The 72,089-nt window shown below is 44.1% G+C and overlaps 1 protein-coding gene across 2 annotated transcripts; it reads right to left on the bottom strand.

Annotated features, from left to right (window-relative positions):
- Positions 1-4,099: 4,099 nt before the first annotated feature.
- Positions 4,100-51,846, bottom strand: GPR20 (G protein-coupled receptor 20). Of its 2 annotated transcripts, none has more exons than XM_034420108.3 (3): positions 51,751-51,846; positions 16,684-16,864; positions 4,100-6,225 (listed from the first exon to the last, which is right to left on the bottom strand). In XM_034420108.3, exon 3 carries the CDS (start codon positions 6,202-6,204, stop codon positions 5,173-5,175), a length of 1,032 nt encoding a protein of 343 aa, XP_034275999.1. In that variant the 5' UTR covers positions 6,205-6,225; positions 16,684-16,864; positions 51,751-51,846; the 3' UTR covers positions 4,100-5,172. The 2 variants fall into 2 exon arrangements, with proteins under 2 accessions (XP_034275999.1, XP_034275998.1); XM_034420107.3 differs by lacking the exon at positions 51,751-51,846 and adding an exon at positions 20,890-21,113.
- Positions 51,847-72,089: the final 20,243 nt, after the last annotated feature.

Raw genomic sequence — 72,089 nt, forward strand, 5'->3', positions numbered from 1 at the left:
GTATGCATCTATGTAGAGTACCCATGTGGGGTCAAAAAAGTCAAAATGGTTACGGTTAATATATGCAGAACCAGATATGTAATCTTTTAATCCAGTGGTGAAATCCAATTTTTTTTACTACCGGTTCTGTGGGCGTGGCTTGGTGGGCATGGTGTGGCTTGGTGGGTGTGGCTTGGTGGGCATGGCAGGGGAAGGATACTGTAAAATCCCCACCCCACTCTAGGGGAAGGATACTGCAAAATCCCCATTTCCCTCCCCACTCCTGGGGGAAGGATATTGCAAAATCTCCATTCCCTCCTCACTCTGGGGCCAGCCAGAGGTGGTATTTGCCGGTTCTCCAAACTACTCAAAATTTCTCCTACCTGTTACAATGTAATAAGGGTTAACCAGAGAGGCAGTTTCTGTAAGCAGGGCAATAAAGATTAGGCTAGAAACAACACCAGAATGTTTCCTTCCTACCTTCCTTACAGGATTAGCCCTGTAAAGTGGGGAAAAACAAAATAAGATTTCTTCCAACAACTGGTTCTCCGAACTGCTTAGAAAGTTAACAACCGGTTCTACCGAATAGGTGCGAACTGGCTGAATCCCACCACTGCCCATAGACACTCACAGTTGCACATACAAACACAGAGACACACAGAGACAAACACACAGAAACACACACATACCTGGATGCTGTACTCTTTTTATACAATATTTTGTTTGTAAGTGGCCCCAGACTGGCTGCAATAAATTTGCAAAATTTATATTATTTCCTGCTTCTCTTTTATTTCCGTGAATGTTTTTAATAACGATCATATTTTTAAACAAGGGCCACAGGTTTCATTGCATGATCACAGATGTCATTTTAACCATAATTTTTGGAGTATAAGACGCACTTCCCCTCCCTAAAAGAGGATAGAAATGTTGGTGTATCTTATACACCGAATACAGCCATTTTTGGCCTCCCGAAGCCCCACCCTGCTTGTCCCATTTTTGCAAAAAAATGGGCCCTTTTTTCACAAAAGCGGGGCATGCAGAGGGTTTGGGAGGCCTGCAGAGTGCTCCTGGAGGCTGGGGAGGGCAAAAACTTTTTTTTTCTTACTTACCTCTTCGAAATTTTGGTGCATCTTATACACAGGTGTGTTTTATTGTCCGAAAAATACGGTACTTCCTGGAAGGTCTGTCTGTCTGTCTATCTGTCTCCCACCCTCCCTCTCTTCCCCCCCTCTCTCTTTGTGTGTGTTTATGTTCTTGAATATTCCTTATTTTCTCTTCTTCTCTTGCAAGCTTCCTGAGTTAACGTTAGAAGTTAAAAGGCGTCCCTCCCCTTTTCTTGTGGCCCGTCGGCTGCCAGCAGAGCTAGCTGCAGAGTCAGATGAGGAGGAGGTGGAGGGAGGGCCTGGCCTGCTTCAGAGCCTTTGGAAGGAATAGGGAATATTCCCTGTTGATAATAATATAATAAGGAAACAGCATCAGAGACAGAGGCAGAGCCAGGGCCTTCAGTCCTCCCCCAAGTGGAGAGGCAGCTGTCTTCGGGGCCTGAGCAGAGTGAGGGGGAGGAACAGATGGGGCCCATCCCAGATGTGCAGAGAGGAGAGGAGAGCAAAGGAAAGCAATAAGCCGGCTCTCAGGGAAAAGCAGACGTAGACGCTAGCCAGCCCCTCCCTGGCTGGGGAACAAATAGGAAGGGTTTGGGAGTGGCTGGTTGTCTCAGACAACTATTCGTTTCTAGTGTACAGCAAGCAATTCAGATTTCTTGGATAAATCCAGGTTTGTTGGGACTACCGTGTTTTCCGGAAAATAAGATCCGGTCTTATATATTTTTTTTGCCACCAAAAATGGCACCAGGTCTTATTTTCGGGGGGAATGTCTTCTACTAACTCATCTCACTTCTGCGCGTCGCCCCCAGCGTCCTTTTCGCTGTCAGAGACCTTCAGGAATGCCTTGATGGCTGCAGAAGAAATGGGCCAGTAAGGCAGGTGTTGGGGTATGCAAGGACTTGGTTGCAACTGTCCGAAGGTAAGTAGTAGGGCAGTTCACTACCCCCATCCCTACCCTAGCTTAATTTTTACCTGTGCACTCTGGAGTGGGTGGGGTCTTAATTAGGGCTTTTTTGCGGGTAGGGATTATATTGGGTGCATGTGTAAAAATCAAGCTAGGGCTTAATTTCGGAGTAGGTCTTTTTTTCAGGGAAACATGGTTTGCTTTTTTGCTTTACCCCTGTGAATAAAAGACTGTTATAAAAAGGGGGTTGTTTTACTTGCGAGTAACCATCTTACCAACACATTTTAGCATCTCACTGGCTCCACGGAAAAATCCCTTCAGGATAAAGGAAGGTACCAGATCCCCTCAAAATAAATCTACACCTAGGGAGGAATCCACATATCTAAGGGTGATCTTCCTTTCTGGATTTTACACGCACTTCGGGATCAAAGCTGGAGCACCTCAATCTGCACATCTAAACAAGAAGGACATCCAGGGAACCAGCATGTACACAAACCACAGCTTCCAAATCCACACCAAGGGAGCAGCCCCCCACCACCCATAAAATCAAGCCTCTGGACCCCAATTTCTTTTGTTGTCTACCCAACCCCAAAACAAATCTCTTTGTTCTTGGGTATAAATGGATCTCCTTCCTCACAATATGTCTGGGTTTCATTTTTTTGCTTGGTTCTTGCGCCACCCCGGCTCGTGGAACCCCCAAACACCTTCAGGCTTTGTGGGTGCTTCAGCACTGGTTGACAGTCACCTGCTTGAAATGGTAGAGGGTCTCCTGCTTGAACAGGGGGTAGGACTAGAAGACCTTCAAGGTCCCTTCCAACTCTATTCTCATTCTATTCTATTCTATTCTATTCTATTCTATTCTATTCTATTCTATTCTATTCTATTCTATTCTATTCTATTCTTCTTCTTTTTTTTTTTTAATTTGATTTATATGCCGCCCTTCTCCGGAGACTCAGGGCGGCTTACAATGCGTTAAGCAATAGCCTTCATCCTTTTGTATATTTTTACAAAGTCAGCTTATTGTCCCCACAAACTGGGTCCTCAATTTACCTACCTTAGAAAGGATGGAAGGCTGAGTCAACCTTGAGCCTTGGAGAGATTCGAACCTGCAGTAAATTGCAGGCAGCTGTGTTAATAACAGGGTGCCTTAGACCACTGTACTACCAGGGCTCTATTCTATTCCATATTGTATTATTCTATTCTATTCTATTCTATTCTATTCTATTCTATTCTATTCTATTCTATTCTATTCTATTCTATTCTATTCCATTCCATTCCATTCCATTCCATTCCATTCCATATTGTATTATTCTATTCTATTCTATTCTATTCCATTCCATTCCATTCCATTCCATTCCATTCCATATTGTATTATTCTATTCTATTCTATTCTATTCTATTCCATTCCATTCCATTCCATTCCATATTGTATTATTCTATTCTATTCTATTCTATTCCATTCCATTCCATTCCATTCCATTCCATTCCATTCCATTCCATTCCATTCCATTCCATATTGTATTATTCTATTCTATTCTATTCTATTCCATTCCATTCCATTCCATTCCATTCCATTCCATATTGTATTATTCTATTCTATTCTATTCTATTCTATTCTATTCTATTCTATTCTATTCTATTCTATTCTATTCTATTCTATTCCATTCCATTCCATTCCATTCCATTCCTATTATTATTTCTATTTCTATTATTTCTATTTCTATTCTATTCTATTCCTATTCTATTCTATTCTATTCTATTCTATTCCATTCCATTCCATTCATTATTTTTCTAACAATAACTTGCACCCAGATTTGAAAGACTAGCCCAGATTATACTCTCTTTCATGAGGTGAAATCGGAACGGTAGCCGCAGCTAAGGCCCGTGGAGGGAAGGAAAGTTAAAAACAGATTTACTGAAAATTACCCTTCCTTTTGTTGGCATTGTTTTTTTTTTTTGTGTGTGTGTGTTTTGTTTTTTTAAAGCATTGAAATGGCCCGCTGGGATTTGCTTTCCACTCCATGCAGCGTTTAATTTCAGTCGGCCATCCCGGGTTCCTTTTTGCAGGAATCAAAAACATTCTTGAGAAATAAATTTCTCTCACAGCACAAAGTACAGTGTATCGCAACTGTAGATGTTTCTTTTATTACTGTCATAGCTTTGGCATTCGGTGGGGTTAGGCGCCAAGTCTTTTCAAACGACCAACCCCATTTGCCGGAGTGACAGCGATCCTGAATTATTCTCATTTCAAAAAGGCAAGCTTGTTTACATCTCTTTTTTTTTTTTTGTCCGAAGTATAAGAACAGGTGCTATAAAATCCATTTTCTCCCTGCCCTGATCCTGCAGATCATCATAAATAGATACAAGAGTTCGTGAAGTATTAGTGCCACTTTACAAAGCCTTAGTAAGACCACACGTGGAATACTGCATCCGCTTTTGGTCACCACAATATATTAAAAAAAAAATATGTTGACACTCTGTAAAGAGTGCAGAGAAGAGTGCAACCAAGACGATTAGGGGGCTGGAGGCTAAAACATATCAAGAACGGTTGAAGGAATTGGGTATGTCTAGTGTAGTGAAAACTAGATTTCATGATAGCGATATTCCAATATTTGAGGGGCTGCCACAAAGAAGAGGGGGTCAAACTATTTTCCAAAGCACCAGAAAGCAGGAGAAGAAGCAATGGATGGACACTAAACGAAGAGAGAAGCAACCTAGAACCAAGGAGAAATTTCCTAACAGTGAGAACAATCAACCAGTGGAAAGGTTTCCTTCAGAAGTTATGGGTGCCCCAACAACACTGGAGGCTTTCAAGAAGAGACTGGACAGCCACTTGTCTAAAACGGTACAGGTCTCCTGCTTGAGCAGGGGGTTGGACTAGAAGACCTCCAAGATCCCTTCCAACTTTGTTATCCTAGGCCTCTATGCTAGCAAAATACGGAGCTGTGCATGTTCCTTTCTCTGCAAATTCCTGAATTGGGGAATTCTCTGAGGAATTTGGAATGCCAAATGCAATCCAAGTAATTTCCCAGATGACAACACCAGCTGCCATAAATAAACTTTGAGTGTGTCATTGGAGAGCTTGAATAATTCTGGAACCCAGCTACAATGTTTAGGGGGAAAAAATGGTCTTAGCCAAAAGGAATAGCAGACATCTTCTCTGTCCTCGTTGTAGGCTGCTCAAGTCTAGGAGTTTGGGGTGCTGCTGGGCAAAGGCAACCCCATGGGGTTCCCTATCACGTTCGCAAACGCCATGAGTGCATTCGAACCCGATCCTTTGTTGACGCTGATGACCTCTCCGCTGGCTTGTTCAAACTCCGCCTTCCTGAAGATGTTTTTCATGGTGGACTGGAAATTGTTGGTGACAAAGCAGTAGACAATGGGATCCATGCAGCTGTTGAGGCTGCTTAAGGTGACCGTCACGTGGTAAACCACCAAGCTGAGGTCGTAGGACATGGCTGGGTTGATGGCGATGGCCAGCTGGCGCACGTGGAAGGGAGTGAAGCAGATCATGAAGATGATGAGGACCGTGATAAGGAGCTGCACGGCTCGCATCCGCCTCTCCCGGCTCTGGTGCATGAGGGTGGGCTTGGAAAGCGCGCACATGATCCTCGTCGTGAAGAACGTGAGGATGATCAGCGGGAAGAAGTACTCACAGACCATCAGGGGCAGGATCTGCGCAATGCAGCAGTAGGAGAACTTCATGGCCACGATGAGGATGGAGAAGGTGATGACGGTGGCAAAAGTCCAGATGAAAGCACAGATACATTTGGCGTAGTTGGGGTTCCTCCACTTGCGCGAAGCTTCTATCTGGACAATAGCCAAGTACCGGTCAATGCAGATACAAGTAAGGAAGAGGATGCTACAGTACATGTTGACAAAGTAGGTGAAAATGTGGACGAGGGCACAGGAGTGGCAGTCCTTAGCGCTGTAGTGGACAATGATCCGGACGGGTAAAGAGAAGCCCACCAACAGATCGGTGATGATAAGATTGATGGTGTAGATGACCGAGGTGGTTTTCGTTTTGGTGCGGAAGCAGAAGACGTAGAGAGCTACAGAGTTCAACACCACGCCCATCAGGAAGATGATGGTATTGATCACTACCAGGACAATCCACAAGGTATGAAATCTCTCTGATAACTCTCCGTCCAGGTGGACAAACTTGTTGAACATGTCACTGTTGTTGGAGGAGACCGTAGAGTTGTTGGAAGGCTCCATGGTCAACGCCGCTAATGGTACCTACGAGACAACAAGCAAAGATACAGGTTCACAGGTGATTTTTACACGGCTCAATAGTATAATCTTGGTAAGATACCCTGAGGTCATGGATAACTTTTTTTGGGTGGGAGGGGAACCCAAGGAGGTTAGGACCCAAAGCTTCTGGACATCAGAGGGGCAGAGGAACAGGAGGAGCCTGTTCCTAGTACATGCATGCGCAGAGCTGCCAGAAGGCAGGAACAGTTAAAACAAAAGGGATGACTCGGGAGTAAGGCCTGGAGATGATTGGCCCCTCCCATTTTAAATTCATTGTGAGCCGCCCTGAGTCTTCGGAGAGGGGCGGCATACAAATTGAATTAGTAAATAATAAATAATAAATAAGGCTTAAAAGAGAAGCAAAGACACGTGGGCCCTTTGCAGGAAAGCAATGTTGTTAATTCTGTTCCCAGTCGGCATCTCTGTTAGATTCTGGACTCCGTGTGGCTTTGCCAAGTAGGTCTTTGGCAGCGTGTCAAGGGAGATAAAGGTTGGTGATTATCCCGAAGGACTTTTTGCAACTAATTGGGACTCAGCTGTGAACGAACATAATTCACAGCTGTTGCAATAAAAGAGGTTTTTGGGACTACTCGTATGTTTTAATGACTCAGGAAGCCTAGGTCACAACAGATGACTTCCAATAGATTTGTAGGAAGCCATCATTTAACTAGGTTCCCAGTTCTTCCAGTACTGGTAGTCCTCGACTTAACAACCATTCCTTTAGAATGAAGTTACAACGGCACTGAAAAAAGTGACTTATTACCGTTTTTCACACTTACAACCGTTGCAGGTCACGTGATCAAAATTTGGATGCTTGGCAACTGGCTCATATTTATGACAGTCCCAGTGTCGCAATGTCATGTGATCCCCTTTTGTGACCGTCTGACAAGTAAAGTCAGCGTGGAAGCCAGATCCATTTAACAACCGTGTTCCTAGCTTAACCATGGCAGCGATCCACTTAACAATGGCGGCAAGAAAGATCGCAAAATGGGGCAGCATTCACTTAACAACTGTCTTGCTCTAACAACAACAGAAATTTCAGGCTCCGTTGTGGTCTTAAGTCGAGGACTTCCTCTAAAGCGTCTTAATCAACAAACCAATATCTTTTAAAGTGGCCCTTGTCTATGTTTTATAGTAGAAGAGTCGATCTTAACTCTTTCTTTAAACAAAGCTCAAGTGATTTACAACAGTGCTTAAAAAAAAAAAAAGCTGCACACGAGCCCACTTTGAAAAGAAAATCATGCAAGAACTTTTGTACCTCCGATGAGCTGTCACGTATTGCCTAATACGGATTCGCGGCATTTTTCCTGCAGCCAATTTGTAGTAAAAACAGCTTTTCAAACTGTTGCAAAGGCCTTGCTAACCATTTTTGGTCGCCGGGGAGGAGAAAACCCGGGCCGAGTGAATGGACAAGGAGTGAGGATAGCTGTTTATATGCCTAGTGATTAATCTGGTTAATGCATTAACGCGGGTGTCAGCAACCTGTGGCTCCAGAGCCGCATGCAGCTCCATGTCAAGTGATCCCACCACTGGCTGGCCCTGCCCCTCTCCATCTCCTCCCAGTCACTCCTTGCCTGGCCTGAGAAGGTAAGGGTGACAGCGGGGGATGGAGAAGCGGCCAGGGCAGAGACAGAGAGATACAGAAAGAGTGGGAGAGAGACAGATATAGAGAGATACAGTAAGGAGGGGGGAGAGAGAGGGAGAGAGAGGGAGGGAAGGAGAGAGGGAGAGAGAGAGAGATGTCAAAAGGGTTTTGTGATTCCCGGTGTTTTTTCACAACTGGTTCTCTGTCCTAATGACTGGCTGGGTAGGCGTGGCTAGGGGATCATGTGACTGGTGGAACTGAGTTGGCCACACCCAACCAGGTTTTGTGCTTCCCGGTGTTTTCTTTTCTGCGGGAAATGGGTCCAAATGGCTCTTTCAGTGTTTAATGTTGCAGACCCCTTTTCTGGACTGAGTGCCCAAAGCGTGCGTGCGCCCCAACCCCCAAAATGCATTGCGCACATACGCCCTGTGCATGTGGCCTGCCCTTGTTTTTTGTTTTTTGTTTTGCTTTAATTTATATGCCGCCCTTCTCTGGTGACTCAGGGCTGCTTACAATGCATTAAGCAATAGCCTTCATACTTTTGTATATTTATACAAAGTCAGCTTATTGCCTCCACAAACTGGGTCCTCATTTCACCTACCTTTGAAAGGATGGAAGGCTGAGTCAACCTTGAGCCTTGGCGAGATTCGAACTAGGCTCATGGACCACTTTCAACACAAAGTCGACAAACAGCTGGATTTGCATAACACGGAAAGCTTTTCACAGTTTCAGTCACAAATTGACTTCCTTGGACTTGACTCCGTACTTAAGAGGTCCATAGAGGGGGGCGTGCATAAGCGCGCTAACGTGCCTATCGTCCCCGTCATTGTATTCTTATATTATTCCTGTTTTTGTTTCTCTTTGACAAATTACAGTCAATCAATCAATCAATTAATCAAAACTCCCCATTCAAGGTTATATGAATCAAATTTACCACGTCATGTAAATGCAAATCATCAGAGCAAAAGGGGTGAAATTAAAGATTTTTTTTTACTTTCGGTAATATTATATATATATATAAAATTTATATAAAACTTATATTATAATATAATAATATAATATAATACTTATATTATACGAGCTAGAAATGGATCTATTTAGGTCTCCCACCTAGCAGTAAGAGCTTGCTAGCTGTTAGAAAAGAAAAAAGCCCAGAATCGAGTGGATGTGATTCTACTGACACACACACACACACACACACACACACACACACACACACACACACACAGACACACACACACACACACACAGAGAGAGAGAGAGAGAGAGTGCCTTGGTAGTACAGTGGTCTAAAGTACCCTGTTATTAAGACCAGCTGCCTGAAATTACTGCAGGTTCGAATCTCGCCAAGGCTCAAGGTTGACTCAGCCTTCCATCCTTTCTAAGGTAAGTAAATTGAGGACCCAGTTGTGGGGGCAATAAGCTGACTTTGTATAAATATACAAAAGAATGAAGGCTATTGCTTAGCGCATTGTAAGCTGCCCTGAGTCTCCGGAGAAGGGCAGCATATAAATCAAATTATATATATATATCCTTTTAATTGTTTTTAAAGTTTGTATTGTATGTTTTTATCTGGCTGTACGCCGCCCTGAGTCCCTCGGGAGAAGGTGCGGTATATAAATTCGAAATAAAATAAAATAAATAAATAAAATAAATATTATTCCAACAAACATTTAACTCTGCAAGTCTCAGCTTTCTACATCTCTCATGGCTCTAAACGAATCATTTATTAGATATTGATTAGTCCTGCCCTGCTCTTAATAGCTGGATCTAATCTTTTGGTCTGTCCTGCTTTAATTTTCCAACAACTCGGTGTTTAAATGTTCCTCGGGTAATTTGTCACATTATTTATACACGAAGGGTTAAACATTTTCTCTCCTTGCAGGAACCTCTTGGCCAGTTCTTGCTTAGCTGGGGCAGAGATTGGCCAAATATGGTATTTTGCTTTTGGGCAACGCGTGAAGCTGCGGTCTGCTGTGGCCGGGAGGAACGGAAAGATCTGGCAGCATCAAGATTGAAGGGGGATATCTGTGTGGAGGTATTTAGAGAGAAGTAAGGAAGATGGTGAAGAGTATGGTTCTAGAAACCTATTCCTCACTTCAGTTGTGTTCTCAACAACGTTTTCTGACAGTCAGAACAATTAATCTGTGGAACAACTTGCCTCCAGAAGTTGTGAATGCCCCAACACTTGAAGTTTTTAAGAAGAGATTGGATAACCATTTGTCTGGACTAAAAGACCTCGAAGCCTCTTCTCTTCTCTTCTCTTCTCTTCTCTTCTCTTCTCTTCTCTTCTCTTCTCTTTCTTCTCTTCTCTTCTCTTCTCTTCATTTCATCCCTTCCCTTCTCTCCTCCCCTCCCCTCCCTTTTAACTCTAGTACTGATGGGTTTGTTCTCCTATGTTTTGCCATGTGTTTGTGAAGTGGCTGTTTTGTTTCCCCAATACACAGATCTTCACATGGCTCACTGCATTGTACTGCATATACCACGTTGTTCAGTTTCTGTCTGGGTGTTTTATCCTTGGGGTGGACAAGCTTCTGCCTTAGTGTATTTTGGGGTTTGAAGGGTGCACGTATGTTATGTTGGCCGAAGATCCTCCTGAGCTTTTCCGATATGTCTGCAACATACGGAATGACAGCGTCGCTTCGTTTATTGTTCTCGTCATTGTCTGTTACAGAAGAGTTCCTGTAGGGTCTTTTTTGAGATTTGATGAAGGCCCACTTGGGATAGCCATATGTTCTGAGGGCTTCCTTGATGTGTTTTCATTCTTTTTCTTTCCCATCTTTGCTGATAGGCTTGGTGATATAGGATTCAGCTTGGTGGTATAGGATTCTGATGACTCCCATTTTGTGCTCCAGTGGATGGTGGGAATCAAAAGAGCCTTGGTGGCGCAGCAGACTAAAGTGCTGTTAAAGTGCTGCCAGCTGCCTGCAATTACTGCAAGTTCAAATCTCGCCAGGCTCAAGGTTGACTCAGCCTTCCATCCTTTTGAGGTAGATAAAATGAGGACCCGGTTTGTGGGGGCAATAAGCTGACTCTGTATAAAAAAGAACACCGCTTGGGGGGGCCAAAAGCCCTACTAAGCAGGTATATACAAAAGGATGAAGGCTATTGCTTAACGCATTATAAGCCGCCCTGAGTCTCCGGAGAAGGGCGGCATATAAATCGAACCAATAAATAAATAAATAAATAAATAAATAAATAAATAAATAAATAAATATTGATCTGGCTGAGTGGGTTTTCTGTAAACTTCAATGTTAAGCCTTCGGTCTCCCTTGATGTGTGCTGCACAGTCTCACAACTTCCCCGTTGGCTTGAAGCTTTTTCAGTTCGTTGGAAGAGCTGTGAACGTTTCTAGTAGCAACATACAAAAAGCACTTTGGGATGGCATTTCTAAGCAAGGCTAAAAGGGGACGCTGAATTCTGCAAACATTTACTTATTTAAAGTGGGCCACTGGCGAAATGAAAACAAAACTTCTGCAGAATTTGGAGATTGGGAGGTCCTGCGGAAAATTATGAACATCATTTAATTATTTGGTAATCATCATCACAGCTTGCCTTCAGAAGTTGTATCACCGGAGGTTTTTAAGAAAAGACTGGACAACCATCTCTCTGAAATAGTATAGGATCGCCTGTTTGAGCAGGGGGTTGGAATAGATGACCTAGATGAGTGGCGGCCACTAAGGAGAGGGGGTCAAATTATTCTCCAAAGCACCAGAGGGCAGGACAAGAAACAATGGATGGAAACTAATCAAGATGAGAAGCAACCTGGAGTTAAGGAGAAATTTGCTAACAGTGAGGACAATTAACCAGTGGAACAGCTTGCCACCAGAAGTTGTGGGTGCTTCATCACTGGAGGTTTTTAAGAAGAGACTGGACAGCCACTTGTCTGAGATGGTAGAGGGTCTCCTGTTTGAGAAGGTGGCTGGACTAGAAGACCTCCAAGGTCCCTTCCAGCTCTATTATAATTGATTGATGGGGTTTTTTTGGTGATTCTTCAGTCCGAATACAGGTAGTCCTCAATTTACGACCGCAATTGAGCCCAAAATGTCTGTTGCCAAGCAAGACCGACGTCAAGTGAATTTTGCTCCATTTTACAACCTTTCTTGCCACGGTTGTTAAGTGAATCACTGCAACCATCAAAAATCTGTCAGGCCTCTGAATTTTGTATCATGTGACTGTGGGGACACTGCAATGGTCGTAAGTGTGAAAAACAGTCATAAGTCACTTTTTCCAGAGCTGTTTTAACTTTGAACGGTCACTAAACAAACTGTTGTAAGTCAAGGACTCTCTGTATCCCTGAGCTTGTGATCCAAAAATGAGACTTGGACTCAAAATGCCCATACAAACAGAAGCCTAATTAAGATGGGTGCAAAAATCAGCCTTGTTTAAGTTGCTTACGATTCCTAGAGATTTACTCCAAATTTCTTGGAAGAAAGTTAATCTTGGATTAACTCATGTCTGCTTCTGGTTTCTATCACTGAGCCACGTGGCGCAGTGGTTAGAGTGCAGTACTGCAGGCTACTTCTGCTGACTGCCGGCTGCCTGCAATTTGGCAGTTCGAATCTCACCAGCTCAAGGTTGACTCAGCCTTCCGTCCTTCCCAGGTGGGTAAAATGAGGACCCAGATTGTTGGGGGCAATAGGTTGACTCTGTAAACCGCTTAGAGGGGGCTGTAAAAGCACTGTAAAGTGGCATATAAGTCTAAGCGCTATTGCTATCACCAAATGGTCGAACCTCTCATATTGTCAAATGGTGCTCCTCATTATTAGCAGGAGATCTGCCTTCGTAGAGTAGTTTCCCCTGCTTTGTCCACGCTCCCTCACAATATAACAACCCAAAGAGCTTTTCAGAAGAAAAGCTTCTGAGATGATGAAGCTAATTTGGCTCGGTGCGCCGGTATTTATCTGAGCGCACACTACAAAACTTATAAATACATTTTATTAGGGTTAGACTCAGAGAGTTAAACAGTTCAAGTCGTCTTGTACTGTGCTTGTAAATCCTTCACAGCCCTCAAAGTAGTGATAATGAATGCTTATTTAAATTAAAAGTTCAGCCTTGGCAGAGGGAACTCAAGATCGGTGTCCAACATCATGATGATGATGTGAACTATTCAATCTTATCTAACTCTTATCAGATTCTATGGGTGTCAAGAGTGAAACATTGGCAGCTATGTGCCTTTTCCTTTCAACTTATCCTTAGAGTAAAGGGGAGGAGGTGTTGATTAGGAACGGATTAGTTTGGCGAAACGAAACTTTTACTGTTCCACTGAAGCTTGTGAAAATCTGGAAACTTTTCAAGGACATCTTAACAGGTGTGAAGAAAAAGGCAGATGGTTCCCGCAACAAAGATAACTTTGTTATCTGGAATGAGCTGCCCCCGGAGATTCGTCGGATTCCCGACCTGCGTACCTTTTGTCGCGCCCTAAAAACATTATTATTCCAACAAGCAGGGCTGGCCTAAATAATAATAATATTTTACTATTTTAATGGGTTGTTTTATTAGAGTTCTCGGCCAATTTATTTAATTGTTTTAAATTGCTTTTAATTTTTATATTGTCATGGTTTTATTTCTGGCTGTACACCGCCAGAAATAACCGGTTCGGTGAGCGCGCGCTTCGTGCTGAAAATGGAGCATTAAGAAGCTCAGCTGCTTACCTTCCAAGTCAGCAACGGTAAGTAGAACAGCGGGGGGGAGGGGAAATCAGCAATGCCGCGTAATTGAGATGAGCTAGAAAGCAGGAAATAAAGGACAGGATAGGGTGGGGGCAGGTAGGCGGGGGCAGCTGATTGTTGGAGCTACTGGTTCGCCCAAACTGGTCTGAACCGGTTGAATTCCACCTCTGATTTTAACCACTGGGACACCACGGCTCTACAATCTAGGACCGTTGGATTGAATGACATTTCCCATGAGGATAACCACGTACTTCCAGGTGATATCAACAGTGATAAATGCAGAAACCTTTCCCACCTACTCTGTTCTGACACCTGATATTCAGTACAAGGGTCTGTGCAAATAACCTTGGGAGACAGGAAAAGGAGACTCCGCCTCTCTCCCAAAGTGATTCTCATAGGCCATTACATCTAGTGATCCTAGAACAATAAACCAGAGATTCTGCAATCGGTGCTAGACTCTAATCCAGAGCCAGCATGGATGGGGAAGATTATCCTGTAGATTTCATCTGGTCTTGCATAGACAGTAAATCCAACTCAATTTACTGGCGAGAATCAGGCCAGCTGGATGTCTCCACGACAGCAAAGATAGCCTTGCAGTGAGATTGAAGGCCAAATGGCATTTTTGGTCAGCCAAATCTCTCTGGATAAAAGAGAGAGCATGAGATTGCTCAGACGTGCTCCAGACAGCTGCTCCTCATGAGTAAACAACTGCAGAATATTTTCTATGGTCAGCTTGTGAGTGGAGCATCACAAATCAAAGGGCTTCCATCTAAGTTCACAATCACAAAACTCAGCCAATCCTTTTTTTTTTTTTTAATTTGATTTATATGCCGCCCTTCTCCGGAGACTCAGGGCGGCTTACAGTGCGTTAAGCAATAGCCTTCATACTTTTGTATATTTATACAAAGTCAGCTTATTGCCCCCACAACTGGGTCCTCATTTAACCTACCTTAGAAAGGATGGAAGGCTGAGTCAACCTTGAGCCTTGGAGAGATTCGAACCAGCAGTAAATTGCAGGCAGCTGTGTTAATAACAGGGTGCTTTAAACCACTGTAGTACCAAGGCTCTTCTTAAATCGTTCTTGGAACTAGCTTTTTAACGGCTTTTCAATTATTAAGAAACTACCAACTGACAAAATCGATAACATACAATGGGTGAATTCTGTGTAAGGTTTAAGTTAAAGAGAAGTTTAAGGATATGTGTGTGTGTCTGTGTGTGGTTAAGTATGTGTATGTGTTTTTCTGTAAGCATATGTATGTGTGTGTATATTTATTTATTTATTTATTTATTTATTTATTTATTTATTATTTATTTATTTATTTATTTATTTATTTATTTATTTATTATTTATTTATTTATTTATTGGTTCTATTTATATGCCGCCCTTCTCCGGAGACTCAGGGCGGCTTACAATGTGTTAAGCAACAGCCTTCATATTTTTGTATATACCTGCTTACTAGGGCTTTCGCCCCCCCCCCCAAGCGGTGTTCTTTTTATACAAAGTCAGCTTATTGCTCCCACAATCCAGGTCCTCATTTTACCTACCTCGGAAGGATGGAAGGCTGAGTCAACCTTGAGCCTGGTGAGATTTGAACTTGCAGTAATTGCAGGCAGCTGGCAGCTAAGTGCTACTTAACAGCACTTTAGTCTGCTGCGCCACCAAGGCTCTTAAGGTTTGTAATACATATATGTATGTATTACAAACTATTCTAGAAATACGAGTTTCAGGTATATTAGTAAAGAAAGAAGCAGACATTCTGCGAGCTCCGGAACTTAAAATTTTAAAATAATGAAAAAAAAAATTTTTTTTTTATTCTACTAAACTTTCGTCAGCCATCTGCTGACATCGTCAGAGTATTAAACTACCATTACAGAGATCTCTGCCTTTATATGCCATTAATCAATTTGGCCATTGCGCATGTAATAGGCCCTTCCAGCCGACTCCCACTTGTAATTAGCTGTGTTGTTTTTGCTATCGTCATGCTGGATGATGGAGGCTTAATTCCTACTGTTTCCTCCCTCCTAGCCTGCTTATCAGTGGGGGATGATGTTAGCCTATCATGTATACATGTATGTACCGGTAGATATATGTGTGTGTGTGTGTGTATGTATGTGTTTGTGTATGTGTATATGTGTACATGTGTATATGTGTATATATATGAATGTATATATATTGTTGGTTTGAGCTCTGAGTTTGGCGATTTGGTTGCAAACGTTTTGTGTATGTATGTATGTATCAGTGGTGGGTTTCAAAATTTTTTACTACCGGTTCGCTGGGTGTGGCTTGGTGGGCATGGCAAGGGAAGGATACTGTAAAATCTCCATTCCCACCCCACTCCAGGGGAAGGATATTGTAGAATCTCCATTCCCTCCCCACTCCAGGGGAAGGTTACTGCAAAATCCCCATTTCCTCCCAATCAGCTTGGACTTGGGAGGCAGAGAATAGATGGGGGCGGGGCCAACCAGAATTTTTACTACCGGTTCTCCGAACTACTCAAAATTTCTGCTATCGGTTCTCCAGAACTGGTCCGAACCTGCTGAAACCCACCTCTGGCATGTATGTATGTATGTATGTGTATATTAAGTATATGTACTTAAGAAGACATATGTATATATACATATACATGCACAATCACATACACACACACGCACGCACAAGAAAAAAGGTGATTAGAATGCTGATTTTGGAAAGTTATAAACAGATTAGAGATCCAGATGGATTTGAAATACAATTTTGAAATTGATTGGGGGAATCCTTCCCATGGGAAAAAGATGTTGTTTGGGCTTTTTAAACAGAAAATATGATAAGATGGGGATTTGAATTGGACACTAGAGGGAGCCAGAGCAGCTAAAGATTACAATTAAAGGAAAAACTGCCTACTCTAGCCCTCGGTGCTTCCCAGAGATGTGTACTTTTAACTCCTACAAACATTTTCCACGCTCCCTCTTCTGCACAACAACATTAAACTAAGCGTACAAGATGTAAACAGTTTTTGGTTGTTTACATCTTGTAAGGAGTTCCCGAGTCCCAGCTGGAGAAAAACAACAACAAAAAAAAGACCACAAAAATGCATCTTGACACCTTTCGTGAAATAAAAGACATTCGGTCCAAAGGCGCTTTGTTGACACGCGGATTGTAAACATCCTCTTGTCAAAGCTAAGCTCTGGGACAGCTGCAATACTTACATAAAACTGTTGAAGTGCCTAATAAGGGTGAAACGACACCAGGAAAGATTTACGATCCCAAACACACGGGTGCAAATTTCAAACAAGGTTTCGGAGAGCTGGAAGCGGTGCAGAAAAAGAAAAAAAACCCCAAGGCACCAGAATGATCGAGGATTTCTTGCAAAGGAAACTTGTTGCCGTCCTGAAAAGCAAAGAGAGGTCAGAGTGAAAAACTTGAAAAACTGGTTTGAAATGCATGGAAGGAGCAGGGGTAATAGACGTAGCCCACAACCTACAACTGCAACTGAGCCCAAAACTTTGGTTGCTAAGCGAGACAGTCGTTCGGTGGATTTTACCCTATTGTATGACCTTTCCTGCACAGTTGTTCAGTGAATCACTGCAGCTGATCGGTTAGCAACCCGGTTGTTAAGTGAATCTGGCTTCCCCCATTGACTTTGCTTATCAGAAGGTTGCAAAAGGGAGGTGGTATTCAGCCGGTTTGTACCGGTTTGTGCGAACCGGTAGCAGCGACGGCGGGTGGGCTCGCCCGCCCTGACGTAACACCTTCCTATTTAGCCACATTTCCAAGCCGCGGAAGGCGCGCCCGCGAGCAAAGCACATACGCAGAAGGTCGGGTGCATGCACGGAAGGCGTGCATGCACGCAAAGTGAGCGGGCATGCATGGGGCGAACCGGTGGTAAGAATAGGTGGAACCCACTGCTGCACGTGACCCCAGGACATTACGACTGTCATAAATATGAGTCATTTACCAAGTATCTGAATTCGGATCATGTGACCACCGGGATGCTGCAACAGTCATAAGGAACCTTGGTAGTACAGTGGTTTAATGCACCCTGTTATTAACACAGCTGCTTGCAATTTCTGCAGGTTCGAATCTCACCAGGCTCAAGGTTGACTCAGCCTTCCATCCTTTCTAAGGTAGGTGAAATGAGGACCCAGTTTGTGGAGGCAATAAGCTGACTTTGTATAAATATACAAAAGTATGAAGGCTATTGCTTAGCGCATTGTAAGCTGCCCTGAGTCTCCGGAGAACGGTGGCATAAAAATCAAATTAAAATAAAAAATAAAAATAAAAATAAAGTGTGAAAAACAGTCATCAGCCCCTTTTTTTCAGTGCCGTTGTAACTTCAAACGGTTACTAAACAAACTTTTATAAGTTGATGATTACCTGCAACAGGGTTTTTTTCTTAATTAGAATGCTGGAACCTGGTATGCAAGAAACATAGTGGAAAATTCATAAACTGTTTCAACTCCTACCCTCAAAACGAGGCTATAGGGCACTGCACACCAGAACAACTAGACACAAGGACAGTTTTTCCCCCAAACGCCATCACTCTGCTAAACAAATAATTCCTTCAACACTGCCAAACTATTTACTAAGTCTGCACTACTATTAGTCTTCTCATCGTTCCCACCACCCATCTCCTTCCACTTATTACTATAACCATGTTGCGTGTATCTTTCAATTTATATTGTTTTTACTTGTTTCCTACTATGATTTGATAGCTTATTAGTAACCTTGACTATCACTAAGTGTCCTATCTTTTTATTCTTGATGAATGTATTTTATTCTCCTTATGTACACTGAGAGCATATGCACCTAAGACAAATTTCACGCGTGTCCAATCACACTTGGCCAGCAAAGAATTCTATTCTATTCTAAGATGATTAAAGGCCTGGAGACTAAAACATATGAAGAACGGTTGCAGGATTTGGATTTGGCTAGTCTAGAGAAAAGAAGGGCTAGGGGTGAAATGATAGCAGTATTCCAGTATTTGAGGGGCTGCCACGAAGAGGAGGGGGTCAACTTATTTACCAAAGCACCAGAAGGCAAAACAAGAAGCAATGGATGGAAACGAATCAAGGAGAGAAGCAACCTGGAATTAAGGAGAAACTTTCTAACAGAGAAGACAATTAACCAGTGGAACAGCCTGCCACCAGAAGTTGTGTGTACTCCATCATTAGAGGCTTTTAAGAAGAGATTGGACAACCATTTGCCTGAAACTGTATAGAGTTTCCTGCTTGAGCAGGGTAGACCTCCAAGGTCCCTTCCATATCTATTCTGATTAAATTCACCCTGCTAAATTCACGATGCTAATTTTGCAAGGGGAAGAAGTCAAAAATCCAGCTGCTTTTTCCATGATTCCTGCTCTTGTACACACCTTTATCCAGGGGGAAAACACAGTAATATATTTCAAGATAGAACCTCGTAAAAGTTTTGTGTCTTACCCAGTATTGCTGAGGGTCAAAAGAAGTATAGGGGATTTTAATATAAAGCATCTGGAAAGTAACCAGGTACGTTATCCACTTTAGGATTTCTCATATCTTTTGAGCACAGCAAACTTCAGTAAAAATTATAATTGAGGACGTGAGACGGTCTTTCCCTTGGAGCAGAATTTAAAACGATTTAACATATTAAATCAAAGAATCTGGTAAGTTACATAAAGTAGGCCAATTCAGCGTGATTGATATCGTTTCTATAAGGCCTGGATTGGAAAGCAGCCGTTATTATTACAAATGCTTCCAATTTCAATAGACATTGGGCACAAACCCATCTACGGGATTCATGAGGACTACAACCTTGCCAAGTCACAATAAATCAGAATGTTGACTGTCCATGCCATTATTCCTCAACGGTTTGGGGTTGCAGAATATCAAATAAGGAGTTCTGGAGAAACATCAAGCAGCAACTTTTCAAGGCCATAAATATAGATAAAATAAGCCCATAGGATACAGATGTTGTGAAGTCAGTGCCATGTTGGGATAACAAAACCGTCCTTCCTCCAGCAGACAAAAGGATAAACAATTCACACAAACACACACCCCAAACAAAAATTAAGGTCAAAAGAAAGAAAATATTTTTTTTTATTAGCCTCTCTCTCAAACTTAGCTGGGAGATTTGCTCCTGACTCACCCAAACTCACATTTCTTTTTAAAGCTCAGAGCAATAAAACTATTTTTAATACCACATCTGGGGTTTGCGATTCAAGTTTCTGACATTCACAGAGGAAGCTGCCTAACTTCTATCGGGGGGCTCAGTCCAGGCTTTTTCAGCCCCTGAGGCTTCTGGGAGCCGCAGGCTCGGACTCGCTGGAGGGCCCCACGTTGGAGAAGCAGGCAGGAGCCGACGGAGCAGAAGCAAATAAGTCCTTTATGTCCCAGTTTTGCCCCGTCTTCTACCCACTGTACATCCTTGACATCTTTCATGATTTAGCTGAAAAGCCAGTGTGTTTCATCTTTTTGGGCTACAACATTTTATAGCGCTTGTGGATGCAATTAGATGCCTTCCTTCCTTCCTTCCTTCCTTCCTTCCTTCCTTCCTTCCTTCCTTCCTTCCTTCCTTCCTTCCTTCCCCTCCTGCCTTACCATCCTCTCTCTTTTCTCTCTTTCTCTCTCTCTCTTTCCTTTCCTCCCTTACCCTATGCTTGCTTGCTTCCTTCCTTCCTTTCTCCCTCCCTCTTCTTTTCCTTCATCCTCCCTCCCTCCCTCCTTTTCTTTTCCTCTCTCCCTTCCTCCCTCCCTTCTTTTTCGTTTCCTTCCTTCCTCCCTCCCTCCCTCTTCTTTTCCTTCCTTCCTTCCTTCTTCCCTCCCTCCATTTTCTTTTCCTTCCTTTCTCCCTCCCTCTTCTTTTCCTTCCTTCCTTCCTTCCTTCCTTCCTTCCTTCCTTCCTTCCTTCCTTCCCCTCCCTTCCTGCCTTCCCATCCTCTCTCTTTTCTCTCTTTCTTTCTCTCTCTTTCCTTTCCTCCCTTACCCTATGCTTGCTTCCTTCATCCTCCCTCCCTCCCTCCTTTTCTTTTCCTCCCTCCCTTTCTTCCTCCCTCCCTCCTTTTTTGTTTCCTCCCTCCCTCCCTCCCTCTTCCTTTCCTCCCTCCCTCCCTCCCTTTTCTTTTCCTTCCTTCCTTCCTCCCTCTCTCCCTCTTCTTTTCCTTCCTTCCTTCCTTCCTTCCTTCCTTCCTTCCTCCCTCCCTCCCTCCCTCCCTCCCTTCCTTCCTTCCTTCCTTCCTTCCTTCCTTCCTTCCTTCCTTCCCCTTCCTGCCTTCCCACTCTCTTTCTTTTCTCTATCTCTCTTTCTTTCTCTTTCTTTCTTCCCTTTCCTCCCTTTCCCTATGCTTGCTTGCTTCCTCCCTCCATCTCTTCCCTCCTTCCCTTCCCTCCTTTTTGAAGCTAGACGTCGGTCCGCAGAAGAAAAGAAAGACGGTGACTTACCATTCAGAGTGTCCTGAAATGAAGAAAAGCTGAACTGAAGGAGGAAAAAAAATCCCCCTTAGATCTGAACCTTCGGAGGATCCGGGCTCTCTGAAAGGGAGCCAGAGCAGAGAGACAGGCGTGGGACAGGGAACTCTGCTCTGTTTCTTTTTCTCTTCTAAATCTAGCCCTGGGAGCAAAGTTAGGTGCTGGGTAGGGCAGAGTCACTGGGAACCAAATAATGCAAAATAAATCAGACTCAAACTCCTCGTCTTTCTTCACTTTTCTAAATGTCTCTGCAAACCGTTGGCCGAGTGCCCCGCTTTGGCTGGGAAATTTATGAAGTGACAGAAAAGCTGCTGAATATTTAAGCCCTCCAACGTGCTTTCAATTATGGTCTTATCTGCAAATGGGCACCCCTTTGCTTTTAAGCAGATCTAACCAAAGCTCTCAGAGATAAGAAAGAAAAAAAAAAAGAACAAATAAATATGAATTTAGAAGCACAACATAAAATGTGCAAAAAGACCAGCGAATTCTTAAAAAAAAGCAAAAGCAAAAATGGTTTCTTGCGGTTCATCCTGTATGCCAAGGGAAGAGTATTTTCATGGATGTGTTAGGAGAATATTCTGTGACACTTCTAGACTCTTGTTCCATAGCAAGGATCTCCAAACTTGGCAACTTTAACAGATTAACAGAGTTGGAAGGGACCTTGTAGCTCATCCAAACCAACCCCCCCACCCAAGCAGGAGACCCTGCACCATTTCTGACAGATGGCAGTCCAGTCTCTTCTTGAAAGCCTCCAGTGATGAAGCTCCCACAACTTCTGAAGGCAACTTCTGTTCCATGGGTTGATTGTTCTCACTGTCAGGAAATTTCTCATTATTTCTAAGTTGAATCTCTCCTCGTTCAGTTTCCATCCATTATTCCTTGTCTGGCCTTCAGGTGCTCTGGAAAATAGCTTGACCCTCTCCTCTCTGTGGCAGCTTCTCAAATATTGGAAGACTGCTATCATGTCACCCTTAGTCCTTCTTTTCATTAAACTTTTGTTGTTGTTAGTTGCAAAGTCGTGTCCGACCCATTGCAACCCCATGTTCCTCCAGGCCTTCCTGTCCTCTACCATCCTCTGGAGTCCATTTAAGCTCACGCCAACTGATTCAGTGACTCCATCTAACCACCTCATTCTCTGCCGTCCCCTTCTTCTTTTGCCCTCCATCGTTCCCAGCATTAGGCTCTTCTCCAGTGAGTCCTTCCTCCTCATTAGGTGGCCAAAGAATTTGAGCTTCATCTTCAGGATCTGACCTTCTAAAGAGCAATCAAGGTTGATCTCCTCTAGGACTGATCGGTTGGATTGCCTTGCAGTCCAAGGGACTCGCAGGAGTCTTCTCCAGCACCAGAGTTCAAAGGCTTCTCAATTCTTTGATGCTCAGCCTTTCTTATGGTCCAACTTTCACAGCCATCCATTGCAACTGGGAAAACCATCGCCTTGACTATACGCACTTTTCTGTGTCATGGTTATGATAACCATGGCTAAATATCACAGAGATACCAGGAACTTCTGGCCAGCTCCAGATTGCAACCTTCTGCTTAATAACCCAATAAACAATCAGAATTGGTTCTAAATTCGAGGGGACCAGCTTGAGTCAAAAAATCCTCTGTTTGAAACTGGATTTAGGATTCACGGCAGTCTTCAGCGCAAGAACCCAAGTGTGCAAAAGCATTGTGTATCTCTCTCTCTCTCTCTCTCTCTCTCTCTCTCCCCCCCCTCTCTCTCTGTATGCATTTGTCAATGTTCCGCTTAGTTATAAGGATTGGAAAGAGGAGACTGAGGAAATGTTTCCTCTCCTTAAAGTGTTAATGACACTTTATAATGCCTTGGTAAGGCCACACTTGGAATATTGCATTCAGTTTTGGTCGCCACGATGTAAAAAAGATGTGGAGACCCTAGAAAGAGTGCAGAGAAGAGCAACAGAGATGATTAGGGGACAGGAGGCTAAAACATATGAAGAAAGGTTGCAGGAACTGGGTATGTCTAGTTTAATGAAGAGAAGGACTAGGGGAGACAGGATAGCAGTGTTCCAATATCTTAGGGGCTGCCCCAAAGAAAAGGGAGTCAAGCTATTCTCCAAAGCCCCTGAGGGCAGGACAAGAAGCAATGGGTGGAAACTAATCAAGGAGAGAAGCAATTTAGAACTAAGGAGAAGTTTCCTGGCAGTTAGAACAATTAATAAGTGGAACAACTTGCCTGCAGAAGTCGTGAATGCTCCAACACTGGAAATTTTTAAGAAGATGTTGGATAACCATTTGTCTGAAGTGGTGTAGGGTTTCCTGCCTAAGCAGGGGGTTGGACTAGAAGACCTCAAAGTTCCCTTCCAACTCTGTTATTCTATTCTATTCTATTCTATTCTATTCTATTCTATTCTATTCTATTCTATTCTATTCTATTCTATTCTATTCTATTCTATTCTATTCCTTGAGAACGTGCGATGGTTTCCATCACTGGACAGTTCTTAGTAACATGGTGTAGGAAGTTAGCACCCACCCATCTCCTAGGAAAATGAGATATTTTAGAAAATATTAAAAGGGCAGAATATTTCCCCTAAAAACTCAGCCCTCCCATCTTTGTCGATGGACCATTAAGGCCTGGGCCAGTCTATTTTACATAACAAAAGATCTACCTCCTTCAGGCAGAGCCATAATAGGAATCCCAAAGTCCTTTCATTACATCATCACCCAGCAAGAGTCAACCAATCTTGGGACTCAGGACAGCCTTCAGAGTTGCCCCTGCATGGCCCCATGGGAGTCTGACAACCAATCAGAATACAAGCTCAAATTCAAAAGCCCAGAGAGGGCATAAAACCAGGACACTCTCAGCATTTCTCCCCTCCCTTCCCCCCCAGAATCTCAAACCATGTGGTCCTGTCCACCATTAAAAACCATCTTTTCAAGTAGTCTCCATGTTTCCAGTGTCTTTCTTCCCCACTTGGAACTGAACCCAGATGGACATTTCTTCCAACAATGGATCAAAGAGTAAACTCTGTGACTCAATCACTGTGGCCTGGCAACCATTGTCTATAATTTAATGTTATGTGGGAACTGGTCAACAAAACACGATTAACCCCAAACTTATGTGATATATGGATGCAACTTTTGTCTTATATTCATTTAAATACTGAGTTGCAGCCATAAATGAACGCTAAGGATCCCTGAAGACGTGTGTCAGGTTACGATGTCGTCTCGAATAAATTGCATTTCCAAACAAATAGTCTTTGACGAAATCTTTCATTTATTGAGTACAACGATCTGTCCCCGACTCCATCGTAGCCGACACTGACCCTCTGACCCCAAACCCTTCCATTTCCATTCCCCAATTCTCAGCATCTCATTGGCCACCTTCCAAGTCACTCTCCCCATCTCTACTACTTCAGCTCACAGGAATGTCCCCCCTCCCATCCCATCTCCTAGGGGATATTATCTGCAGGGAAAATAAGTAGGTGAAAAGTCAAGCGTCTTCTTCTTCTCCTTATGTCAGCACTGGAGTGCTGACAATGCGTTTATTCCAGCTAGAGGCAGGAGGGATGCCTAATGAATCACCGGAGGGGATAGTCTTGGCCAAGGGTCTCCAAACTTGGCAACTTTAAGACTTGTAGACTTCAACTCCCGGCATGTCTGGCTGAGGAACTCTGGGAGTTGAAGTCCACAGGTCTTAAACTTGCCAAGCTTGAAGAGCCCTGGTCTTGGCTGAGCTCAAACAATGTTTAGGAAGGCCAGACCTGGTTAGTCCTTGGTTGGGAGATCACCAGGTACAACAGGGCTATAGAGACAGGTTGGGAAGTTGAACAAGCATCGCAAAAGAAGAAAGACAATGACATTCTGTATTGTGGCTAAGGAACGTACCTGGGACTAGAGCCACCAGATGTGAAGTTCATCTCAAAAGAGTTTCTGGCAGTGGTGAAACCCGAACTGGTTTGACACCAGTTTGCTGTGTGCACATGCACACTGCATGCCAAATGCACGCTGTGTGCGCATGTGCAGTGCACAGCAAATGCGTGCGCTGCATGAGCACACACATGTGCAGTATGCGCCAAAAGGAGGCTTGGGAAATTAAGTAGAAGCGAGGGGGGGTATCAGCTGTGGTGCGCAATTTAGCTTTGCTAAAGCAGGATTTCCTGCTTTCTAGCAAAGCTAAACCCCACAGCTAAACAGCTGATTGTTGGAAATACCGGTTCGGAGAAACTGGTAGCTTTTTAAACTGCAGGTTCGTCCGAACCGATAGCTTTTTTTTTAAAACTACCGGTTCGCCCAAACTGGTAGTTTTTATCGCTACCGGTTCGTGCAAACCGGTAGCATTTCACCCCTGGTTTCTGGATATTAGCGAGTGAGAGAATTCTCACGCATGGAGAAATGCACTGGCCTCAGCAGCAGGGACCAAACACAGGCAGACAGAGGTGGTTCCAGAAGAGGAGATATTTGATAAATAGATCTGTCCTGGTTAAGTACACTCCACAATATCTGCCCTTAACTACTTGAGATTACTTACAAGAGGGTGACACCAATTAAGAGGAAGAAGAGCTTATGGGTTTCTAGGAGGAGTTCAACTCAACATTCCCTCTTGAAGCATTGCTACTTCCACACACCCAACAAAAGTCTGACTGTTCACCCAAGATTTAAGAAAGGACCCAGCTGTAGATCATAGCTGCATAGCTTTCTTAAAATATATAGGTGGAGTGGACATCTTAACTTTTTTGGACTATCCCCTGCAGATACCCTGCTGTGGGTTGGGCCATGGAGTCACCATGGACATCTCTTCTGAAGAACTTCAAGGGCACCATTCCCAAGACAATTAACAGCTTTGATCTCTCAGCTGGAAAGCAATCTTGATCCAATTCCATCCCATGCTTTGGCTTTCTCAGAAGTAGGACAGCTTTTGTTTATTGGCATACAGACGATGGAGGCATTTCTGGACTTTCAGAAGAAAGACATTCTCAGCTGTAAATGCTCTGAGCGAGACTTTGTCAACAGATCTAAGGCTTCCATGATCCCTTAGAGCAGTGTTTTTTCAAACGGGACCACTTTATGATGGATGGACTTCAACTCCCAGAATTATCTAGCCAGCCGTCCTGGCTGGGGAATCTGGAGGGTTGAAGTCCACGCATTTTAAAGTGGTCAACTTTGAAAACAACAGCTTTGCCTTAAGGAATTCTGAGACCTGAGGTCCACACGTCTTAAAGTCACCAAGATGGAGAAACAGTGACCTAAATGGGCAGAATAAGCTGTAATCCATGCAGAATTTAGTATTGGCACAATACTAGACCAGAGATCGGGGTGAAATCTACTTACCTTCCTTACCAGTTCAGAAGCGCCCTTGTCATCCTCGCGCATCATGTGTTAAAACCAGGAAGTAATGACATCTGGGCGGGTGGGTGGAGCCTTACTCCGCCATTGCTACCAGATCGCCGAACCACCGGCCAAGATTGCTACTAGACCAGGTGATCCGGTCCAATCCGGGAGCATTTCACCCCTGCCAGAGATTCAAGTCCAGAGATACTTCACGAGAAGAGTCCTCCACTCCTCTACTCGCAACAGAATCCCGTATGCCACAAGACTTGAAATTTTGGGCTTAGACAACTTAGAACTATGCCGACTTTAGTCTGACCTAAGCATAGTACATAAAATTATCTGCCACAACGTCCTTCCTGTCAATGACTACTTCAGCTTCAACCACAACAATACACGAGCAAATAATAGATACAAACTCAAGGTAAACCACTCCAAACTCGATTGCAGAAAATACGACTTCAGCAACAGAGTGGTCAATGCCTGGAATGCACTACCTGACTCTGTGGTTTCTTCCCCAAACCCCCAAAACTTTAACCGTAGACCAGGGGTCTGCAACCTGCGACTCTGGAGCTGCATGTGGCTCTTTCATCCCTCTGCTGCGGCTCCCTGTCATTCAAAATATGCGTCACAACCGCCAATGTGTGACACCTGCCGGCACACGATTTATTGAACTTTTTGACCCATCTTTTTTTTTTTTCGGGGTTCAAAATGTTTTTGTGGCATGCTGAAATAAAAAATTGTTTTCTCTGTAGCAGTTCATTGATTTCATAAATGCAGCACATTATAGTTTTTTTTAAACATAGCATAAAGGTATAAGACGATATATGCAGTGTTATCTTCATTTTTAGATGTCAAAAGGGTTTTGTGGCTCCCGGTGTTTTCTTTTCTGTGGGAAACGGGTCCAAATGGCTCTGTGAGTGCTTAAGGTTGCCGACCCCTGCCTTAGATGTCTACTGTTGACCTTACCCCATTCCTAAGAGGTCTTTAAGGGGCGTGCATTAAGCACACCAGTGTGCCTACCGTCCTAATGTCCCCTTTTATACGTATCAATTTCATGTATTCATAACAGTGGTGGGTTACTCCCGGTTTGCACCGGTTTGCAAGAACCGGTAGTAAAAAAAAATTAGTAGTTCAGAGAACCGGTAATAACGTTGGCTGGCCACGCCCCTGAACTGGACTCCTGCCCGGTCGCCCGCTCGCTTACCCCACTCACCTCATCAGAGGCTTTTTTTTTTTACTTTTAAAAACATTTTTTTTACAACCTCTTCGGCTGAAAAAATGTTTTTAAAAGTTAAAAAAAATCCTCTGATGATTGCTCAGCTCAGCTGGGATCTTCAGAGGCTTCTGAAAACATTTTTTCTGCTACCTCTTCAGCTGAAGAGGTTGTAGGGAAAAAAAAATCCCTTTAAAAGCCTCTGGCGATCCCAGCTGACTTGCCTGATCGTCAGAGGCTTCTAAAAGCATTTTTTTCTGCAACCTCTTAAGGTTGTAGAAATAATGCTTAAAAAAAAAAAAGTTGGCCATGCCCACCCAGTCATATTGCCCCCAAGCCACGCCCACAAAATAAGCCACACCCACAGAACCGGTAGTAAAAAATTTTAGAACTCACCCCTGATTCATAATTATGTTTATACTAATACATGCTTGACAAAATAAATTAAAAAAAAAAACCCAATGATTTAGGTAACCAATTCAAACTGTGGCTAGAACTAATATAGACCTAGACATCAGAGAAGTTCTCTTGCAGGTGAGATTCCATAAAGTCCAAATGAGGGTTGCCACCCCAGGATTGAAGGTCTGCCCCATTGTACAAGCATTGTACACAGGAATGGATTTTCATTCGCTCAACCACAAAGAGACAGAGCTTCAATCATAGGGGAGGTGGCCACCATCTTAACTTCTAGGACACCTTCCCCACTAGGGGAGAAAGCTTCTTGGATGAGAAGCGAAACGTCTTCAAAAGAAAAGAAAAAAACAGAAAGTCCAGTTGCCTCCTGAAAAAAAGCATTTTTGGGTCAACCATGACCTGAATGACTGAGAATCTCTACAGACTTTTAGCTATACAATTTGGGATGAAAACCCTTGGAATGGTTTGGGAGCAGGAATGGATTTCCAGAAGGGGAAAAAATTGCAGACTATGGGAACCAGGAACACCACTCAGGTGACCCCGAGGATACAGATAAACCCCCAAGTGGCCTCAATGACCTTGAAAAAGGATGCAAATGACCAGCTGTCTGCAAGGAGTATAAATCCTTCCATTCCCCACCATCCAGTCAGAGCTGAAGAAGCTTCTTGGATGAGAAGTGAAACATTTTCAAAGAAAAAACAACAACAAGAAAGTCCAGTTGCCTCCTGAAAAAAGCACCTTTGGTTCTGGGACACCTGTGGATGTCTCAATCCTCCCTCTGATATCTACAGATGGCTCATCAAAGGGTACTGGACAAGAGAAGGAAGCAGGGGTGAAATCCAGCAGGTTCTGACAGGTTCTGGAGAACCGGTAGCGGAAATTTTGAGTAATTCGGAGAACCGGCAAATACCACCTCTGGCTGGCCCCAGAGTGGGGTGGGAATGGAGATTTGGCAATATCCTTCCCCCAGGAGTGGGGAGGGAATGGAGATTTGGCAATATCGTTTCCCCAGGAGTGGGGTGGGAATGGAGATTTTGCAGTATCTTCCCCCAGGAGTGGGGAGGGAATGGAGAGTTTGCAGTATCTTCCCCCAGGAGTGGGGAGGGAATGGAGATTTTGCAGTATCTTCCCCCAGGAGTGGGGTGGGAATGGAGATTTTGCAATATTCTTCCCCCAGGAGTGGGGAGGGAATGGTGATTTTGCAATATCCTTCCCCCAAGAGTGGGGAGGGAATGGAGAGTTTGCAGTATCTTCCCCCTGGAGTGGGGTGGGAATGGAGATTTTGCAATATCCTTTCCCCAGGAGTGGGGAGGGAATGGAGATTTTGCAATATCCTTCCCCCAAGAGTGGGGAGGGAATGGAGAGTTTGCAGTATCTTCCCCCAGAAGTGGGGAGGGAATGGTGATTTTGCAATATCCTTTCCCCAGGAGTGGGGTGGGAATGGAGATTTTGCAACATCCTTCCCCCAGGAGTGGGGAGGGAATGGAGATTTGGCAATATCCTTCCCCTGGAGTGGGGAGGGAATGGAGATTTGGCAGTATCTTCCCCCAGGAGTGGGGAGGGAATGGAGATTTTGCAGTATCTTCCCCCAGGAGCGGGGTGGGAATGGAGATTTTGCAGTATCTTCCCCCAGGAGTGGGGTGGGAATGGAGATTTGGCAATATCCTTTCCCCAGGAGTGGGGAGGGAATGGAGATTTTGCAGTATCCTTCCCCTGCCACGCTCACCAAGCCACACCCACAGAACCAGTAGTAAAAAAAACTTGGATTTCACCACTGAAAGGAAGGCTTTGTTTTTGACCTAGGTTTCTAAGGCTGCTGGAAAGATGGGTGAAACCCCCTCCTCCAAGTGTTAGGAAGATCCCTGAGCTGATAAAATCAAGGCATTCAGACAACCTTCACACGAACCCCAATCCCACTGACCTCTGCAATTTCTGCTCTGCAGGATGGCCATCCTTGGTCAACAGCCGCAACGTTTCCAGATGGCTGTTGAGCCGCTGCCAAGGGAAGACAGGTTTCCCAGGCTGAGTGATGGATTGTAGAGCAAGAAGAGACAACCGTATCGGTCGGCGGCTTCCAGAATGAGAAGAGAAGGCCAAGGAGGACAGCGGGGTCACAAAGGAACCGCCATTGGAAGGAAGGTCTCTGCCAGACCTTTGAGAAATCACATTTTTTTGTGACCGAGGGCCAGGGTTGCTTGGAGCTTCTCAACAGAAGAGATGCCTGTCCATGGAACTTAGAGGTCATGAGTGCAAAGACGTTATAAATTTAGCTGGGGTCTCTCTCTCTCTCTCTCTCTCTCTCTCTCTCTCCCTCCCTCCCTCCCTCCCTCCCTCCCTCCCTCCCTCTCTCTCTCTCTCTCTCTCTCTCTCTCTCTCTCTCTCTCTCTTCCGTGTTAAGAAATGCCATTCTTCTTGGGAACTGGAATGCCTTGAACTAGCTTGGCTGACTCATGACACCGTAGGGTAAATTAAGCAACGGAGACCTGGCTGGGTATAGTGGTTAAGGCATCAGGCTAGAATCTGGGAGACCACGAGTTCTAGATCGGGTGGGTGACTTTGGGCCAGTCCCTGTCTCTCAGCCTTAGGAAGCAGGCAATGGCAAACCACTTCTGAAATCTTGCCATAACTGTGGGCCATTCTCTAGAAGTCAACACTGACTTGAAAGGAAGGGAGGGAGGGAGGAAAGAAGGAGATAGAGAGGAAGGGAGGAAGAGAGGGAGGGAGGGAGGAGATAGAGAGGAAGGGAAGTAGGGAGGGAGGGAGAAAAGAAGGAAAGAAAGAGATAGAGAGGGAGGGAAATAGGAAGGGAGGGAGGAAGAAAAGGAAGGAAGGAGGTAAAGAGAAAGGGAAGTAGGGAGGAAGGGAGGGAGGGAGGGAGGGAGAGGGGAAGAAAGGAGATAGAGAGGAAGGGGAGTAGGGAGGAAGGAAGGAAAGGAGGAAGGAAGGAGATAGAGAGGAAGTGGGGAGGGAAAAGAGGAAGAAGATAGAGAGGGAAGGAGAGAGGAAGGGAGGAAGGAAGGAAGAAATGAGATACAGAGGAAGGGAAGGAGAGAGGGAGGGAGGGATGAGATGGAAGGAGGGAGGGAGAAAGAAAGGAAGGAAATAGGAAGGAAGGAGGGAGAGAGGGAGGGAGGGAGGAAGGAAGGAAGGAAGGAAGAAAGGAAGGAAGGAAGGAAGGAAGGAAGGAAGGAAGGAAGGAAGGAAGGAAGCCACACAAGAAAATAGGTCTCAGAATAAAATAGGACAAAATGGTTTAAAGGTTTTAAGTAACAGCAAAATGGTGAAAAGCAGGTTTATATAGATGTATACACACACACACATAAAAATCCGCTTTATGTTGCTCTTGGATTCCGATGGATTTTCAACCTTGTGTTATTTTTCTTGCAGCTTAACCCATATTTTTATGAATGGCATACAGAATGAAGTGAGCTGCAATTTCATAAGATTTCACAATTCACATTTTACAAAAATGTGTAAGAGTAAATCTTAGAATTCAGATCCTGGGTGAAATTAACTCTTTGCAGTATGGTATGATTCCCTTTAAAAAAGAGGAAACTTTCAAAGGAAGCTTTCTGTAAACTCTTGGTCGCATGTAAATCTTTCTTTTTATTTTTGATTCCGGGTGGGTGGGTGGGGGGATGAGGTTAATCGTTAAAGGATGAATTGGGATTAATTTCCTGGAGCACTTACTCATAAAGTTCATTTGTTCAGTTGCTCCCACTTAATTTAATCTACTTTATAAACTTGTTGTAAAAATATAGAGACACCTTTGAGGAAGATTGGACTGTTGACCAGTGAAATAATGCTAATGGATGTAATTTTTGATCTCTTCCACAAATCAAAAAGAGGGCTGTGAAAATATCTACAGACCTCTCGCATCCTGGACATAAACTGTTTCAACTCCTATCCTCAAAACAACGCTCTAGAGGACTGCACACCAGAACAACTAGACACAAGGACAGTTTTTTCCCAAACACCATCACTCTACTAAACAACTCATTCCCACAACACTGTCAAACTATTCACTAAGTCTGCATTACTATTAATCTTCTCATCGTTCCTATCACCCATCTCCTCCCATGTATGACTGTATGATTGTAACCTTGTTGCTGGTATCCTTAAGATTTATATTGACTGTTTCCCTATAACTATCATTAAGTGTTGTACCATATGATTCTTGACGAACATATCTTTTCTTTTATGTACACTGAGAGCGTATGCACCAAGAAAAATTCCTTGCGTGTCCAATCCCACTTGGCCAATAAAGAATTCTATTCTATTCTATTCTAAATAAGGAAGGAACTGGGTATGTCTAGTTTAATGAAGAGAAGGACTAGGGGAGACATGGTAGCAGCGTTCCAATATCTCAGGGGTTGCTACAAAGAAGAGGGAGTCAAACTATTCTTCAAAGCCCCTGAGGGTAGAACAAGAAGCAATGGGTGGAAACTAATCAAGGAGAGAAGCAACTTAGAACTAAGGAGAAATTTCCTGATAGTTAGAACAATTAATAAGTGGAACAACTTGCCTCCAGAAGTTGTGAATGCTCCAACATTGGAAATTTTTAAGAAGATGTTGGATAACCATTTGTCTGAAGTGGTGTAGGGTTTCCTGCCTGGGCAGGGGGTTGGACTAGAAGACCTCCAAGGTCCCTTCCAACTCTGTTATTCTATTCTAAGGATCAGGACAGGCAACCTGTTTTATAAAGTTTCTACACCATTATAATTTTATGGCTCCAGAGGAGACTGGAGTCATTTGATGGAGCTCAAGGTTAGAAGACACAATCTTATTGTGAAGCTATGGAATTATGGATGATGATGAGGAATATTATCAGACCAAATATTTGGGATGAAGGCCTCTTTATTGAAGACCATGGACCATAATCTATCAGGCAGTCCAGGGATGTTTGGTAGGTGTTGTTTTTTTTTTTACTTTTATGACCAGATGCGTGTCTAATCCTGGTTGCCATGAAACAAAAAAAATATGTTGAGATCCTAGAAAGAGTGCAGAGAAGAGCAACAAAGATGATAAGGAGTCTTTAGATTAAATCATAGGATGAATGTTTGAGGGAACTAGGTATGTTTAGTCTAATGACGAGAAGGACAAAGGTTGATATGATAGCAGTCTTTCAATATCTAAGGGGCTGTCACAGAGAAAAAGGGATCAACCTATTCTCAAATGCACCTGAGGGAAGGACAAGAAGTAATGGGTGCAATCATCAACGTGGGACATATTTCCACATGTGGTGGACATGCCCCCAAGCAAAGGCATATTGGTTAAAAATCCAAAAATGGTTAGAGGAAATGACAGGGGAAGAAATTGCTATGAAACCTGAACTATTTTTATTGGGAATTATAAAAGAGAAGATTAGGAAAGAAATTTATTTCAGAATTTCATTTGCACAAAATTGGAAACAAAGATTTGCTCCATCAAATACGATGATCATAAAAAAGGTGCTAGAATGTGCAGAAGCAGATAAATTAACAATGGAATTAAAAGGCCGAGAGGAAACGATTTATTACGAGACATGGAATAGATGGTATAACTGGTTGGAGAAACAATCCAAAATTAATGTATAAGTGTATAAACATAAGAGAAGATATGATAGAGGAACAAAATAGTTATTGCGTAATAGATAGGTATAAATTGTAGTGAATATAGAAATTAGTAAGTAATATATAAAATGTATTTATATATAGTTGGTTATAGATATTATCAAAGATGCTGGTATCGGAAAGCTGTAAAAATGTAACAAGGATGTTAAAGATGTAAATGTTGAATAAAAATTATTTTTAAAAAAGAAATAATGGGTGGAAGATTATTATTATTATTTTTGTTGTTGTAATAAGTTTTTATTTTATTTTATAACGTACAAAATTCCAATTTCATTTGAACAGTGTGTTGTCTGGGTGCAAATCATTTTAGGAAATAATCAAAGCGTTTACAACAATATTTATTGCATTAATATAAATTATATTAATATTGATAGTAATAATAACCATAATATTTGTTTACATATCAAATTAACATATCTTCTTTATATCACTGATCCTTCCGTATATTTCCTTGTTTCTAGCTCCTGTTTTCGTCAGCTAGCCATTGATAAAATAAATCCCAAGTCAAAAAACATTCAGTTTCTTTCTTTTCCTTAATCATAAGTATTAGCTTGTCCATTTCAGTGCATTCTAATATTTTTCTAATCACGACTTCATCTGTTGGGATCTCTTCACTTTTCCATTTTTGTGCAAATACTATTCTCGCTGCAGTCAATACATGCAAAATCAGATATACATTCCCTTTGTTATACTTGTCTGGTAAGATGCCCAACAAAAATACCCTTGATTTCAATTCTGTATATTCTTTTATCATTTTTTTCCAGCCATGTATGTATTTTTGTCCAATATTTTTTCACTTTTTGACATGTCCACCACATACGATAGTATGAACCAGGTGTCTGGTGACATTTCCAACAATTTGCAGAATTATCCTTAAACGTCTTTGCTAACCTTGAAGGTGGAAAATGCCATCTAGAAAACATTTTATAAATATTTTCATTGTATGCAGTAGACATTGTTAATTTATCATTTCTATCCCATAATTTCTGCCATTTATCTAACTCAATTGAATAGCAATAATGGGTGGAAGATTATTAAAGAGAGATCCAACCTGGAACTGAGGAGAAATTTCCTGTCACTGAGGACAATTAACTCGGCTTGCCTCCAGAAGTTGTGGGTGCTCCCTTGTTTGAGATTTTCAAAAAGAGATTGGATAGCCATTTGTCCATAGTATGTAGTAGAAGATCTCCTGCTTGAGGAAGGGTTGGACTAGAAGACCTCCAAGGACCCTTCCAACCCTATTATTCTGTCTATATCTATGTCTAGGGTTGAGAAGGAGGGATTGACCTAAAGTCCCCCTTAGGAGCTTCCATGATTGAGAGTTGGGGCTAGAAACACAAATTATTAATCCAACAACTTCACAATTACACCTTACTTACTGGCTGTCTGAGAGAGAGTTTATAATTAGCCTAGAGCCCCCCAGGAACCCCAGCCCTGCTTAAACGAGGGCTGGGAACTCCTTGTTCCTACTCTGGATCTTAACTCCTACATCACCCAGGTTCTCATGTTGTGCTATGTAACACAAATTTAAAAAGTAACCATGCCCTCTCTTGGGATACCACCAGGGTTTTCCTGTCATGCAGCCATCTTGGATTTGGTGAAAGAATCCAAGATGGCTGCATGGCAGCAACCACCATCTTGCTTTTTAAAAATTCCACCCTGCATACTTTCCCCCACAGGCTGTGCAACAGCAGGTAAGGCCTGCGAGATGATGGCAGTTGCCTACATCATGATCTTCTCTTCACTAGGACCAAGATTCCAGATGTAGGTCCTAGATGCCCTCTCTAGGTTGGTCAATCAATGCATTGAGGTGTGTCCTCTGAGGTTCTTATCAACGAGGGGATTTTCAATCCTCAGTTGGCTGAGGATCGCACTGGATTTTGTGTGGCATAGAACATAGATTAACAGAGATGGAAGGGACCTTGGAGGTCTTCTAGGCCAACCCTCTGGTTGAGCAGGAAACTCTATACCCATGCTGGCGAACCTATGGAATGTGTGCCAGAAGCGGCATGCAGAACCATCCCCCGTGGGATGCACAGCCTCACTGGTTCCTCTTCCGCGTTCCTGTCAGCTGGCCTTCGCACGTGCAGGAGTGCTGAAACCCGGAAGAGCAGCGTTCTGTCACGCATACACATGCCAGCACCCAAATTTCTGGGTTTTAGTCATGTGCACGCACGGCGGCCAGCTGTTCGTCAGGCGCGTGTCTGCGCCGGAAACCGGAAGTTCAGGTGCCAGCGCGCACATGCACAACAGAACACTGTTCTTCCGGGTTTTGGCGCTCCCGGGCGCACGCAGGCCAGCAAGGCCAGGCGGTACAGGCAGGATGGTTTTGCATCCCATTTCCAGCACACAGGTTGGCACGCAGTGACATAAAAGGTTAGCCAAATGTCTGTCCAGTCTCCTCTTCTTAAAAGCCTCCACTGATGGAGCACCTACAACTTCTGAAGGCAAGCCATTCTACTGATTAATTGTCCTCACTGTCAGGAAATTTCTCCTTATTCTTACTTGCTTCTCTCCTTGTTTCCATGCATTGTTTCTTTATCTTGCCTTCAGGTGCTTTGGAAAATAAGTTGGCCCCTTCATCTTTGTGGGGTCAACCTATTTTCCAAAACAGCAGAAGGCAAGGCAAGAAACAATGCATGGAAACTAATCTTGGCAGGCTAAAGGCCAACTCTCAAAAAAGGATCAAGGTAAAAAAAAACAAAAACGTTTTCCTCCCTTGTTAACCTGTTATGGCTTTGCTCATTTTCAATCTCCTTTCTTTGCAAAAATAATAACAATTTGTGTGGGGTTTTTTTTTTTTTTGGTAACAGCAACATGATTCCAGCAGTGGGTCCAACAGTATTTCTTTTAGTGTTATAGCCCTCCCTGCTGACCAAGAGAAAACCTTGCACCATTTTTTGGTTTTTCAAGCGAAGGAAGAGCAAAAGGAAAGTAGAAATTCTTAGAATTAGGTGGGGCTGAAGATTTGAATTGGGGTTTTTTTTTTTTAAGCTGGGGGATTTAAGGAAGCAAATTTCCCAGCGATAGTCACTTGGGGGTGAAACTCTGGGAAGTAAAAGTCCCAAATTCTGGAGGGGCCACACATTTGGAAAAGCAAGGAACACAGAAACATCAAAGATATTCTCAATTATCGAATACAGCTCGTCTGCCTGGAATCTGCACTGTATATTGGACATTAATACAATTGAGCGAGTCCAGAGGTATTTCACGAGAAGAGTCCTCCACTCCTCTGCTCGCAACAGAATACCTTATGCCACCAGGCTTGAAATTCTGGGCTTGGGCAGCCTAGAATTACGCCGCCTTCGGTCTGACCTAAGCGTAGTACATAAAATTGTCTGCTATAATGTCCTACCTGTCAATGACTTCTTCAGCTTCAACTTCAATAATACATGGGCAAACAATAGATACAAACTCAAGGTAGACTGCTCCAAACTCGATTGCAGAAAATACGACTTCAGCAACAGAGTGGTCAATGCCTGGAATGCTCTACCTGACTACATCCTCAAACCCTCACAGCTTCAACCTCAAACTGTCTACCGTGGACCTCACCCCATTCCTAAGAGGTCCATAAAGAGGGCGTGCATAAGCGCACCAGCGTCCCTACCGTCCTTGTCCTACTAACCCCATTTATTTGTACTCATTTCCTGTGTTCATGCCCATGTTTATACTTATACCTGTTAACTTGTACATGCTTAACAAACTAACTAAATAAAATAAAAATAAATAAATATACTAGGTGTCAACTTGCAAAGCTTTCAAGTTGCCATGAGCAGGAGGGAGGGAGAACTGAAGTGAATTCCATACATTCTTCCTGACCGCAATCAGAAGGAGGGTGTTAGGTTTCACAGCCAGCCAAAGTGGTTAATTGGAGAATGTGATTTATGAAATGGCCAGAGAGGAGGGGAGAGACAGGGTCATAGGGGAACGTAAATCTACGTAGGATCAGTCCTAACTGCATCCCAGTATTGCCGGAATGTTGCTTCTAATAAATGACTATATTTCCTTTGAAGTTTGGATCATGGCTCATGAATTAATTAGGGCATCTTTCGGAAACTTGACACTAGGTCAGCGATGTCAGACTCAAGGCTGGGTGGGGGATCTGGCCCCCAAGGCCATCCTGGAAAAAGTGAAGGACCAGCACGTGGTGCCTTTACCAAGAAAAACAGAGCTCGGGAGGGCTGTGTGCAGCCCTCCCGAGCTCCATTTTTGCTGGCAGAGGGTTGCAGGAGGCCATCACAGCCGAAAACGGGGCTCAGGAGCCTGTTTTCACTGGCAGAGCACGCAGACCACCACAGATGCCCCCGACATGAGTGACGTTGAGCTGGCCATACCCACCCTGCCCACACCTACCCCTGCCCCCCAAGGTCAAACCCCACCCTGATGTGGCCCTCAATGAAATTGAATTTGACACTCCTGTACTAGATGGAGTAGGCATTGAGTATCTCACCTGTTCTCTTCATTTTATAAGATAAGGGTTGCATGCTTATAGGGAAAAGTGAGTGAAGATTGATACAGGTCAATAAAAATGCAACAAATCACACATGCACAATGATTGCAAATGTTTGAGTTAACGCATGGAGCTTGGACATGAGATTAGAATAGTATTCAGAATAGAATAGAATAGAATAGAATAGAATAGAATAGAATAGAATAGAATAGAATAGAATAGAATTTTTTATTGCCCAAGGATGATTGGACACACAAGGAATTGTTTGTTTGTTTGTTTGTTTGTTTGTTTGTTTGTTTATTTATTTATTTATTTATTTATTTAATTTCTATACCGCCCTTCTCCCGAAGGACTCAGGGCGGTGTTCAGCCTGATTAAAAGCACAAAGACAGACAAAATTTAAAAATAATTAAAATTATTAAATAATTGGCTCAATTATAAAACCCCCAAATCTAAAATCCCACATTATACAATTAGTCTTTGGTGCATGTGCTCTCAATGTACATAAAAGAAAAGATATGCTCATCAAGAATCATAAGGTACAACACTTAATGATAGTCATAGCAATCAGGAAACAATATCAATATAAATTGTAAGGATACCAGCAAAAAGGTTACAGTCATACAGTCATAAGTGGGAGGAGTTGGGTGATGGGAACAATGAGAAGATGAGAAGATTAATAGTAGTGCAAACTTAGTAAATAGTTTGACAGTGGAGGGAATGAGTTGTTTAGCAGAGTAATGGCATTTGGGAAAAAACTGTCCTTGTGTCTAGTTGTTCTGGTGTGCAGTGCTCTATAGCGTCGTTTTGAGGGTAGGAGTTCAAACAGTTTATGTCCAGGATGCGAGGGATCTGTAAATATTTTCCGAGCCCTCTTTTTGACTCGTGCAGTATACAGATCCTCCATGGAAGGCAGCTTCAACTGTTCTAATTAACGATTTAGTCCATTAATTTATGAATATGTTAGTTCACTAATTCACTAATATTCACTGACTTCACCAACGTTCACTAATTCACTAATAAATTAATTTATTGATAAGTTAGTTCACTAATTAACTGTTCGAAGAGATTCAACAATCAACCAGTGGAAGGAATTGCTTTTGGAAGTTGGGAGGGCCCCATCACTGGAGGCTTTTAAGAAGAGGTCGGACAGCCATTTATCAGTAATAATATAAGTCTCTTGCAAGAGCAGTGGGTTGGACTAGATGACCTCCAAGGTCCCTTCAAGCTCTGTTACCGTTCCTTGGTATTTTTCAACCTAAACAACCTTAAGATGAATGGACGTCAACTCCCAATGCTGCCTGGGGAATTCTGGGAGTTGAAGTCCTCACATCTTAAAGTTGCCAAGGTTGAAAAACTCTGGATGAAAAGAGGCAATTTAGTTCATTCTCTTCCTTTCTTTCAAAATTTGAATATCTTTCTAGGGAATATTTGACACGGGCTCCTAGAACTCCCTGGAAACCACACACAATTGCTGCTGACACCTCTCCAAAGCACAATCAAAGTACAACTTAATTTCCCGGCAATCACCCGACAAAAATGATCGTCTTCTTTCGCGGATCAGTTACAGCCGACGCCAACTCTACCTTCCTCGAAATGTGAGCCCCGAGGCTTCGTAAATGGAATTCCTTCTAACAAGTCTCCAGCAAAAATCCCCTTTAAAGACTTCCCCGGGTCCATCACTCAGTAATTAAGTTTCTCTGTTTCCATTACCCAGATTGTTGGGGGCAAATATGCTGACTCTGTCAACCACTTAGTGAGGACCGTAAAGCATGTATGTCAGGTTTCGAGGTCGTCTCAAATAAATTGCATTTCAAACAAAGTCTTTGAAGCAAAATTCCCATTTATTAAGCACGACATTCTACCTCCGACTCATTGAAGCCAACACTGACTTCCAGACCCAAACCCCTCCCTTTCCGTTCCCCACTCCCCTGCACTCATTGGCCATCTTCCAAGTCATTCTACCCCTAATCTACCGCTCCAGCTCAAAGGAATTTCCCCCCTCCCATTCCATCTCCTAGGGGATATTATCTCCAGGGAAAATAAGTAGGTGAAAAGTCAAACGTCCCTTTCCAGACGCCTCCACTTCTCCTTCTTATGTCAGCACTAGAGTAAATGCAGCTTGAAGTGCTGACACTGTGAAGCGGTATATAAGTCTAAATGCTATTGCTATTAAAGAGATTTTTCAGGTGCCCACAATAGGGCAGGCTTAGCACCAAATTCTTTAGGTCCTAGGACTGTGATGGCGAACCTGTGGCACGCGTGCCAGAGATGACACGCAGCGCCCTCTCTGATGGCACACAAGTCGTTGCCCCAGTTCAGCTCTGCCACGCATGCACGCAGGCCTCCCACCAGCCAGCTGGTCTTTGGGTCTCTGCTGCGCATACACGGGGGGCAGGACACATATGGGGGACGCACACAGGGGGGCAGGGGGCATGTGTGGGGGCCGCACACGCATTGCATTTTGGGGGTTCAGGTGCGCGTGCATTTGCTTGCACGCGTACTTTGGACACTCGGTCCAGAAAAAGTTAGCCATCACTGTCCTAGGACAGTGTATAAGTGCACCAGTGTGCCTACCCTCCCTGTCCTAATATTCCTTTTTACTTCCTCTTTTCATGTATTCAAATTATGTTTATACTTTTACCTGTTATCTTATATATGCTTGACAAATAAACTTATGAAATAAACTGATGACATGGAGAAGAAGCGAGAGGACCTTGGGGTGATTTCTTTCTTTAGATATTCACACTGGGGAACAGAATATAAATTTGACTGAACTTTGACTGAAGCAGCAACCTAAAGAACGTCTGCCCACCTTTCCTCTGTCAAAATGGTTTTCCAACTGTGCGCTGATGACGTGACCTAGTTTGGTAATGAAACGTCTGCAAGAAAACCACCATGCTCGGAAAGCACCAGGGGACCCACAATCCTCCTCCTCCTCTACTTCTTCCTCTTCCTCCTCCTCCTCTTCCCCCTCCCCTCCTCGTCCCCCTCCCTCTCCCCATTTCTTCCTCCTCCTCCTCTCCACAAATTCCACTCCCTTCTAACACTGATGATGTAACCTAGTTTGGTAATGAAACGTCTGCAAGAAAACCACCATGCTCGGAGAGCACCAGGGGACCCACAATCCTCCTCCTCCTCCTCTTCCTCTTCTCCCTCCTCCCCCCTCCTCTCCTCCTCCTTCTCCTCCTCCTCTTCCTCCTCCTCCTCCTCTTCCCCCTCCCTCTCCCCATCTCTTCCTCCTCCTCCTTTCCACAAATTCCACTCCCTTCTAACACTGATGACGTAACCTAGTTTGGTAATGAAACGTCTGCAAGAAAACCACCATGCTCAGAGAGCACCAGGGGACCCACAATCCTCCTCCTCCTCTACTTCCTCCTCTTCCTCCTCCTCCTCCTCTTCCCCCTCCCCTCCTCATCCCCCTCCCTCTCCCCATTTCTTCCTCCTCCTCCTCTCCACAAATTCCACTCCCTTCTAACACTGATGACGTAACCTAGTTTGGTAATGAAACGTCTGCAAGAAAACCACCATGCTCGGAGAGCACCAGGGGACCCACAATCCTCCTTCTCCTCCTCTTCCTCTTCCCCCTCCTCCCCCCTCCTCTCCTCCTCCTCCTCCTCTTCCTCCTCCTCCTCCTCTTCCCCCTCCCTCTCCCCATCTCTTCCTCCTCCTCCTTTCCACAAATTCCACTCCCTTCTAACACTGATGATGTAACCTAGTTTGGTAATGAAACGTCTGCAAGAAAACCACCATGCTCGGAGAGCACCAGGGGACCCACAATCCTCCTCCTCCTCCTCCTCCTCCTCCTCTTCCTCTTCCCCCTCCTCCCCCCTCCTTTCCTCCTCCTCCTCCTCTTCCTCCTCTTCCTCCTCTCCACAAATTCCACTCCCTTCTGATAATGTAACCTAGTTGGGTTGTGAAACATCTGCAAGAAAACCGCCAAGCTTAGAGAATACCAAAGACCCCACAACCCTCCTCCTCCCCTCTCGCAAACAGCACTCCCTTCTAGCACTGATGCTGTTCCCTAGTTTGGTAATGAAACATTTGCAAGGAAACCACCAAGGTCAGAGAGCACCAAGGACGCCACAATCCTCCTCCTCCTCCTCCTCCCTGCAACCCCTGCAAGAAAATCACCAAAATGAGAATAACATCAAGGACCCAAAAGCCCTCCTCCTCCTCCTCCTCCTCCCCCCCTCCCGTGTGAAAAACAGTCATGTCAGTGTTTTTTCAGTACTGTTGTAACTTCGAACCATCACTACGAACAAAGAACTGATGTAAGGTGAGGATTACCTGTAAATTGAACTTCGTAGCAAGCTGCTGGAAATTTAGCCAGTGGTGGGTTTCTAATATTCTTACCATCAGTTCATCCCGCGTGTGCACACTTGCTTCGCGCACGCACGCGCCTTCCGTGGATGCACCCTGGCTTCTGCGCATGTGCCCGGCCTTGAAAATGTGGATAAATAGGACGGTATTATGCCTAAGGGCGATGGCGGGGGGATGGAGAAGTGGCCGGGGCAGAGACAGAGAGATACAGAGAGAAAGGGGGAGAGAGAGAGAGATGTCAAAAGGGTTTTGTGATTCCCGTTGTTTTTTTAACAACCGGTTCTCTGCCCTAATGATTGGTTGGGTAGGTGTGGCTAGGGAGGATCATGTGACTGGTGAAAGTGAGTGACGTCAAGTTGGCCACGCCCACTTGACGTGGGGTGGGGGCCAGGGGCAGTTGCCGCTACCGGTTCTCCTGAACCAGTACGAACCGGCTGAATATCACCTCTGCTTTTAGCAAACATGGAATTGTTTTGCAGTCACCCTTGTTAAGGATATTGTTGTTGTGTTACCAACCAGCAGAGTGTAGAGCACAGAGAAACGTTGCTGAGAGCAATGAATAAGAGATATGCAAACTGGTTTATCAAAAGTTTACTTTATAGTGGAAAAACAATCTCATAGTCTTTAAATTAATCCAAGTCTTTGCCAGTTAAATCAGTCCAGTGATACAAAAACTCTTCTTACCACACAAACAGTAGTTGGTTAGAATAACAAACTCACTCTGGTTCACAAACCACGATGGCAGCAGATCCATCCAACCGATGATAGCACAATGGTTGCAACTCCACACACAATGGTAGCTTATCATCAACTGAATACGTTACAGTACCTTTCTTAAATACGTTCACAACTAATTACAGCATAACTCAGCATTACCACGAATCAGCAGTAAAACTTTAAAGTCACACAATACATATTCATATTAAATTCCTTGACAATTTCAGTAACAAATCATGACTGGAAAAAAAAAATCCGCTCTATTTTTGCGAACACAATACATCACCTTGCTGGTGCTCACCGTTTCTGGAGAAGAATAACCCACTAATTTGCCTTACTGTGATGGTATCCAATCACAGATAAAGAATGTACAGTAGTGAGATGCCAGTCTATAATAAATTGAAGAGAAATAAAGTTTTCCCATGAGAAGAGAAGGACTAGGGGGTATGATAGCAGTCTTCCAATATTTGAGGGGCATCTCTGGCACACATGCCATCAGTTCGCCACCACAGTCCTAGGACCTAAAAGAAGAGGCGGCCAACCTATACTCCAAAGCACCAGAAGACAAGACAAGAAGCGATGGGTGGAAGCCAATCACGGAAAGAAGCAACCTAGAATTAAGGAGAAACTTCCTAACAGGGAGGACAATTAACCAGTGGAACAGCTTGCCACCAGAAGTTCTGGGTGCTCCAACACTGGAGGTGTTTAAGAAGAGATTGGGTAGTCACTTGTGTTGTGGCTCCGTTACCTGAGCCTGTGTCATCGGCAGGAGAGGACTCCGAGAGTGAAGGAGAGGAGTTGGCAAGGCCTCCCTCTTCAGGACCCTCCTCTCTGGCAATGCCTTTGGTGTCCGCCAAAGGGCAAGAGATAGGGCCGGGGCCAAGCACGTCCACGCAGCCACAGATGGACAGTGATGAGGGTAATGAGTCTTGGCTGGATCCACGCCAGCGTCGCAGAGATAAACGCGCGCAACAGAAGAAAAGGCGTGCCCGAGATTAGGCTGAGTCATTGGACCATACCCCACAGGGTATAAAAGGGAGCGTGGTGGCCAGTCAAACCTTGTGATGAACAAAGCTAAAAGCTTCCACGCCATTCTGCATTGCCGGACTTTTGCTGGATTATCCCTGGACTTGATTGACTCCGTAATTATTGAGCTGTTTCTTTTGATGTACCAGGAGTGGGGAGAAGTTATCTCTCCTCTTCGTAAATAATAAACTCTTGGCAGGCAGCCACTAGGTTGTTGCCAAGTTCCGTTATCATAAGGAAAAGGATTTTGCCAGCTGGTTTGGTCTTTAACTCTTGAACGTCTGTTGGTGTGTGTGCGTGTGGGTGGGGACAGAACAACTTGTCTGAAAAGGTGTAACAGTCCAACCCTCTACTGCTTGAGAAGAGGGTTGGACTAGAAGACCTCCAAGGTCTCTTCCAGTTCTATTCTGATTGCTTGATTACCTGGAGTATTTATAGAGCTTGTTAGTCATTCTTATACTGCATAAAACGTAAATTTGCAAGAAAGCCAAATAAAGAATATTTGGAGAATAGCTTGACTCCCTCTTCTTCGTGGCAGCCCCTCAATATATTGGAACACTGCTATCATGTCACTCCCTACTCCTTCTTTTCATTAAACTAGACCTTAAACACTCAAAGAGCCATTTGGACCCGTTTCCCACAGAAAAGAAAACACCGGGAGCCACAAAACCTGGGTGGGCGTGGCCAACTCGACGTCACTCACTTTCACCAGTCACATGACCCCCCCCCCAGCCACACCTACCCAGCCGGTCATTAGGGCAGAGAACCGGTTGTTAAAAAACAACGGGAACCACAAAACCCTTTTGACATCTCTCTCTCTCTCTCCCCCTTTCTCTCTGTATCTCTCTGTCTCTGCCCCGGCTGCTTCTCCATCCCCCCCGCCATCGCCCTTATCTTCTCAGGCCAGGCAAGGAGTGACTGGGAGGGGAGGGAGAGGGGCGGGGCCAGCCAGTGGTGGGATCACCTGACAGGGAGCCACAGCAGAGGGCCCGAAGAGCCGAATCCCTGCAACCGTTCTACAAATGTTTTAGCCTCCAGCCCCTTAATCATCTTTCTTGCTTTTCTCTGCACTCTTTCTAGAGCAGTGATGGCTAACCTTTTTGCCATCGTGTGCCAAAAGCTGGGGGAGTGCGGGGTAGTCACGTGCGCGTATGCCCACACCCATAATTTTAGGTGCCCTGCCCCCCCATGCATGCACGTGCGATCCCGCCCATGTTCCTCCCCCCCACTTTTGGCATGTGAGAGCATGGTAGGCACGGTAGGCCTATTTTTTGCCCTCCCCAGGCTCCAGAGGCTTTCTAGGAGCCTGGGGAGGGCAAAAACAACCTTCCCTACCCCAACAGAGGCCCTCCAGAGGCCGGAAACAGCCCGTTTTCCAGTGGGCCCAGAAGGCCCAAAAATCAGCTGGCGAGCACACACATGCATGCTGGAGCTGAGCTTGGGCAACGCTCGCGTGCCCACCAATATGGCTCCGCGTGGCACCTGTGGCACGTGTGCCATAGGTTCGCCATCACGGTTCTAGAGTCTCAACATCTTTTTTTACATCGTGGCGAGCAAAACTGGATGCAGGATTCCAAGTGTGGCCTTACCAAGGCATTATAAAGCACTAATAACACTTCACGTGATCTTTAGAATTTAGAATAGAATGAATGAGTTGGAAGGGACCTTGGAGGTCTTCTAGTCCAGCCCCTTGCTCAAGCAGGAAACCCTGAACAATTTCAGACAAATGGTTGTCCCATCCCTTCTTCAAAACCTTCCAAACTCTTCTTCAAAGCTTAAAATTTCCTGACAGTTAGGATAATTAACCTGTGGAATCAGGTTTGCCCTGTTATAACTCACCATCCCGAATCCTTCTCATCTACCTGACGAGGTGGCTCAAGTAGCTAAGACACTGAACTTGCCAATCAGAAAGGTCGGCAGTTCGGCAGTTCGAATCCCTAGTAGAGGTCTCCTGCGTGAGCAGGGGGTTGGACTAGATGACCTCCAAAGTCCCTTCCAACTCTGTTACTGTTAAAACCTTTCCAGCTACAGAGAACTGAGGTTCTTTCATGGGCAAAAATGAGCTGCGTGATCTCTGAGTGTCTCCAAAGTTTTTCCATGCAGTGGAAGAAAAACGAGGTAACCCTAGCCAGATTTCCTGGAACCAATTGCTACTTGCGGCGACAAAGAGTTTTAAACCCCAAATCCAACCTGTGGGATTCTCTCTGTTTACAGCTAGTCCTCAACTTTACAACAGTTCGTTTAGTGACCATTTGAACTTATAACGACACTGAAAAAAAGTGACTTACGACCCTTGTTCCCCCTTATGACCGTGGCAGCATCCCCAAGGGTCATGTGATTAAAATTCAGGCGCAATTGGCAAATGACTCGTATTTATGACAGTGACTTATATGTCCCGGGGTCACCTGATCCCTTTTTGCGACCTTCTGACAAGCAAAACTCCATGGGGAAGCCGGATTCGCTGAATAACCGTGTTGCTAACTTAACAATGGCTGTGATTCACTTAACAACGATGGCAAGAAAGGTCATCACATGGGGGCAACACTCACCGAACAACTGTCTCGCTTAGCAACAGAAATGTGGGGATCAGATGTGGTCATATATCGAGGACTACCATGTTTCCCTGAAAATAAGACAGGGTCTTATATTAATTTTTGCTCCAAAAGACGCATTAGGGCTTATTTTCTGGTTAGGTCTTATTTTGGGGGAAATACGGTACTAAACGCATCCATCTGGCTGTTCTGCCCCAGCTACGGACCCCAAAGAACGCAGCACACACAAAGTCCGTTCAAACCTTATTTTACTAAATAAACCAGTCATTTACAACAACGGCTGTTAATTAACTGCATTAACAGCTGCCAAGAATTCAAAAAATAATAACTGAAAGCTTATTATGGTTGGCAGAATGCCCAGAAGCAATTTGCAGGAAGCTGATAAGATAAGCAAGGCAAGACACGAAGGTATGTGAACGGAGTTGTTCCCTGCAAATTGCTTAAGTTGGCATTCCTCCTTAAATAGGCTAAGGGGGTGTCCAATTAGCCCCAAGCCTTACTCTCGAGGAGACCTCCTCCTGAGGAGCCACTCCTGCCTTTTGGCAGCTCTGCCCGCCCGTGCATCGAGAAGAGGCTCCTCCTCTTCGTCCTCTTCACTTAAGGGAGCTTCTGGAGGTTCTGGCTGAATCCCCACCTCTGTCACCACATCTTCTCCAGCCTCCTCATTGTCTGACTCGAGTGCCAGCTGCACAGACTGCTAGCGCAGCCCCACACCAGCCTCCTCGCTGTCGGAATCAGCTACAATCTGCACAGGCTGCTGACGGGCCACAATACTGGCTGACAATCTTAACTGGGGCTTATTTTGGGGGTAGGGCTTATATTACGAGCATCCTGAAAAATCATGTTAGGACTTATTTTCCGGTTGGGTCTTACTTTGGGGGAAACAGGTTACCTACGCTCTCTTTATCAATCTTCTGTTTCTATCTACGCGGAGCTGAGCAGTGAATCCTGCAGGCCGATGAGAACAGGAGTTATACAAAAACCTGGCTCGTCCTTTATGGCATGTACGGCATTCATGCCCGGATAAAGCCAGGCTCTCACTCCATCCATCTGGCTGACCACACTGAGGCTCTGATTGTATAACTGCCCTCTTCCCCGGAACATACATGACATGATCCGTGTGGGGAGGGACTCCTGCCAGCCCTTTTTTCCTGGCTAACTCAAGGTCAGCCTAGAAACCGGAGGCTGAATTTATGAATTTTTGATGGGAAGCCTGCAGATTGTAAGGCAGGGGGCCAGGCAGCAGCATCTCATCCTGGATGGCCTACAGTTTTGCAAATAAATATTGATATGATGAAAAGAAGGACTACGGGGAGACACGATAGCAGTCTTCCAATATCTCAGGGGTTGCCACAAAGAGGAGGGAGTCAAACTATTCCCCAAAGCCCCTGGAGGCAGGACGAGAAGCAATAGATGGAAATGAATCAAGGAGAGAAGCAACCTAGAACGAAGGAGAGATTTCTTGACAGAACAATTAACCCGTGGAACAGCCTGCCTCCAGATGTTGTGGGTGCTCCATCAAGTTTTCAAGAAGAGACATGACAGCCATTTGTTCAGAATGGTACAGAGTCATCCAAGCATATTTAGCTGATAACATGGGCCTGCATACATTCTTCAAAATTGGAATGAATACAGAGACAGACTGGGACAAATGCAAAGGCTCAGATAACCTTATGCATGGGTTGAAAGAAAATCTCTCTCTCTCTCTCTCTGTTTTTTTGTCTGTCTGTCTCTCACTCTCTCACTCTCTGTCTTTCTCTGTCTCTCTCGCTCTCTGTTTTTCTGTCTGTCTGTCTGTCTCTCACTCTCTCACTCTCTGTCTCTGTCTCTCTCTGTTTTTCTGTCTCTCTGTCTCTCACTCTCTGTCTTTCTCTGTCTCTGTCTCTCTCTGTTTTTCTGTCTCTCTGTCTCTCACTCTCTGTCTTTCTCTGTCTCTGTCTCTCTCTCTCGCTCTCTGTGTCTCTGTTTTTCTGTCTCTATGTCTGTCTGTCTTTCACTCTCTCACTCTCTGTCTCTCAGTCTCTCTCTGTTTTTCTGTCTGTCTGTCTCTCACTCTCTCTCTCTCTGTTTTTCTGTCTGTCTGTCTCTCACTCTCTCATTCTCTGTCTTTCTCTGTCTCTCTCTCTCGCTCTCTGTTTTCTGTCTGTCTGTCTCTTACTCTCTCACTCTCTGTCTTTCTCTGTCTCTGTCTCTCTCTCTCTGGTTTTCTGTCTGTCTGTCTCTCACTCTCTCACTCTCTGTCTTTCTCTGTCTCTCTCTCTCGCTCTCTGTTTTCTGTCTGTCTGTCTGTCTCTCACTCTCTCACTCTGTCTCTGTCTCTCTCTCTCTGTTTTTCTGTCTGTCTGTCTCTCACTCTCTCACTCTCTGTCTTTCTCTGTCTCTGTCTCTCTCTCTGTCTCTCTCTCTCTGTGTCTCTGTTTTTCTGTCTCTATGTCTGTCTGTCTTTCACTCTCTCACTCTCTGTCTCTCTGTCTCTCTCTCTGTTTTTCTGTCTGTCTATCTCTCACTCTCTCACTCTCTGTCTTTCTCTGTCTCTCTGTCTCTCTGTCTGTCTCTCTGTATCTGTCTCTTTCTGTTTTTCTATCTCTATGTCTGTCTGTCTCTCACTCTGTCTTTCTGTCTCTCTCTGTGCTTCTCTCTCTCTCTGTGTGTGTGTCTCTCTCTCTCTCTGTGTCTCTGTCTTTCTCTTTGTGTGTGTATCTCTGTCTGTCTGTCTCTGTCTCTCTCCCTGTGTGTGTGTGTGTGTGTGTGTGTGAGAGAGAGAGAGAGAGACAAACAGACAGACAGAGACAGAGAAGAATGGGAGAGATTAATGCACTTTGCACCAGAATATCAACCTTAAGGAAGCATTGTGCCACTGGGTGTTGATTTGGCAATGGGTCCTTCCAGGTAAGCTCTGTTTCCCTTTCATCTGCAGAAGTGGTCCATGGATGGTCCCACAGGTGGGGGAGCCAAGGGGATGCATCCAGCATTTCATCCAGCAGAGGATGAAAAAGTCAATGGTCATCACTGCCTTCCCCTTTTTATGTGCACTGTGCCGGGGACACACATCATGCAATGGTGGCCATCATCTTGACTTTTTGGTCCTCAACCCTTCAGTAGTCACTCCTGTCAACCAGAATTTCTACAACTCTTCCCTATCTAAGAAAAGAGGGAGATATACTATATTTTCCCCAAAATAAGACCTGGTCTTATATTAATTTTTGCTCCAAAAGATTCAATATGGCTTATTTTCTGGTTAGGTCTTATTTTGGGGGAAATACAGTACTAAACGCCTCCGCCTGCTGATGATCTTAACTGGGGCTTATTTTTGGAGTAGGGCTTATATTAGTAGCATCCTGAAAAATCATGCTAGGGTTTATTTTCCAGTTGGGTCTTATTTTCGGGGAAACAGGGTAGATATCTCCGTATCTTCCTATCCATATTCCATCTCCATATCATAGACTGGATATGTCTTGTTTAATGAAGAGAAGGACCAGGGGTGACATGATAACAGCCTTCCAATATTGGAGGGGCTGCCAAAGAGAGGAAGGGGGACAACCAACTCTCCAAAGCACCTGAGGGCAGGACAAGAAGCAACGGATGGAAACTAATCAAAGACAGATCCAACCTAGAATTAAGGAGAAACTTCCTAACAGTTGGAATAATGAATCAGTGGAACGATTCACCTCCAGAAGTTGTGGATCACTGGAGGTTTTTAAGAAGAGACTGCCTGAGCAGGAGATCGGATTAGAAGACCTCCAAGGTCCTTTTCAACTCTGTTCTTCATTGGAAACCTTTTCAACGCAATATTTCCAATACTTGTTGACCGATAATTTGGATATTTGTTGACGGATAATTTCTAGACAGTATGTTATATGTCTGGGTTTTTTTTTATTCACACTTGCCATTTTGACTTAATGTCTTGGAGAAATGAATTCACTTTTGAGTTACTCAATCGCCTTGTTTTGTTAGCCTCAGCCCCAGGAGATGCAGACTTTTCGCAGTCAACATTCATGCACGCATATTTTCAACTCAAGACAATGAGTTGTAACCACATTCCAGAAATAAAGTCCATTTCACCCATAAGATCCTCTTTCCTCTCCTTCCACAATCTCCCAGGTTCCAGTTTGATCTTGCAGAAAGAGCAAGCCGGATCCCCAGATCCCACCGCCTGTGGATTTTTGTGATTTCCCCCAATCTGAGCGACTTTGCCATCGGCTTACAAATGCAACCAAAGCAATCAAATCTTTCTCAGGATCTGCAAAAGTCGATTGCCAGGAAATCTACTGGCAGAGCAGCTAAAACTTCAGGAATTAGGGCTTGGATTTATGCTAATTTCTGCCCTTTGCATTTTCTGAGGTCTCCCGCCATGGACACGTTTCCATGGGCTTTCTGGCTTTTTGCCTCAATCTTTTCAATCCACTGCACCTAAAAGACATTCAGTTTCAGTAGGTGTCCTGCAGTCCATACTACATCCCAAACTCAGGTGCCTTCTTACAACTTGCTGGACCTCATGGATAACATGATGAAAAGATTGAATCTTCCTTATTCCTCCCTCTCCCTCTCTTCTTTCTTTCTTTCTTTCTTTCTTTTTTTCTTTCTTTCTTTCTTTCTTTCTTTCTTTCTTTCTTTCTTTCTTTCTTTCTTTCTTCTCTCTCCCTTTCTCTCTTCTTTCTCTCTCTCTCCCCCTCTCTTTCTTTCTATCTCTATTTTCCTCTTATTCTCTCTCTCCACCTCTCCCTCCCTCCCTCTCCCTCTTCCACTCTCCCTCTCCCTCCCTCCCTCTCCTTTCTTTCTCTCTCTCTCTCTTTCTTTTTCTTTCTTCTCTCTCCCTTTCTCCCTTTCTCTCTTCTTTCTCTCTCTCTCCCCCTCTCTTTCTTTCTATCTCTATTTTCCACTTATTCTCTCTCCACCTCTCCCTCCCTCACTCCCTCCCCCTCTCTCTTTCTTTCTTCTTTTTCTTCTCTCCCTTTCTCTCTTCTTTCTCTCTTCTCTTTCTCCCTTTCTTTCTTTCTTATCTCTATTTTCCTCTTATTCTCAATCTCTCCCCCTCTTCTTCCTTCCTTCCTTCCTTCCTTCCTTCCTTCCTTCCTTCCTTCCTTCTTTCTTTCTCTCTCTCTATTTTCTTCTTATTCTCTCTTTCTCTCTCATTCTCTCTCTGTCTCTGTCTCTGTCTCTCTCTCTCTTTCTCTTTTTTACACTGAGCTCCAGTTTCTCTTGTGCCAATGCCGCTGCCCATCACCCCCAAATCTTTACCTGCCTGTTCTCCTGGGCTGAAGAAGCTCCGATGCAGATCCCCCTTCCAGGCTGAAGATGCAACCAGCAGTTCTCGTAACTCCGGAGGGCTAAATCAATCTTTTAGCAGCGAAGCTTTGGGGTTTACTTTGAGATTGACGTCAGAGTTCTTTTTCCAGCATCCAAAAAAATTTGGCAAAAGGCAGGAAGGGAAGTAGACTCATGCCCTGCTTTAAAACCGTCCTTACGACTGGGAAATTATTGGGCGGCCAGAGCGTGTCTCCAGTAAACAGCCGCTGTAATCGCCCATTTATATCTGCCCTGATTTACTGATTGCACCTCTTTTGCTCTTCATTGGGGGGAATTCAGGCAGAAGAGTTTATGGGCAATTGACTTTTACGAGGATGAGTTTTAACTAGGAAATCATTGTGTAGCTTTTCAGAACATTTTGTAAACTCTCTCAGACAAAAAATCTGGCCGAGGCATGGGTCAGAGTAGCGCAGCCATGGGCCATCCAAAGGATTTATGGCTTGGTTTCTTGGAGGGAAGTTAAAGCAAGTGGGTCTTTTTTTAGCTTAAGAAAAAAGGATTTCTCAGAAGGAACATAGTAAAGCTTGTAAAATTAGACTGCAGGGAGAAAGAGATGGAAGGAAGGAAGGAAGGAAGGAAGGAAGGAAGGAAGGAAGGAAGGAAGGAAGGAAGGAAGGAAAGGAAGGATTTAATATGCTGCCAGAGTCCCCACAGTTTCTTAATCTTGATAATTGACTATGTAAAGGAGCACAAAATAACCATTCCCAGGGACTTAATTCACACAACATATTTTAATAGATTAACAGTTGGAAGGGACCTTGTAGGTCATCTAGTCCAACCCCCCACCCAAGCAGGAGACCCTACACCATTTCTGACAAGATGGCAGTCCAGTCTCTTCTTGAAAGCTTCCAGTGATAAAGCTCCCACAACTTCCGAAGGCAACTTCTGTTCCATGGGTTGATTGTTCTCACTGTCAGAAAGTTCCAGGTTGAATCTCTCCTTGTTCAGTTTCCATCCATTGTTCCTTGTCTGGCCTTCAGGTGCTTTGGAAAATAGCTTGACTCCCTCCTCTTTGGGGCAGGCTCTCAAATGCTGGAATACTGCTATCATGTCACCCCTAGTCCTTCTTTTCTCTAGACTGGCCAAACCCAAATCCTGCAACTGTTCTTCCTATGTTTTAGCCTCCAGTCCCCTCATCCTCTTGGTTGCTCTTCTCTGCACTCTTTCTAGAGTCTCAACATCTTTTTTTATAGTGTGGTGACCAAAACTGGATGCAGCATTTATTTGGCTTGCATTGAATTAAAAAACAAAAACAAAACCTTTTTTGTTAGCATATAATCCAACCAATAGTTTGGGTTCATATAACATAGAAAGAATGAAGCAAGGTTAAACTCAATCACAGTAAGTATGTTGGGTGAATGTGTCTGGACATTCTTGTATTTGTGAAGGCTAAGAATATTGCAGGAACTTCTGAGTTATTCATTCTCTCTTGGCATTATCCCCTTCTCCTCCTCATCCTCTCCTCCCCCTCTTCCTCTCTTCCTCTCCTCCTCCTCTTATCATCCTCCTTCTCCTCCTCCTTTCCCTCCTCCTCCTCCTCTTCCTCCTCCTCCTCCTCTTCTTCCTCCTTCTCATCCTCCTCCTCCTCCTTCTTTTTCTCCTTCTCCTCCTCTTCCTCTCCTCTTCCTCTCTTCCTCCTCTACGTCCTCCCCTCCTCCTCTTCCTCCTTCTCCTCCTCCTCTTCTTCCTCCTCCTATCATCCTCCTCCTCCTTCTTTTTCTCCTTCTCCTCCTCTTCCTCTCCTCTTCCTCTCTTCCTCCTCTTCCTCCTCCCCCTCCTCCCAAACATCATACAGTATACCTGCCCTATTATAGCAAGAGCCTAACAAACTACAGGTCTGGGAGCAAAGCCAAATTTTAAAGACTTGCAGAGCCATCGTAGAATGGGAAGGGATGCTGTTCCAGCTGGTAGGCACTGAGACAAAAACGATGCACTTTGGGGTCCATCTAGACGACAGGGGACTTGGAGCCTCCTCCTCTGTCCGATCCATCTGGATGGGCAAAAACCACCAGCAACAGACAGCTCCTCCAATAACCAGCTCCTCATAAGGTTCAGTTTGGGTACCAGTAGTTTCCAATTTATTTTCAGCCCGACAAAAAAGGCTAACACAATTCACCAGCCGAATAAGAGAATGACAGAGTTGGAAGGGTCCTTGTAGGGAAATCTCTATTCGCATTCCCATAAAAGCATTAACACTCTTCACTCCGTTAAGAGGAAACACACTATATTGATTTTAGTCTCTGCAAATATTTCTAGATAATTTCATTTTAATTTGGCTGCCATTCGTGAGAACCTATGGATATTTATACCAATTAAATCAACCTTATATTATTATGTCTCATTGAAAATGTATAGATGCCGCTCGTATTACCGTATGTGGTGGACATGTGTAGAAGCTAAAAGATACTGGATTAAAATCCACACATGGTTGGAAAAAATGACAAGAAAACACACAGACTTTAAACCAGAGATTGTTTTTTTATTAGGGATCGTGCCAGAAATATACAATAGAGAATTGAGATATTTGATTGTGAATGTATTAACAGCGGTTAGAATTGTGTTTACTAAAAACTGGAAAAATGAGAAAATATCAACACAAGATGAAGTTATTAAGAAAATCATGGAATGGGCTGAAATGAGTAAATTGACATTTGAAATCAGAGAACAAGAAGATAAACAATATTATAAGATATGGGATATATTTTATCAATGGCTAGATAATAAAACATGGAAATGAAATATGAAACATGAAATGAATGTTATCATATAATATTTGAAAATAATTTTTCTGGAACGGTGAAGCCATAGTTAAATAAATGATAAATGAGGATACTTATCTGTTTGATAATATGAGAAACTAGATAATTAGTTAATTATGAATATGGGGATGAAGCACAAAAGACTTGTAACCGACCGACGCACTGTTTGCAATTGTAATGGATGATGGATTTATGTTTTATGTTTTGTTTAAAAATAAAACAAATTTTCAAAAAAAAAAAAAAAAGAAAACATATAGATGCTTATGGACAGAACTATAGGTAGCTGAGTGAAATTATACTTTGTTCTTAGGTAAGCCGTTATATGATACCTCAGCTTGCCGTTGAGCAATATTAGAAAAAAAATGTTAGGTTTCTAAGGGCGTTTAACTTTTTTCTGCTCAATGGTTTTAGCTGGATTTTGACTACCTTTTATTGCCATCTCAGTTGCTTGGACTAGCATCTGCTGCTCAAAAAGTTACAGATTACAGATTAACAGAGTTGGAAGGGACCTTGTAGGTCATCTAATCCAACCCCCCTGCCCAAACAGGAGACCCTACACCAGTGATGGCTAACCTTTTTGTTGCCGTGTGCAAGACCCCCCCCACGTGCCCAGCCCCCATGCATGGACGTGCAACCCGCATGTGTGCCTCACCCCCTGCGCATGTGTACACAACCCCCGGTGTCCCCCGACTCCCCACATGCACACGTGACCCCCCCACATGCACTTTTTTACTTTTACTTTACTTTTATTATATTTATATACCGCCCTTCTCCCGAAGGACTCAGGGCGGTGAACAGCCATGGTAAAAACAGTATACAAGACAAAAAATTTAAAAATTTATTAAAATAATTCAATCACTGGCCAAATTTAAAACACCCAGCTAAAATCGTTATTTAAAACCCCTATCAAAACCCAATTAAAATCCTTTATCCTGTCAGACCGGCTTGCTGGAATAATAGGATCTTCAGAGCACGACGGAAGGTGCGGAGGTCGGGGATCCTTCGTATGTCCGGGGGCAAGTCATTCCATAGGGCCGGGGCCCCCACAGAGAAGGGTCTCCCCCTGGGGGTCGCCAGCCTACATTGTTTGGCCGATGGCACCCTGAGGGGGCCCTCTCTGTGGGAGCGTACTGGTTGGTGGGAGGCAATCAGTGGCAGAAGGCGATCTCGTATATACCCCGGTCCTAAGCCATGGAGCGCTTTAAAGATGGTAACCAACACCTTGAAACGCACCCAGAAGACCACCGGGAGCCAGTGCAGCTCGCACAAGAGGGGTGTTACATGGGAACGACGAGTCGCCTCCATTATTACTCGCGCGGCTGCATTCTGGACCAGTTGGAGCCTCTGGGTGCTCCTCAAGGGGAGCCCCATGTAGAGAGCATTACAATAGTCCAGCCGGGAAGTGACGAGGGCATGAGGGACTGTGCACATGGCATCCCGATCCAGAAATGGACGCAACTGGGAGATCAGGCGAACCTGATAAAAAGCCCCCCTGGTCACGGCCATCATATGATCATCCAAAGACAGCCGTGAATCCAGGAGGACGCCCAAGTTGTGAACCCTCTCTGAGGGTTCACAACTTGGGCGTCATGCACGCATGACCCCTCCCACATGTGCACACACACCCCATGTTCCCTGCCCCCCACGCATGTGTGTGCAACCCCCGCACATGCTCCCCGCACACGCATGGCAGAGATCCAAAAACCAGCTGACTGGCAGGAAGCAGGCACGCATCCATGGTGGAGCTGAGCTGGGTGACGGCTCGCATGCCCACAGAGAGGGCTCTGCATGCCAAATGTGGCACACCTTCCATAGGTTCACTATCAGAATTGGGAGGTCACCTTCTCTAGGTCATCTAGTCCAACCACCTACTCAGGCAGGAGACCCTTCACCATTTCTGACAGATGGCAGTCCAGTCTCTTCTTGAAAGCTTCCAGTGATAAAGCTCCCAGAACTTCTGGAGGCAACTTCTGGTCCATGGGTTGATTGATTCCACTGTCAGAAAATTTCTCCTTATTTCCAGGTTGAATCTCTCCTTGGTCAGTTTCAATCTATTATTCCTTGTCTGGCCTTCGGGTGCTTTGGAAAATAAATTGGCCCCCTCCTCTCTGAGGCAGCCCCTCAAATATTGGAAGACTGCTATCTTGCCTCCCCTGGTCCTTCTCTTCACTAGACCAGCCATGCCCAGTTCCTGCAACCGTTCATCGTATATTTTAGTCTCCAGTCCCCTAATTTAGTTTGTTAACTACCAGTAACCAAATTAACTAAGTTAGTTTGCCTTCCTAAGAGTAGGAAACCTGCAGGGGAATTTGGTTGAGATTTCTGGGGGGGTCTGGAGGCTAAATTGGATGATGGACGGTTGAGGGACCTAGGTATGTATAGCCTATCGAGGAGAAGAATTACATGCAGCGTTTCACTTAGCAACTGTGGCAGAAAGGTCATAAAATCAGGCACGACTGACTTTGAAAACTGCCTTGCTTAGTGATGGAAATGCTAACCCCAACTGTGGTTGTAGTCTGAGGACTACTTGCTTCTATTGACTGATACAGATTTTTTTTTCTTTGTAAGTTTGTCTCTGCTGCAGTGATAAATTCTTTTTTTTAAAAAAAAAAACAGTAAGCCACTTTTTTAAAAATAATGGGGCATAAATATAAGAGCTAATCACCCTCATCCTGCACCCGAGCTACAGATATTTGCCACTATTGCAAGGATAAATATCTGCTTGAGAAATGAAAAAAAAAAAAAAAAAACCCACACAACTTTATTGCATGTTAGGCTCTTTTGCACATTCGGTAACCGGTCGAAAGAAAGTGTCCTCAAGAATCTCCAAAATTTGATTATTACAAAAGACTCTTACCGGAATAACTGGTCCAATGTCACAGCTAATCCTTTTTTTCCCTTTGGAAAAAAAAAAAGAACTTTTATGACGTAGTGAGTGAGATTCACACATCCACCATCCAGATGTTATGTTTCTCACAACGATTGAGAGTTGTGTGGTGGTCATTTCTGCTCAGCTACCTCACGGGATGCACCCTTTGGGGTGTGAATTTCCTCTCGGGCCCAGAGCCAAGAATGAGTTCCCTTGGTTAAGTTCTCTAGTTGGTTAAGACAGAAAAAATGCAGATGCGCTGAGACTGTTCTGGCCTTTAGCTATATATAGCGGATAGATTTGCTATTTTTAAATTGATTATTTGTCACGGAAGGGTAGCAATCCGTTCCTATTTGGGTACAGATGGAGAAAAAAAAATGATGTAGCAAAGGCGACGGATCGAAGCAGTTCTGTCCAAAGGAACTCGGAGCGTTGATTATCCCTCCAAATTTTCAAACCGAAGGTAGAAGAATTTCCTTGTACAGCACAAACACATAGTCCTCAACTTACAACGGTAACGCAGCCTGCCTAATACCCATATGGGGTGTGTACAAGGAAATCCTTCTACCTTCAGTCTGAACCAGAGGTGGCATTCAGCCGGTTCGGAGTGGTTCGTGCGAACCGGTAGTGTTCTGACCTAGGCTTTAGTAAAAGCACAAAATGAGTTCCAAAAACCCTCTTTTTATTTCAACGGCTGTGAATTCTGCTCATTCAGAGCCTGTTCATTCACAATCTGTCCATTCACAGGTGAGTCCCAAATAGTTGTAAAGAGTCTGACAGAAGTCTGCCACAGTTCTTTGGGATAAGGCTCATAAACACCCATCTTTATCTCCCTTGACATGCTGCCAAGACCTAATTGGCAATTAACTTTGGTAGTACAGTGGTCTAAAGCACCCTGTTATTAAGACCAGCTGCCTGCAATTACTGCAGGTTCGAATCTCGCCAGGCTCAAGGTTGACTCAGCCTTCCATCCTTTCTAAGGTAGGTAAATTGAGGACCCGGTTTGTGGGGGCAATAAGCTGACTTTGTATAAAATATACAAAAGGATGAAGGCTATTGCTTAACGCATTGTAAGCCGCCCTGAGTCTCCGGAGAAGGGCGACATATAAATCAAATTTAAAAAAAAAACTTTGCAAGGCCACACGGAACACAGAGTCAACAGGGAGCTGCAGTATTGAAACTGACCAGCATGAACAACAGTTGCTTCCTGCAAAGGCCCAGGTGCCTTTGCTCCTCCTTTATGTCTTATGGGAGGGGCCAATCATCTCCAAGCCCTACTCCTGAGTCGTCCCTTTTGTTTTAACTGTTCCTGCCTTCTGGCAGCTCTGCGCATGCACACACTGGGAACAGGCTCCCCCTGTTCCTCTGCCTCACTGATGTCCGACTCTGGAGGCTCTGGAGTCCGTACATAACTCCCAGATGGCCCTGGCCCCATCTCTGCCTCCAACGCAGAGCCCTTGTCCGAGCCTTTCCCAGACTCCAGGACTGGCCCATGTTCCTCCCCAGCCTCCTCACTGTCCAACTCTGCTGCCAGCTCCACAAGCCACCAGAAGACCACAATAGGTAGTGGAAATCGCAGGTGGGCCCATGAGCTCTATGCCACCCTATTTAGGCATATTTTGGAGGCCGGGTGCATGCACGGAAGGCACACACGGGACCAAAGTGCATGTGTGGGAGTCCGGGCGCATGCGTGGAAGGCAGGGGTGCATGCAAACTGGTAGTAACAAAATGTGAAACCTGTTATGTATGTATCTATTTTGTGCGGGAAATTCAAACGCAAGAGTGCTTGTGATTGGTTGACGGTTATTTCTGAACTGTATATAAAGAAGGCTGTTGTCTGTGTTTTTTGTTGAAGTCTCACCCTGTATTAAAGAGCTGTTGTCACTAGCTTGCTTGTGCCTCTCGTTATTCCCGCCCTACAACAAAACCCTTCACTGGTTTGAACATTTGGAGAGATAATCAATGTGCTGAGTTCTTTTGGACAGAACAGCTTCGATCACGATGGCCGTAAATTGTGAGGGCCATAAAGTGAGACACCAAGATTATGGACCCATTCTTACCTTGAAACTTTGCTGTCCAGGGAGAAATGAGGATGGGTGACCTGCCGGTGTGATTTTGGGAAGGGAGGCCTTTGAAATTACACGAGAAGAATCAATGCTTCCCTTTGGAGAGTTGGTAGAAATAAGGAGGCCAAATTTGTATTCATTGATTTGAATTTCCACAGCCAACTCGCCACGGCCAACTTGCCATGGAACAACTTGCCCTGTCCTTCGTTACACTAAAACGAAGAAATAGGCTAATAGAATCATTAAAGAAAGGATGCTGAAGAAGGGGCAAAATAAAATGGGAGTGACAAAAATTCTAATATATTTAAAGCATTTTAAATAATTACACTGAATTGTTGAATTGTCCCGCAGTGAATTGCCACACTGTGAGTTGGCCAGGGAGAGTTGTCCCATTGTGAGTTGGCCATGGTGAGTTGGCCACAGCAAGCCAGGAGACAGTGAGTTCTAGTCCTATTTTAGGCACAAAAGCTGTCTGGGTGACTTTAGGCCAATTACCAAGAGATTGTGAGTTCCAGTCCTGTCTTAAGCATGGAAGCTGACTGGATGACTTTGGGCCAATTGCTAGGAGACTGTGAGTTCTAGTCCCACCTTAGGCATGAAAACCAGCTGGGTGACTTTGGGCCAATCACCAGGAGACTGTGAGTTCCAGTCCCATCTTAGGCATGGAAGCTGACTGGGTGACTTTGGGCCAATCACCAGGAGACTGTGAGTTCTAATTCTGCCTCAGGCACGGAAGCCAGCTGGGTGACTTTGGGCCAATCACCAGGAGACTGTGAGTTCTAGTCCCGCCTTAGGCATGAAAACATCTGGTTGACTTTGGGCCAATCACCAAGAGACTGTGAGTTCTAATCCTGCCTCAGGCATGAAAACATCTGGGTGACTTTGGGCCAATCACCAAGAGACTGTGAGTTCTAATTCTGCCTCAGGCACGGAAGCCAGCTGGGTGACTTTGGGCCAATCACCAGGAGACTGTGAGTTCTAGTCCCGCCTTAGGCATGAAAACATCTGGTTGACTTTGGGCCAATCACCAGGAGACTGTGAGTTCTAGTCCTGCCTCAGGCATGAAAACATCTGGTTGACTTTGGGTCAATCACCAGGAGACTGTGAGTTCTAGTCCTGCCTCAGGCATGAAAACATCTGGGTGACTTTGGGCCAATCACCAGGAGACTGTGAGTTCTAGTCCCGCCTTAGGCATGCAAAATGGCTGGATGACCTTGAGCTACCCTTTCCCTAAGCCTGACTCACCTCACAAGTTTGTCGTGATAGGGAAAAGAGGAGGAGGAAGGAGTATTAGGCAAGTTGATCGCCTTGAGCTATTTATAAAAACAATAACGGCGGGTTAATAAAAAACTAAAATAAATTCATAAAAACCATCCAGTTAGCGGCGTTCCCTTTTCATTCAACTCATTTCAGTGGGAACGAGTTAAAACGCATCCTTCCCCTTTGCCTTAAACTGGATAAGGGTGAGCATCACTTCCTCTGGATGAATTTTGTGCCAAATATTTAAGAACTGGGCATCTGCTCAAATTTTGGCAGAACTAAATATTACCAGCTGCTACGGTCATGTCTACAAATGGGATTCTGGGCATTTAATGAGGCATTAATCAAATCTCCTTTTCTCACTGAAAATTTTAAATATGATCTGGAAGCAATTTGTTCCACTGAAAAAAAAGGCCAATCTTCTCAAATCAAACCCAACCGGAGGTCATCTGATGATTTTATCTGTTAAATAGGTTGAGAGACGCAATACGATTTATCTTCTGAAAGCAAAAAGAAAGGGGAAGAGGGAGAAGGAACACGAAGGACTCCTAAATGCAAAAATTATGAAATTCTGATTCCCAATGAGACACAAGGGGGTAAGGATCGATTCAAAGACCACATACCATATTTTTCGGACTATAAGATGCACAGGTGTATAAGATGCACTAAAATTTCAAAGAGGTAAGTAAGAAATAAAAAGCCTCCAGGAGCACTTTGCAGGCCTCCCAAACCCTCTGTGTGCCCCATTTTTCACAAAAACAGGCCGTTTTTTGCAAAAATGGGACGAGCGGGGCAGGGCTTCGGGAGGCCAAAAATTGCTGTATTCAGTGTATAAGACACACCAACATATCCACCCTCTTTTGTGGGGGGAAAGGTTCATCTTATACTCCGAAAAATATGGTAAATAGGAGAATTTTTGGACTGCTTTGCATTTTCCCCCAATTAAAATTGCCTGCTGAACAGAAAGACTATTGTCTATGGCAGTGTTCCTCGACCTTGGCTGCTTTAAGCTGTGTGGACTTCAGTCTCCGGAGTCTCCGGAGAAGGGCGGCATATAAATTAAAGCAAAAAAAGAGAAAAAAATTCCCAGAATCCCCCAGCATGGCTGGTTGGAGAATTCTGGGAATTGAAGTTGACACAGCTTAACATTACCAAAGGATGAGAATACAACAGAATAGAATTCTTTATTGGCCAAGTGTGATTGGACACACAAGGAATTTGTCTTAGGTGTATATGCTTTCAGTGTACATAAGGGGGATAAAATACATTTATCAAGAATAAAAAGATAGAACACTTAGTGATAATCAAGAAACAGTCAATTGCTATGATGGCGAACTTGTGGCATGCAGTGCCCTCTCTGATGGTATGTGAGCTGTCACTCCAGTTCAGCTCTGCTGCGCATGTGCACATGCCTGCTGCTGGCCAGCTGGTCTTTGGGTCTCTGCCACGCATGTGCGGGTGTTGTGGAATAATTAGACCAACGCAACTTTTCTAGGTTAGTCAGAGACAGTATATTGCGCAATAGGTTCAGAGCCAGTTTGTACATGAAGCTGTGAACAAACTTATGATCCTGAGACCCCAGCTTTATACATTTTCAAACAAAGGATTCTGTGAATTCAGCAGTTTTATCATTGCAGACATTCGTTACATCAAATGACATTTTTCCAATTACTAAGTTTCATATTATTCTTGCCAAACAATCATAATTCTTCTTGTAAATCACCGAAGCATAGATTCAAATTATCTCTTGTTGATATTTCATGTGGTCATCCTTGGTCTCTTTAACCTTCAAACTGTATATCACCAAATGTCTCTATCTCTGACAACCGAGGGGCCCCTCTTATAGACTGTTTCTATTTCAAAGGAATTTCTCTGCCTTTCAACTGGATATAGTTGCTTCTCTCAAACAAGCACATTTTCTTTCTTACAATACTATGAATAAAGAGGGCCCTTCAGTGATCATCCAGCCGCATTACCTACATTACGGGGGGCATGCGTTCATGCATGGGGGGCCAAGAGGCATGGAGGGGGTGCACCCATGCGCGAGGGTGGGGCACATACATGGGGCTGTGTATGCATGCGTGGGGGTGGGTGCATGCAGGGGGCCACGCCCGCATGCACGGAGGGTGGGATGCATGCATTGACGCCACGTGCACTTTGGACACTTGGTCTGGAAAAGGTTAGCCATCACTGCCCTGCATCATTTCTGACAAATGGCAGTCCAGTCTCTTCTTGAAAGCCTCCAGTGATGAAGCTCCTACAACTTCTGAAGGCAACGTCTGTTCCAATGGTTGATTGTTCTCACTGTCAGAAAATGTCTCCTTATTTCTAGGTTGAATCTCTCCTTGGTCAGTTCCCATCCATTATTTCTTTTCTGGCCTTCAGGTGCTTTGGAAAATAGTAGTGTCAGACTGCGATGCTATCTCAAAAGTAAATGAATTTCCAAACTGCCAATCTTTAAGGAAATCTTTCTTTAATTGAGAACAGCCACCGGATCATGACTCCGCGCGGACAAGACTGACCTTTTGCCTCCCAATCCCTCCCTTTGCGATCCCCAAGTCTCTGCTTCTCATTGGCTGTCTTCCAAGTCATTCTTCAGACTTCTTTTCCTCGTCATTTCTCAGGAATGTGCCCCCTCCCCTCATTTCCACGACAACTGGGCTTCAAAGGGATTTAGCAGGCAAAAGTTTCAGAGTTTATCTCTCGCTCTCCTCTCTATGCCAGCGTTGAAACGCTGACAAGTAGCTTGACCCCTTCCTCTCTGGGGCAGCCCCTCCAATATTGGAAGACTGCTATCATGTCTCCCCTGGTCCTTCTCTTCACTAGACTAGCCAGGCCCAGTTCCTGCAATTGTTCATCGTATTTGTGAATAGGCAGCAATATAAAGTTTCTAAAGAAAATAAATAAAATAAATAAATAGGAAGTTGGACATCAAATATAAATACGTATGCAATACAACTGCATTGCTTTTATTTTGAAAACAATTGTGATTTTTTTTTGCAATTTACATATGTCTGTCTGTGTGTGTGTATGTCTATGCCTCTTCACAGCTCTATTGGTTTATCCCTCCACAACGACATCAATTTCTCATTTGGGCCCTTGGGGAAATTAATTCTCCACCTGTGTTATAAGGTATCGCTGCTGACTGTAGCCCAGCGCAAAAGATGCACTCAGAATAAATGACCTACTTACTCTGCTTATTATAATGGCTGCATCCTTCATCTCTTATCTTTTTGCAAAGCCATTCCACAAAATCGAAATAATGAAAACCCCAACAAGGGAAATCAAATGTTCAGCAAAATCTGTAACAATCTGCACACAGAAGATACATCGGCATCCTGAAAAATAAACCCCATCCAATGGAAAAAACAAAACAAAACACCTCTTCACCCCAAAACACCACTGGAAATGTTACCTAGTTTCAAGGGTCGGCTGCTGGGGGTTCGGGAGAATCTCTAGCTAAGATTCTGTGCAGTTTAGAGAACCCCAAAATCCCACTTCTGGCTGGCCCAGCCCACCTCCACCCCTCCCAGGAATCCCCATGTGGCCCGTTTTGGATGCAGGTAAGTGCAGGACACGCATGGAGGTTCGAGGAGGGCGAAAAATGGGCCTACCGGAAGTTTGGCAAGGCTGGAAACAGGCCCATTTCCGGCCTCCAGAGGGCCTCCGGAGCCCAGGTAGGGCAAACCCCCTCCCCGCCATGGTGCAGGAGGCCAACTAGTAAGGTGACCAATCATCCTCTTTAAGGAGGACAGCCCTTCTTTTGTAAGATCTGTCCTCTCTCGAAAAGCGTCCTCCTACACGTCCTCCTTTTCGATATTTGAAGACTAATCTGTAAATCTCCGTATTCGATCGATGCCGATCCGATCCGTTGCGTCTGATGTGACGTATTTGTATTTGACAGGACGATTCGTCAAGGCTCAGTACAGTGCGGTGAGACGCGATTATGAGAGGCATGCGCTCCGCACAGGAGAATTGTTTTGAGAGAGTGCGCCACGCGCAAGACTGCGCCACGCGCAAATGGCTTTGTTTACTTCTTACCGAAACACGACACGGCACACATGCATGCATTAGACTCATTGTTGCAATGAATAAAATGTTTCTTTTATTTACGATATTTTTTTTCTTCAATTTATTTGTGCCCTCCTTCTCACTGTAAAAAAGTTGGTCACCTGACAACTAGGCCACGCCCACCATGGCCACGCCCACCCAACAACCAGGTAGAGAACCCCTTGCTAAAAATTTTTTTGAAAAGTTTTACAGAAAAAAATCCCCCAATATTCCCCCCACCCTTTTTCCCTCCCCCCCACCGCCCCCCCACCCCTTCCCCCCCCACCCTCCCCCCCAGACTTCCCAGAGCAAAATACAGGGTATTTCAGTTAACAATCATAAGCTAAATTAACGTATCTATCCTTAAAACTACCAAATCCCCCCCTGAAACCTTAACTCCACTATGGATAACATAATACTTTTAAAATTTAACATTCATTCATAAGCTATTTGATATTTTCTTGTCTGATACTTATTTTGAATATAATCAATCCATCTTCTCCATTCCGATACGTATCTTTCTTGTGTATAGTCCTTCAAATACGCTGAAATTTTCGCCATTTCCGCTAAGTTCGTTACTTTCAGTGTCCACTCTTCAATAGTAGGCAAAGAGTCCTTCTTCCAATATTGCGCTACCAACAGCCTAGCTGCTGATATCAAATTGAAAATCAATTTAGTCTCTAATGCTGTACAGTCCGTAGTTATACCCAATAAAAACTATAGCGGAGTAAATTTCAACCTTTTTTGCAAGATATTCTGCATCACCCACCAAATTTTTATCCAAAATGCTTTGATTTTCTTACAAGTCCACCATATATGATAATAAGTTGCATCATCACAGTCACATCTCCAACATTTAGCTTGCAACTTTGGATACATACATGATAATTTTTTAGGATCTAAATGCCATCTATAAAACATTTTATAAAAATTTTCTCTTAAGTTTTGTGCTTGCGTAAATTTAACATTTCTAACCCAAATTGAAGGCCCCCCCCCCGCCTAGTTTGGTAACGAAACATCCAGGACTAAACAGCAAACTCGGAGAACAGACTGCGGCCCAAATCTACAATCCGAGCTACGAATATTCTCAACAATTTATTTAAAAAGCCCCTCCTATCATTTTAACATGAAATAAAGCAAGGTGTCAGGATTTATTATCCTTATTTGCTTGTTTCTTCTGCAATTTATTAAAGAATGGAAGAAAATCAGCCATCGGTCTGTGAGACTAACCAGAATCCTCCAAACTTCACAAATTTATTCAATTTATATCCCGCCCTTCTCCTAGTGGACTCAGGGCGGTGCACAGCCAAAACTAAAACACATATCAATACAAAATTTAAAATTATTAAAAGAATTAAAGAACTGTGGCCCAAAAATTTAAAACATTGAAAACTAAAACCCATTTGACAATTTAAAAAGCTAAAAAAATGGAAATAAATATATATTTCTCAGTACTCTTCACCTTCCTATGTTCAACAACAGGTTAATTGTGTGTTGGATGAAGAGAGCAGAGAATAGTAATTGTTGCCGCCAACAATCCTCAGCCAGAAAACCAGTGTGATGGAGCACCCACAACTTCTGGAGGCAAGCAGTTCCACTGGTGAATTGCTCTCACTGTCAGGAAATTTCTCCTTAGTTCTAGTTGGGTCTCTCCTTGATTAGTTTCCATCCATTGCTTCTTCTCCTGCCTTCTGCTGTTTTGGAAAATAGGTCAAAGACCAGGATCAAGGTGGAAGCTGGTCAGGTGAAACTGGAATCTCTTCCCTCCCCTTAAGATGGGCAGTCAATGAATGAATGAATGAATGGATGAATGAATGAATGGATGAATGAATGAATGAATGAATGAATGAATGAATCAATCAATCAATCAATCAATCAATCATGGATGGAAACTGAACAAGGAGAGATTCAATCTGGAAATGAGAAATTTTCTGACGGAGAACAATCAATCAATGGAACAGAAGTTGCCTTCGGAAGTTGTGGGAGCTTCATCACTGGAAGCTTTCAAAAGACACTGGACAGCGATCTGTCCAAAATGGCGTAGGGTCTCCTGCTTGGGTGGGGGGCTGGACTATATGACCTACAAGGTCCCTTCCAACTCTGTTAATCTGTCACTCACTCACTCACTCAATCAATCAATCCAATTGACTTGTAGTTCAAAGCTTTCCAAAGGGAACAAGAGGACAATTCACTTCACTGCAAGATTAATTACATCATGAATGAATTAGAAATCAATCTTAGCTTTGAAATGTGGCCAGCATTATGAGATCCAAAAAGTTTCTCCAGGATATGTTCAGAGAAATCAAGATGGCGCCCATGATAATGCAATTAAAACTGTACCTGGGTGCAGCACCATCTGCATTAAACCAGAGCCTGTTTAATCATGGTTTGCTGAGGAGACCACAAATGTCTTGGTCACATAACACACAAAGCGTCAAAGAGGAGGTCGAAAGCACAATGGTTTGATTCATACAACACTTGAGGCAACTTCAACGAGCCACATCCTCTTTTTGTCGAACGGGTGAGCCTCTGTCAAAGGTAGAGTGCCTCCGAAGCTGAAGGTTCCATTTAGGAATCATCGCTAAAAGACAGTGATGGAGTTGTGCTCTTCCAAGAAGTCCAACCTTCCTTTTGATACCTTCCAGATCAGGGGTGTCAAACTCGATTTCATTTGTTTTTGACCTCAGAGGTCCGGTGTGTATGTGTGAGAGAGAGACTGGTGGGCATGGCCATGATGGGCATGGCAGGCTCGATGTCACTCGTGTCAGGAGTACCTGTGATGGCCAAGTGCTAAGGCAGGAGTTTCCTCCCTCCCTTCTCATTATAATTTCCTTCCCTCCTTCCTTCCTTCCTTCCTTCACTCCCTCCCTCCTTTCTTCCCTCCCTTCTGCCTTCCTTCCTCCCTCCGTCTCTCCCTTTTCTTTTTTTTCCTTCCCTCTTCATTCTCCTTTCTTCTTCCTTCCCCTCTTTCCTTATTTTTCCTTCCTTGCTCTCTTCCCATCTTCCTTTCTTTTTCTTTGTCTTTCCTCTTTCCCTTTCTCCTTTCCTGTCCCTTCTTGCATGCTCAAATGCAAAAGGGGAAACATGTCTCGTTTTCTTTTTTAGTTAGTTCCAATAGCCCTCTGCCAACGAAAATGGAGCCCGGGCGCACAACTCCTCCATGCTCCGTTTTGGCCACTATGGCCTCCTGATCCAGCTCGCGGGCCTTGAGTTTGTCACCCCTGTTCCAGATGTTCTTCTTGAACCTCCATAGAACATGTTCCTAGGCTTGGAAGGCTGGAAATCCTGAGGGAGGTAGCCACAACATCTCAGGAGGACAAGCCACCACAACCCTTGGTGAAGCCACCTGAGATGTCAGAGCCAAAAGTCCCAGGGAGCTCTAGCTTTGATGGGTCCATTTGTCAGATCTCCAAACATTATTTTTCGGGCTCTCTTGAACCAGAAGATGGCCAAGATCCAACCTCCTTCTCCTTGGAGAGGCCACCTTTTCCCCTTGCTTGAAAAATCCACCGCCTGGTCTGGTCCGAGACAGGTTGGATACTGACTGCCAACTTCTCCTCAGCTCAGCCAGAGGGCAAAAAAAAACCCCAGCCGCATTCCTGCATCGCCCAAGATAGAAAGTTTCCCATCGTTCTCCGCCGGCGGGAATGTAATATTTACAAGAGCAACTGCTTCATCTGAAGTTAAAACAGCCGAACGGAAAGGGAGAAGGGAAGATACGATCTTTCTTTGCTTTCAAGTTTGTTCAAGCTTGGGTGGGGGGGGGGGGAGAGAAGGGAACCCAGATTAGATTTGTCAACATAATTAAAAAAAAAAAAAAAAAAGGGCCGTTAACAGCCACACACTGCAATCAGCTGCATTCACATGACCCTTTCTCCCTCGGTTTCAAGGAACCATGTTGTTTTCCTGAATTAACCCCTGGGTTCGCAGAGGGCATTGAGCAGGGGTGAAATGCTCCCGGTTCGGACCGGATCGTCCAATCCGGTAGCGATGGCAACGGGTGGTTCGGAGAACCGGTAGCAAAAATCCCTGCACCCCCCCTTGCCCAGCTGAGCTGCGCGATCAGCAGAGGCTTTTTTTTTTTACGTTTAAAAGCATTTTTTCTACAACCTCTTCGGCTGAAAAAATGCTTTTAAAAGTAAAAAAAGAAGCCTCTGATGATCGTGCGGCTCAGTTGGGATCATCAGAGGCTTTTAAAAGCATTTTTTCTACAACCTCTTCGGCTGAAAAAATGCTTTTAAAAGTAAAAAAAAAAGCCTCTGATGATCGTGCGGCTCAGTTGGGATCATCAGAGGCTTTTAAAAGCATTTTTTTCTACAACCTCTTCGGCTGAAAAAATGCTTTTAAAAATAAAAAAAAAAGCGCACAGTATTGGAAGAAGGAAGATCCACCTACTATTGAGGAATGGACACTAAAAGTCGCGCATTTGGCAGAGATGGCGATAAGTCATCACTGGATAAGTCACTAACTCTCCGGTGAACATTGCTGTTAAAACAATAACACATATTCGCTTCAGAACTTTTGATCTTCAAAAATTTGTTTGGGTCCTCTGAACGATACCGTCGATGTACCCACCCAGAACCGACTTGTGGAGTTCTACCTTGAACAGATTATTTCTTCGATAAAAGGTTATTCGCTCTTCCAATCTCGGAGCAAAAAGAATTTTTTTCCTCCTTCTGTGCTGTGGGACTTTTCAGTTTATTGATTTAAAGTCCAAGATATTTAGGGCTTACGAGGGCCAACTTCTGTTTTGTAAATCTGCTCCTTATTCTTGTCCTCTTTCTAAAATTTGCAACGTATAAATCTTCCCTGCGTGATATTTTCTTTTCTGGGGAAAATAAAATCGGCTGGCAGCCAAAGGTTGAGATGGTTAGAGGATGCCAGCTTTTGATGTTTTTTCCAAAAATGTCCTCGCTTGAAGGGTGGAAAAGTGGAAGGATGAACACCAGGAAGAATTGAGAAAGCAAAGTTCTTGCAATGTTACTGGCGACCTTAACAGAGAACGTTTCACCTTTACAGGTAGCCCTCAACCACAATTGAGTCAGGGATGGGTTCTAAATTTTTTTACTACCGGTTCTGTGGGCGTGGCTTATTTTATGGGCGTGGCTTGATGGTCATGTGACAATTCTTTAGGATTTAGCAGAGGTACTGGTCTACCAGGCTTTTAACTGCTTGCAGAGTTGTACCGGTCTACTCATGTATTTTTGCAGGCACTGGTCTACTCATGTATTTTTGTAGGCACTGGTCTACTCATGTATTTTTGCAGGCACTGGTCTACCCATTTATTTTTGCAGGCACTGGTCTACTCATGTATTTTTGCAGGCACTGATCTACCCATTTATTTTTACAGGCACCAGTCTACTCATGTATTTTTGCAGGCACTGGTCTACCCATTTATTTTTGCAGGCACCGGTCTACTCATGTATTTTTGCAGGCACCAGTCTACTCATGTATTTTTGCAGGCACTGGTCTACCCATTTATTTTTGCAGGCTCCGGTCTACTCCTTTGTTTTTGGAGGCACTGGTCTACCACCAAATTGCCTTTTACCACTGATCAGCTATAGGGCGGCCCTTTGAAGCCCTGTGGGAAGAGTTTAAACAGTTTTTTTCCTTATAGCCCATCAGCTGGGACTCAGGAGGCAGCAATAGATTGGGGGTGGGGCCAAATAAAAGGTAAGAATAACGTGGGGGGGGCAGAATTGGTTCGGGGACGTCATATCATCACCGCTACCGGCACAGCGGAACCGGGCGGAACCGGGAGGAACCCACCACTGAATTGAGCCCAAAATTTCTGTCACTAAGCAAGACAGTTAAGTGAATTTTGCCCTGTTTTACGACCTTTCTTGCCACAGTTTTTAAGTGAATCACTGCAGTCAAGTTAGTAGCACGGTGGTTAAGTGAAGCTGGCTTCCCTGTTGACTTTGCTTGTCAGGAAGTCGCGAAAAGGGATCACATGACCCCAGGACACCTGCAACCATCATAAGTACATGCCAGTTGCTAAGCATGTACTTGAATTTTGAATCACGTGGCCATGAGGATGCTGCAACGGACATAAGTGTGAAAAAATGGTAATAAGCCACTTTTTTCAGTGTCTTCGGAGAAATATCCATCTGGTTCAGTTCCACGCTGGGAGAAAGACACTGGAAACATGGAGGCTGATTGGAAAGATGGTTTAATGGTGAAGCAGAAGCACATGGGTGGTTCTGGGCAGCTGACCACATGGAGCTGAGAGTGACGGGTATTTATACCTTCTCTTGGGCTTTGAACTTGAGCTTCCTGTTCCTGTGCAAGGACCTGTATTCTATTTGCTGTTGTCAGACTCCCACAGGGCCATGTTTGTCTGAGATAAGTTTGGATGAAGCTTGGACTCTGATGCAATGTCCTTAGGACATTGTGCAATGCAGTGGGCTCTGTGTCTCCTGCTAAATTGTTATGGAAGGAAGGAATTAAGAGACATCCCTTCGGGGCAGACAGAGTTAGTTTATTATTGCAATAAGGATCAGATAGGTATTGATACCTCAAGATCTGAGCAACGTTATGATCCTGAGACCCTAGTTTTATACAGTTTCAAACAAAGGATTCTGTTAACTCAGCAGTTTATGTGGTCATATACATTTGTTATATTTAATTGACATTTCCTAATTACTAAGTTTTACATTATCTTTGCCAAACAGTCATAATTCTTCTTGTAAATCACCGAAGCATAGATTCAAATTATCTCTTGTTGAGATTTCATGTGGTCATTCTTGATCTCTTTAACCTTCAAACTGTATATCACCAAATGTCTCTATCTCTGACAACTGAGGGGCCCCTCTTATAGACTGTTTCTACTTCAAAGGAATTTCTCTGTCTTTCAACTGGATATAGTTAATTGCTTCTCTCAAACAAGCACATTTTCTTTCGTACAATACTATGAATAAAGAGGGCCCTTCAGTGATCATCTAGCTGGACCCCCATTACCTACATTAAAATGGTCCTATTATGTCCTGAAGGGCCATGTCTTAATCCCATCACCCTAGAGCTGAAAGTCTTTTGTCTTGTAGATAGGCTGGCCCAGTCCTGCTGAGGCTATTAAGAAAGGTTGGGGCTGCTTTCCAAGAGCATGTTCCTCCTTTAGGGAAATATAACATTCTGCCTTTTTTTTTTGTTTTAATATTTCTCAAAATATTTCATTCTTCTAGGAGAGGGGTAGGTGCTAACTTTGTACAAGTGGTAAGTAGTAAGTCACTTTTTGCATTGTAAGTTCGCATTATACTGTTGGAAGAA

The sequence above is a fragment of the Pantherophis guttatus genome, chromosome 3, assembly GCF_059756535.1.
Source record: "Pantherophis guttatus breed Tessera chromosome 3, ASM5975653v1, whole genome shotgun sequence".
NCBI lineage: Eukaryota > Metazoa > Chordata > Lepidosauria > Squamata > Colubridae > Pantherophis > Pantherophis guttatus.

Coding starts and splice junctions, on each gene's coding strand:
- GPR20 (XM_034420108.3), bottom strand. CDS start 6,204: ATGGAGCCTTCCAACAACTCTACGGTCTCCTCCAACAACAGTGACATG.